At 38.1% G+C, this 72089-nt stretch overlaps 5 protein-coding genes across 6 annotated transcripts; 4 read left to right on the plus strand and 1 right to left on the minus strand.

Moving 5' to 3' along the window:
• Positions 1-5733: 5733 nt before the first annotated feature.
• On the plus strand, positions 5734-21174 carry LOC145775580 (rab5 GDP/GTP exchange factor-like). The gene is made up of 10 exons (XM_082586887.1): positions 5734-5879; positions 9404-9648; positions 10065-10210; positions 10799-10968; positions 11216-11431; positions 14729-14831; positions 15056-15153; positions 16716-16880; positions 17265-17467; positions 18054-21174. The coding sequence occupies exons 1-10, from the start codon at positions 5763-5765 to the stop codon at positions 18379-18381; spliced, it is 1791 nt and encodes a 596-aa protein (XP_082443013.1). The 5' UTR covers positions 5734-5762; the 3' UTR covers positions 18382-21174.
• An 8969-nt stretch (positions 21175-30143) lies between these two features.
• On the plus strand, positions 30144-45561 carry LOC145775235 (zinc finger HIT domain-containing protein 1-like). The gene is made up of 4 exons (XM_082586487.1): positions 30144-30336; positions 31329-31427; positions 43259-43404; positions 45426-45561. The coding sequence occupies exons 1-4, from the start codon at positions 30190-30192 to the stop codon at positions 45559-45561; spliced, it is 528 nt and encodes a 175-aa protein (XP_082442613.1). The 5' UTR covers positions 30144-30189.
• Positions 45562-45599: 38 nt separating this feature from the next.
• On the plus strand, positions 45600-47497 carry LOC145775234 (uncharacterized). Its single transcript, XM_082586486.1, has one exon. The coding sequence runs from the start codon at positions 45600-45602 to the stop codon at positions 46980-46982; it is 1383 nt and encodes a 460-aa protein (XP_082442612.1). The 3' UTR covers positions 46983-47497.
• A 137-nt stretch (positions 47498-47634) lies between these two features.
• LOC145776077 (gamma-tubulin complex component 5-like) lies at positions 47635-52132 on the minus strand. The gene has a single exon (XM_082587481.1). It carries the CDS (start codon positions 52130-52132, stop codon positions 49280-49282), a length of 2853 nt encoding a protein of 950 aa, XP_082443607.1. The 3' UTR covers positions 47635-49279.
• Positions 52133-63935: 11803 nt separating this feature from the next.
• LOC145775855 (uncharacterized) lies at positions 63936-68207 on the plus strand. 2 transcript variants are annotated; one of them, XM_082587237.1, is made up of 2 exons: positions 63936-63975; positions 67071-68207. In XM_082587237.1, the coding sequence occupies exons 1-2, from the start codon at positions 63961-63963 to the stop codon at positions 67365-67367; spliced, it is 312 nt and encodes a 103-aa protein (XP_082443363.1). In that variant the 5' UTR covers positions 63936-63960; the 3' UTR covers positions 67368-68207. The 2 variants fall into 2 exon arrangements, with proteins under 2 accessions (XP_082443363.1, XP_082443362.1); XM_082587236.1 differs by lacking the exon at positions 63936-63975 and adding an exon at positions 65039-65287.
• The last annotated feature ends 3882 nt before the right edge of the window (positions 68208-72089 follow it).

A 72089-nucleotide genomic window follows, 5' to 3' on the forward strand; every position in this document is an offset into this window, starting at 1 on the left:
GCATTGGAAAAAAGCTTTGTCGAGCGGTTACGTTTGAACAACGATTGCTCGTTTTGTTGATTAGATATAAATGTGAAAGTTAACATATGAATAAACCAAGACATACTCTTTTAATTTGTGTTGGTTTGATATTTTTATTGTAAAAGTTGAATTGCTGAGAATTGGTACAAAATAGTAACGTTTAAGTTAGCGCTAGATCAATATAAGGCATACTTTAAACTTGCAATTAATTAAATCGGATAGATGCAGTATCGTGCTTTCCAACGATGGTAAAATTTCTCAAATCCACGCAGAAATGAGAAAGCTACAACACATTTGGTGGAGGCAGTATTCATCGATCACTGCAAACTGTGGGCGGCTTATGCTGAACCACGATCGAATCGCCTTGAAAAATGCATTGGAACAAAGCTTCGTCGAGCGGTTACGTTTGAACAACAATTGCTCGTTTTGTGGATTAGATATAAATGTGAAAGTTAACATATGAATAAAGCAAGACATACTCTTTTAATTTGTGTTGGTTTAGTATTTTTATTGTAAAAAATGAATTTCTGAAAATTAATACAAGATAGTAAAGTTTAAGCTTCGTCGAGCGGTTATGTTTGAACAACAATTGCTCGTTTTGTGGATTAGATATAAATGTGAAAGTTAACATATGAATAAACCAAGACATAGTCTTTTAATTTGTGTTGGTTTGGTAATTTTATTGTAAAAAATGAATTTCTGAGAATTGGTACAAAATAGTAAAGTTTAAGTTATCGCTACATAAATATAATGCCTACTTTAGATTGGCAATTAATGCATTCGAGTAGATGAAGCATAATGCCATCCAACAATAGAAAAATTGTTAAAATCCGAGCAGAAATGAGAAAGCTACAGCATATTTGGTGGAGGCAGTATTCATCGATCACAGCAAACTGTGGGCGGCTAATAGCCTACTGAACCACGATCGAATCGCCTTGGAAAAAAGCTTCGTCAAGCGGTTACGTTTGAACAACGATGTCTCGTTGTGTAGATAACATATAAACGTGAAAGTTGGTAGGTTAATAAGGCAAGACATACTCTTTTAATTTGTGTTGGTTTGGTATTTTTATTGTAAAAATTGAATTGCTGAGAATTGGTACAAAATAGTAAAGTTTAAGTTAGCGCTATATAAATATAATGCCTACTTTAGATTGGCAATTAATCCATTCGAGTAGATGAAGCATAATGCCATCCAACGATAGTAAAATTGTTAGAATCCGAGCAGAAATGAGATAGCTACAGCATATTTGGTGGAGGCAGTATTCATCGATCACTGCAAACTGTGGGCGGCTAACACTGAACCACGATCGAATCGCCTTGGAAAAAAGCTTCGAGTGGTTACGTTTGAACAACGATTGCTCGTTTTGTAGATAACATATAAACGTGAAAGTTGGTAGGTTAATAAACCAAGACATACTCTTTTAATTTGTGTTGGTTTGGTATTTTTATTGTAAAAATTGAATTGCTGAGAATTGGTACAAAATAGTAAAGTTTAAGTTAGCTCAACATAAATATAATGCCTACTTTAGATTGGCAATTAATCCATTCGAGTAGATGAAGCATAATGCAATCCAACAATAGAAAAATTGTTAGAATCCGAGCAGAAATGAGAAAGCTAGAGCATATTTGGTGGAGGCAGTATTCATCGATCACAGCAAACTGTGGGCGGCTAATACTGAACCACGATCGAATCGCTCTGGAAAAAAGCTTGTTTTGTAGAAACGTGAAAGTTGGTAAGTTAATAAAGCAAGAATTGGTACAAAATAGTACAGTTTAAGTTTAAAATCAATAGGCATTCCGCTTTTACTTCTCTTCCGCGTTTTTGCACCCTTCTTAAAAGTAGTTGCGTTTTTTTGCTTGACGTCACACTTTTCGTGACGTCATTGACCAAGGCGGCCGATCCTTAACCAGCACCAAATTTTGGTATTGTTTTTGTGTGTCTTTTACCTTATATAGCTGTTTACTTTTGCGTGTGTATCACTGTTAATACCTCTGTTAATCTTAATATTGTTATTATCCTTATTAGTTGTTTACTGTACGTGATTGAAAAATGAATAAGCACTCTGCTTTACAACATTTCATATATTATTATTATTATTATAAACCCATATTGGCATTTGTTTATTTCTGGGTGTAATTTGTTTCGAACTCTGTTCATGATGACTCTCAGCAGTAATTTTATAATATGGGACATCAGACTAATTGTGCGATGTTCTTCGCATTCTTTTGTGCCTAGTTTCTTCGGGATTGTAATGAAAATAGATTTTGTCATATCAGTTGGAATTTCACCGGTGTCATATATTTTGTTGAAGAGTGCGTGGAGTACGTCAATGCCAATGTCATCTAGTACTTTTATCATTTTGATGCTTATTTCATCTGGGCCTAATGCTTTGTTTTACTTAAAGCAAATGTTATTTCACTTTTTAAGATGATTGGTCCTGAAAGTGGCTAAGAGAATTTAAACGGTTTTGTTGTTCTTTCTGGGTCTCCATATAACTCTTCAACGTATTCTTTCCATCTGTTAAGGATCTTGTCTTCTTCCAAAAGTATTTCACCTGATTTAGACTTTAAAGACCCAGATTTGTGTACTGATTGGAATTTTCTTGTTATTGCTTTAATACTTTGGTGTACTTCACTTCCTTAACTTTTCCATGGCCAGATCGATATGAACCCGATATGCCAAAAGGCGATCTTAAAATTGCGCAATCTTAAAATTTCCCCAACTACATAACTTACTATCTCCATCTAGCGGTTGCTTTTTTGAACTTTTATTTGTCACATGGTGCTAGAGTATTACTTCTCGGTTCCATTGATGTTTCACTGGTCATTCTAGGATCACCATAAGAAAATTTACAGCAATGTTAGTGTGCAGACGGTCAGAAAGTTTTCAATTTTATTTGGGAAAGGTTTTTGGGCCTAGGTCAAACATTTGTTGATTGCTGCAATCTGAAAAGCGGTTTTGGTCTAATTTTTAGAGCAGAAATAGGGATAGCAATCCAGGCCTTGAATTATCCGGCGGTCATGGCGGACATGACCTCCGGAATGACCTCGAATGTCTGTCGAAGCCAACTTATTGGTCGGTCATAAATGACTGCCGCAAAATTCTTGACAAAAATAGAGCTAATGCAGCAAAAATATATTTAAAATTTGAATTGTTACAATTGTTTGATTAACGCAAACAAATACGGAGCTGAAACAATAATAGTACAGGCAATTGCTTTAAAGATCACATTAGAGTGGCATGGTTAACGAGCTGATGGCAAAAGCAGCCATTTTTACATCATTTCAACGCCTTGCAATGTTGTCTGAACTTTTCGGCAGGTATGTATTCTAATTTTAACAATGAGGATTATTGCGTTACATTGATCGTTTGTTAAAAAGAAACGTCACAGAGAAGCAAGTCTGATAGAATTTCTGCACAGAAGGGAGGGTGTTAGACACATTTGTCTGATTTTTAGACACATTTGTCTCGCACCATTAGGTCCCGGTCCTGAGTTGGAGAAGGATTTACAATCCTGCGCCGACAGTAATTGCTTGGCACAACGATTGTATAACGCGAATAAGTGATTGTAGTTGCTTTTGTAATAAGGAAATTTGGATTGTTGTTTTCAATTGCGTTTATTGCATCATTACATGACTGTCATTAACGCACTGATTTATTTGCAAGCAATCTGCTCCAGTATACTTTAGGGTCGGTTAATTAGGGAATGGCCCGTTTCGGTGAGTCCAATTCGGTGAGTCCGATCCCTTAACGGGGGATTTTTTCAATTTTTTTTTTGAACTATTGGGTACCGCAGCCTAATTATCATTGCCGTTTTAGGGTTAGAGGGTTGGGGTTAGGGTTAGAGGTTAGGAACTCACTGAATCAGACTCACCGAATCGGACTCACCGAATAGTAGCAGACCCGTTAATTAAGCCATCAACCATTGCAGAGTTATTCTGTTGTAGAAAATCTTCTTCTACAAACACAACTACACAATACTGTAGTGTAATTTTGTGCAAAATCTACATGCAAAAAATTTGTTCGGTTGAGATATTAAATGTCCGCTGAAACGGAATGGCCCGTTTCGGCTAGTCCAATTCGGCGAGTTCCCTATTCGGCGATTTTTTGAATTTTTTTTTAAAATAATCGGGTACCGTAGCCTAATTATCATTGCCGCTTTAAGGGTTGGGTTAGAGGTTAGGAGTAAGGGGTTGGGGTTAGAGGTTGAGGTCTTATTTCAACTTTTAGCGACGTTAAAACGATGTAAAAGCGGCAATGATAATTAGGCTGTGATGGTACCCGATAATTTGTAAAAATAATTCAAAAAATCGCTGAATAGGAAACTCGCCGAACAGGGCTCTCGTCGAATAGGGTACTCGCCGAATCGGACTAGCCAAATTGGACTCGCCGCATACAGTAGTAGCAGACCCCCGCTGAAAGGGCCAGTCCGGTAGGACATGCTTGACTGTCGAAAAAAAGTACAAATTTTGAGGCCTGGTAATTTTCTTACCTGTGCCATTTCAGTATTTGAGTTTAAACAAACATTAGCCAGTTTATTTTGAAATTCGTGTTTCGGGTTATTTCACTAAATATTTGTGGTTAGGGAAATCACTATATACCTTGGCCCCGAGCCAACGTATCTTGGGGTGACACTAGACAGATCGCTCACATACCGCCAGTCCGCCACCATTTGGTGTCACTGCGCAAGAAACTGACATCCCGCGCTGCACCACTGAAGCGCCTGGCAGGCTCTAGCTGGGGGGCGAGGGCTGACACTTTGCGAATAGCAGCCTTAGCCCTTGTCTACTTTTGTACAGAGTACTGTGCACCTGTCTGGTGCCGCAGTGCTCACTGCCACAACATCAACATTGCCATAAACAGCGCCCTGCGCACAGTAACCGGATGAATGCGTCCCACACCATTGGACAATCTCCCCATTCTTGCTGGCATCCAACCTGCTGAGCTTCGTCGCGAAGAAGCCACTCTGTCCCTCGGTCGACGGGCACTGGAGCCTAACCATCTTCTCCACCACAAGATCTCTGCCTTCCCAAACGGGCACCCCCGCCGACTGAAATCAAGACACCCATTCGTGCCAGCCGCTCAGCTTCTGATCAACGAAGCTGATGAACAAGACATCTCTGCGGCTGCTTGGGCGGACCATAAATGGAATTCTGAATGGAGGTCAAGCACCACCAGACTCCATTCATTCATCCCCGACGCCAACACACGCCCCATCGGCCTGACACTACAGAGACAGGCATGGGTGCGCCTCAACCGTCTTCATACGGGCGTCGGCCTTTTCCGCTCAACCATGCACCAATGGGGAATGGCTTCTTCCTCCTCCTGTGAATGTGGTGCCGAGGAACAGACCGCAGACCACATCATCAATGACTGTACCATCTTCAAGCCACCTAACGGAGTGGAAGGTCTGCGCGTCATGGATGATGAAACTAAAGACTGGCTGCTCTCTAGCAGCCTTCCAGTGTAGTCCGGGAACATCGTGAATCTGGGGTGGTAAAAGGATAGACCCTCGGCCCCAGAAGCTCAGACGACGACTATATACTCTTTATAACCTTTGTTATTGTTTGTGCAAACCGCCAAAGATTGTGATCTCTGGTTCAGAAAGCCATGGTAAAATCTATATCAATTATTCTGGCAACAGGTAATAAGTTATTGACGTAAATCCTTTCAAATTGTATATATATTATGTGTGCAGAAAATAAATTATAAGTAGGATAACTTACACAAATCTCTGAATATGTCATTCATAAAATCAAATCCCCAAGCTGTCAATCAGAGACGTGGGATACACGTGAATGCATCAGATTTACTGTGTAAATCTGGTTGTGAGTTTTATGGAAATCCTGAATGGCAAGTGAGTATTTTTATATGTTCTACTATTTTATAACAGATCATTATATATTTTACTGTACCAAACTACAAGTAACATTTTTTTTTAATAAGCAAATACAATAATAACACTTTAAATTGTAGCATTGTTTAAACTCTACATAGATTATTTTGTGCTTCAAAAATCTGGTAGCAACACATCATAACTTGGGAAATTTGACACTTTGTTTGACAATTTTTATGTTTCAAATGAAAAAAACAAATGAATAAAATACTTTTTGAATTCACACAACAAAAAAGTGGAATGCTAGAATAAATTTTTATTAGGGATGGTGTAAAACTACAAATCATCATCTCCCCATCACATGACTGTCATGAGTTTTGCTATCTAGCACCACCACATGAGGGCTAGTAGACTGTATTGCAGATAGTAATCACAAGTTTTGTTAAAAATTATAAATGCCCTACCTAATCTTATTGATGACAGTATTTTGGGACTTGCTGTCAGTCACTAGAGAAAACTTACAGAGGAAAAACTGCTGTACTGTTTTTGAAAAAGAAGCTAAAGGATGCAGTCAGACAAAAGTAAACTGTTAAGAAAAACCGGAATGGCCCGTTTCGGTGAGTCCGATTCGGTGAGTCCGATCCCTTAACGGGGGATTTTTTCAATTTTTTTTTTAAATTATTGGGTACCGTAGCCTAATTATCATTGCCGTTTTAGGGTTAGGGGTTAGGAGTTATGGTTAGGGGTTAGAAGTTAGGAACTCACCGAATCAGACTCACCGAATCGCACTCACCGAATAGTAGCAGACCCAAGAAAAACCTTAGTGTAAAGTTTCAAAAATGATTGAAAAAAGAAAACAATAAAAAGCTTATGACCACTTTGCAGCAAATCAGCTGTAACATCATTTACTTTTTTAATTACATTTGACAATATACTTACAAACTGCTTGCAACATTGGATTTCTGGGTTGATTATTTTAAAATGACGTTTTTTTTCCACTGAAAGTATTAAAATTTTCAGAAAAGTTGTGTTTCAGTCTTGATGTATACCAGATTTTAAAATTATATCTTTTATAATTTTTGAAAAATTAAACTGTATATATCATTTTACCCCACTTGATGAACTTGTCAAAATGATCACATTGACCAAGAATGGTAAAATTTGATCACAATTATACCAAAGCTTTTGATAATCTGTTATGGTGCTTTAAACTTGTTTAAAAAACTTGCTGTTTTCTTCTGCTTATCAATATGGAATAATTTTGTTGTAAGAACAATTACCGTAGCCCTGGGTTTTTTTTTCGGTCATTTATCGGTCATTGACCGATTTTTTAGCAAAATGTCCGAAAAAAATATAGTCAATTCGGTCAAAATGTCCGAAAAAATATATAGTCACATCGGTCAAAATGGCAGAAAAAATATGTACCCACGCACATCGATTTCAGTGACTGCAAAGAAGCTTCTTGCGCCACTCTACGATTTTTTGTCAATCGGAAATACAAGGCGTAGACTTAGCGTTTGAACGTTGATCCAATGTCTTATTGTATGTGATAACGTAAATACAGAAGTAACATTTCCCAAACGTAACTGACGTGGTGCCTTCAAGTGTGACGCAATGTTGCGTTGCCTTGGAAAGGTCAAACCGCTTGGTAGAGATTGATCGGTCTGTTCTGTCAATCGGGACATTTTCTCAGCATGTTGCATATATTATCAATTTTTGAGGTGGTGGTCAACCCTTTCGAAATGTTATTGACCAGACCTCGATAAACAACGAAGTATACCTTTGTACGTTGATCCAATGTCTCATTGCTTGTGATAAACGCAAACATGAAAATAACACACTCAAAGACTTCAACTTTCTAGAAATGCCACTGTGTTTTCAAATCTTTTCTTCGAGTCGTGGAAAAAATTGACCGTCAGTCGGGAAATTATCGCAGCATATTGCATAATGTTGTTAACTTTGGAGCTGGTGATAACCTCTGTGAAATGTTTGACTCCACATCGATAGATAGTGATTTTGTGTGATGGTTTTTGCAACGTCGTACTCCATTGAGTAGACGCAGAAAGCCCTACAAAATTATAACTGTTTATAACTTTTTAATGAGCAGGTGGGAAATCATTTCAATTTAACTGGAATTTTTTCGTTTTTGGTAAGTATTGAATAGCTTCAGGCGCGTATCCTCAATGGAAGCAAGGGAAGCCTCAAACCCTGTCAAAATTGAAAAAAGAGAAGATGATCTTTTTCAGTAAAACGATTTCGTAATTTCTTAACCTGAATACGAATTAAAACAGCTTCCAACTCAGGCCTCGACACTGAAGCCGGCCATCGCGAACATGGCCGCGATTAACCTACAAAAACCGACATTTGTCCGCTAGGTCTCGCACTTCCGTCGGCCGCATTTGTCCGCCATGAAGTTCCGAGAAAATTTTACGCAAGCGGTTTTGTGAATAAAATACTTTGCCACTTATAATCACAAAGGATTAGAAAGCAGTCAAAGCACCTTATAAATCACAATACACACTGTCTAGTGTCTATGCTTGAATTGTTAACATTATTGATTGCGAACCAGGTGACAATTGGCGGAAAGTTTTAACAATAGCTACGAAGCGTGGCATAGATTGGCCAAGTTTGGCAGCTATTGCTAATGCTTTGCTGACTTTTAATGCAGAGAACGCAACCGTACAACGTGGATTCAGTTTGCTTTCTCGGTTGCGAACTCCAACAAGAAATCGCTTGCGTTGTTCAACTGCAGATACCAGTAAACTTATGTGTTTGAGGTTAAATGCTGCATCATACAAAACATTCAATTATGACGTGGCATACGCGCACTGGCACAGTAACGCGAAGCCAGTACGCTACAACGTGAGCGGTGAAATTGTTGAGGAGTTAATTCACTTTGTAATTGCGAGCCATTAGAGCGTAACGTGTTTTTATTTGGTCATTCTTACTTGTTTTTATTCCTTTCCGTTGTACTGTATTTTTGTTTTGCGTTATTTTGAACGTGTGTTAGTGTGCAATAAAAGATGTCTGCGGCCGGGTGTTGCAAGGTTGAGTTTTGCTGATGAACATTGAAGAAACGTTTGTCTGTTCTAACTTTTCTCAGATAAAACACGACAACGTTTCTCAGCGAAACTTAATGTTGTTGCTAGTCAGGAAGTGCAATTTTTTTTTGTATCAGTTACTTGAAAGGAAGTATATTCATCAGAAAAAATGACCGAAATAAATAAAAAATGACCGAATTTTTTCAAGTCATTTCGGACAAATGACCGAAAAGTCTCAGCGAAAAAAAAACCCAGCCGTAGCTTACAGTAAACAGTTTTTTTCAAAATGTTAAGTGAAACAAAATGATTTGTACCAAACATAAGTTATATATATATAAGTTGATCAGGTGTTATGAGAAGTGCAAAGTAGTGTGTGACGAATTTTGATAGATTGATAGAAATAATTTTTTCACAAACAAACAAATTATTCTTTTTCAACATATAGACTGCTTTGCAAAGTTTTTAATGATTAGATGTTATTTTCAACATGTCATTTACTTCCAGGGCTATTGTTCTAAATGTTGGAGAGATGTATATCAACAAAAAGCCCAGCAAAACCAAATCAAACGTGACCTAGAATTTGCAAAAAAATTACAAGAAGAAGAAAATCAAGCAAGCGCTTTGTACGCTAAACATTCCACTCCGCCATCTACAAATTCCACTGCGCCATCTACAAATTCCACTGCTGTGTCACAACATACACCTGAAAAATTATCTTCTGATGATACAATAACGCCAGTGTTGGACAGGTATTTAGTAGAAACATACTTTCATATAAATTGAATTAAACTAAGTCTGATCTGTGTTTTATAAATTAAGTATTTGTAAAATTGTATGACTCAGTAGTCAGTATACCTCTGTACTGTAGATATGCTATATGTTGTTTCCATGTATTTTTTTGTATGTAAGAACTGGAGTATATACTATAGTACAATTAGCATTAGCAACAAAGGTGGTCGTTTGGAAAGGCTTAATGTCTTTTTCCAGATATATACAATAATACAATTCACGTAACATTTTCCTTGAAATAAAACAGCTGGAGTTTGACATTGGTTTACCAGTGAACTTTTACATCATGGTGAAATAAAGTTTGTTCAAGCAGCTCTATTGTACTTAAATTTGTTTTATTCTTATTGTTTCATGTGCATCAATTTGTTTGTGCCAGATCTTTTACAAAGTTTGAAGAAAAAAAAGTGCAGTCTAAAGTTTTTAGAGGCAGGGCTTTTAAAAACTTCTTTTCTGCTGTCTCTGAATCAAATGCATCTCACTCCACGAAGTCACCATCTTTGAAGAACTCACCTTCACATATTAGTATGTACCGTATCAATATTATCTGACTTGGGTTTGCATGGTGCATATTCTATACATCAAAACCCATATAAAATATGTGCATTCCGTCGTGTGGTAAAATGCGGAGTTTAATGAATTTTTTGTTTTATTAACATTTAGCATTCAGTTAAACTTGTAGCAACAACCCAAAAAAGATCTATTTATTTCAAATTTATTATAACTATCTATTATAATGTAATTTTCATGTGAATGCTAGACCTGCAGAAGTGGCTGTTAAAAAGTCTTCATATTACATGTGACTTTGAACATCCTTGTCAAAACATTGTGACAATATTCTAGAATTGTTCAAAGTGCTTTTAGAAATCGATCACGGGATTCAATATTCGTGATGTTGTATTATTATTATGAGTTGGTCGCCTTTTAAGCTAACAATGGTCACCCGATAGCCTTCCAATTGTGAAACGTTGAATCCAACACGGCCCCAATGATTCAGTTGGCTAATTAGTCAAAAAAAATTCCACGTGGTTCTTGTGTGGCACAACATTTTCATAACTTCAACTTCTTCCCTGCAATTGACTTTTTGCAAGAATCTTTTTCCGTTTGCTTCAGAACACAGTTTTCGGCATCCTGATTGGCCAGAGAACTTCCGGCAGCAAAGTTACGAAAGCAAGAAGGCTTCAGAGGATTTCATGGATTTTATCAAAGCGTTTCAAGAACCAGCTGCGAAAGATGTTTGGAAACAATGCAGAGATTTTGTGGACAACCTTACCGCGAGTTCTGTGAGTGTTAAAAATTTTAACACGCTTTATTGTCTGTTAAAGATCGCATCTACATAGACTACATGGTCAAAAGGGGCCATAACAAATAGCTAATAATAGTGATTTTAATTTCCACTGAAGATATGCAAAACCTAATGTTTTCTCCCAGATTTAAAATCATTGCAACGTGATGTCTTGTGTTGTTCTTTAATCCTTGCTATCTGCCGTCCAACATGGCCGTTTCTCAAACCAGCTCTGCACTTTTTAGAGGGAACCGATTGAGAAGCAATCTGAAAGAGTGCAAAAGTTTTACCAAACGATGAGCGACCGTATGATGCACCATGCTGCGTTTAAATCCGTCGATACTGATGAAGAACACGAGAGAATAATGAACAACATTGAAAAGTTTGTTATGACCCGCCTTTACCGAAGCGTGTTTTGTAACGACCACACTGACGATGAAGTCCAAGACCTCAAGGTTCAGGTAAGTCTACTATTCCGTTGCATCGCTGAACACTTGTTGAACGGAGGCGGTGTAAGTTTGCTACCTCTTCTTTTTTTAACAATAAATCAATCAATTATGACTTTGATTCATTGCCTGCAGACGTTAAACCAATGCAAAAAAAAGGCTGGTGTGCTCTCTGGGTTGACACATGGAGGCTAGCAAATCAGTCATTATATTTACATAATTTCAACGTTTGCAAGCATTGAATCAGTTTTAAAAGAGACTGTTTGTTTCTTTGGGTTATTGGTTGTTGCGTTATTACAATCAATGTTTTCTGCATGTGTTGCGATCGTGGTCGATCAAGCTGTTGTCAACATGAAATATCAGTTGCCGATGTCGTAATAAATTTAATAAATGTGTTCCCTTTTAAAAAAAAGTAGAGACGCAAGCTGCGAATGTTAATTGCGGATGACGCAGGGACCACTTTGCTGTAAGGAAATGTATTGTGTGCATAGGTGTACGAGCCGGGGGTGCAGGAGGTGCAATCGCACCCCCAACCTGTCGAGAATTTGGGAAAGATTTCATATTTGGGCAAGATTTTATACCTAATTCTACACCGTGGAAAAGGATTTCCTGAAACTGGAATATTAACTTTTTTACCAACTCACTCGCAACAGCAAAATTAAAACTACGGTATTGTACAATGTGCAAAATTCTTAATTTTAAATTCATTAGATAAAACTATATGTCCCACTTTGCAAAAGCTGCAAAAATTCTAGCAACAGTTCCTGCAACTTCATGTTCAGCTGAGAGGTCTTTTTTCCGGATTACGGCGACTGAAGAGTGAAGACATATCTGAGATCAACAATGGGCCAAACACGACTGTCAAACTTAGCTTTGTTGCACTTGGAAAGACCAACAACAAATAAAGTGAATGTCAATCGCATTGTAGATATATTTGGACAACGAAGCGGGCGAAACAAATACTTCTTTTAAATTTGTGTAAGCTATACCGCCAGTCTACCACTGTATTTAATCTATTATAATCAATCCTGGGCATGACGTTAAAACTGCAACCGGTGGGAAAGGCTCCAGTGGGCAAACTCTGGAGTTATGGGAAATATGGAGTTAACCCTTAGTTTTCCATTACTCCCAGGTCTGCTCTGGCCCGTAGCAGTAGTACCTATCAGGGCCCCAGCTATGGGTCAAATAACACCACTCCGGCTTGTCACCTTATTCAAACCTGGATGTGTGGCAGACTGTGCGGAAGAAGCCCATCACTGGATATAGCTCAACGGACAGAAAGGCACCATCCAGTATCACAGTTGCAGGACGTGCCCAAGAACATGACGTGACACGAAGACGTTATGGTTATCCTGCTGCATCTCATGCTTCACCCAATCGCCTCGACCAAGTCTTGCCATTGGACCCTGAAACCTGAGACGAAGGAGTGAGGTTGGAGTCCTGCGCAGCCCTCCCCCACTTAAAACAAAATCATGCGCAAATCATGTTTGGCCATCTTCGGAAACGAAGGGCGAACATTACGAATCGATACTTTTTAATTTAGTTTTGCAGTTTTAGAGCCATGTACAACTGCATTCTATTGGTTCGTTAGTGTAGTATCAATTACTCCCTTCAATCGTCTTTTGATAAATTTGTTATTTTGCAAATACCAGTGGCTTTGTGGAAGTCGTGTCAGTTGATGCCTTATGCTGTTTTTTTTTGTTTTTTTTCTTGAAGGCTATATTATTGCTTTTTCTTACATGTGTACAGTACTTTTGTTTAGGCACAGTTGATTATATTTGGATATTTGGGCAAGAATTCTTTCGCACCCCCAAAAAACATGCTTCCCGTACACCTATGATTGTGTGATAAAGAAATGTATGTTTGCGTCGCTTTTGAAACCTTGAGGTATTCTACCAACTGTATTTTTTCAAATTTGTATTGATCAGGTTTATTATGTGGGAATATTGTTACCATACATACAAATCTTTCATGATTGGCGCTATAGAGAAAGATTCAGTGCCATTTTTGAAGTTTTTAAGATTATGCCCAGTTGTCCACTCCTGGAATCAAACTAAGGCTTGTCGGAAATAAACCCTAAAAAATTTGAATAAAGTCTTTGCTTCAACTATTCAGTCCGCCACTGAGCTGGAAACCAAACAAAAGCGGTTTTGCATGAAGCTGAATTGCGAAACTGTCTCTGTATGCGACACTGTTTCAAATAAAGGAAATGAGCCAATAGCTACACAGCACCTAGCCGTGTACACAAAGACAAGCTGTTTGATGAGCCACATCACGTGCTCATGTATTGCAGACTATTATTGCCACGGTTCAATTAGCCCGAAGTAGTTTTGTCAGCTAATTGGCGATTCATTGTGCAACATTTTTACGAGATGTTTTGCTTTGTCTTTAGCATCGACTTTACAGCTAGTAAAATAGTAATACCCTTTTCCATCGTTAGACATTGAAATGACGTAAAAAAGAGCAACTGTTGCTTGTTGGTTCCCTCTAGTACACAATGCATTAGGTATTTGCAAAATTCCATTGACATAATTTAAAACCATTGAGCCTTGCAACTTTGCATGGCATTTCTGTGTTTGTGCTATTTGTGTAGACACATTTCCTGGTATTAAAACAATCAAACAGTTTCCCCTAAACTTACACAAATTAACGTTGTTTGGACGTACGGAAAGAATCTTGACTCGCATTCTCCAACTGGTTTGAGTTCCAGCTGACAATACACATTTCTTTTCCTTCAAATCCATGCAAACACGATGAAATTGGTAGTTAGTTGAACTCTAGAAATTGGCCAATCACTTTCGGTTTTGTGTTCAACCACGGCAAATATTTTACAGTTCAGTGTGCGAAGCAATACATTTTAATCTCCCGCTTGCAGTTTTGCATTGCTGGAACGCATAGCTACATTGCAGTGATGCAATTTAGCTGAGTTTGCAACACTCTCGATTCATAAAGACTGTTTTACTTCCATTGACAGGACACTCCGTGATGAGCTTGTTCTATAGGTAAATTTGGTCATTTTTGCATTGAATCGACGTCTGCGGGTGTAGAATCAATAAAAATGCCCGAGTTTGCTCACTGGGATATAATTTTTATTTATTGCAACTGTACTGATAGCGCCAGGAACATATTTACTTTTTTCATGGTAACGTCAAAGTGCGGTGAACCATTTTCAACCATTTCAACGCTTTGCTCGCTAAGTCTTGTGATAGGCGGGTCAGCGTTTGCTTTGCAAGCACATTCCACGCAAGAATAACTTTGCGAGTCACCTGATCAGTGTATAATTATAACCATTTACCATTGTAAACTATTCAGACAAGAATACGGAACTTCCACTGGATAACAGCAACCATGCTGGATGCTAACATAGACCAGTCAAAACCTTTTGTCACAGAAAACACTGATAAAGCAATAACAGGTTTGCACATTTATATATTTGTTTAACTGCATTTTTTTTAGTGCACACCGTTTCGACCTTCTTGTTTATAATTATGTAATGTATCAATAGTTTTGTGGCATTGCTGATTAATAAGATGCATTTATTCCTTAAATTTTTTTCTGGTTTTTTTTTTGCACTGTTGCAACTTCTGCTTGTTTTCTGCGAACAAAAACTTTAAAACAAAATCTATCTCATTTTTTCAGCAATTATTGAAATGGATTCAAAACGAGCCCCACAAGACAAGCTATCGTGTATCACTCGATGCAGCAAAAGTATATTCGAAGCCATAAGACATTCAAAGGTATGACGTTTCTCTTCTTTCTTGGCTGACTTAGTGAGTGGTTCTACATGATACACAACATTAGTTAGAAAAGTATCCACAATTTTTATAACGTACTTAGTAATGTCAGCGAAACGTTGCTCAACATAGCAGTTCCGAAGGTTTTCAGCGAAACTTAGTCTTGCAAATTTTGGAAATGAAACCCCGAATTTGGTCTACTTTAGAATGCTTTTAACATTGCATGTCATGTAGGAGCAAAGCAAAGGCTTTGGCTTTTGCAAAGGAATGTGTAGTCTATAAGCACTTTTTACATCAATTTAATTATTTAGTTCTGCATGTCGTATGGACCAGTATAGACCAGGGCTGCTTAAACTATGGCTCCCGACCCCAAACAGGGTCTCAAATCGTAATTTTAAGGCATAACTAAATAAATTAAAATCGGTATACAATTGGTAGTTCACACTATAAACTACCCATCAAGGGTTTGTTTAAAAAATTATTTTCTGAAATAGAGTCGCACAATAAAAAAGTTTGAAAACCCCTGGTATAGAGTAGACTACCAGCTACAGTTGTGTACCCAATGCGCACATTATTTTGGAACAATACTATAATAAGCTTTGCATCTGAACATTCCATAGACATGCTTGGTGACTTTATTCTAGTGCGTAAAACTGCTTCCCGGTATGACGAGCTGGAGCTACTGGACAAGAATTTCTCATGACTGGATTTTCATGTGCCAAACAGCTAGCTAGCAACATTCATTGTATGTCTTGTGACAGAAATACCACAATGTGGATGTTTTCGGAAACCAAACTATATTCCTTTGTATTCGTGCTCACACTTAATTCAAATACAAATTTAAAATCGCATAACGTGACCAGGCGGCTGCTTGAAACCGATTGTCATGGTAAACCGAACAGCATGTCGCACTGTGTGTGTTTTGCTGCAAAATTTTGTTATTTGTGATGACTCTATTGGACTGAGTCTGAGTGTAGTGTTGATGCAGACTTATTGACACCCGAAACTCATTGACCAAGCAAGGACCTGCGTTTCCGGCTGGGTTTTTTTTTTCGGTCATTTATCAGTCATTGACCGATTTTTTTTAGCAAAATGTCCGAAAAAAAACAACGTTTCTTAGCGAAACTTAATGTTGTAGCTAGTCAGGAAGTGCAAATTTTGGTTTGTATTAGCTACTTGAAAGGAAATATTTTCATCAGAAAAAATGACCGAATTTTTTCAAGTCATTTCGGACAAATGACCGAAAAGTCTCAGCTAAAAAAAAAGCAGGTTTCCGGATTGATCATCTATGCATTCATTTGCTCTTGTTAAGTAGGTCCAGTCTTGTAAATCAACTGTAGTTGGACCTTGTAATACTGAGGTTTTATCCGTTGTAGCGATCGACGATTCAAAATTTTCGCAGCACAAAACTTGGTCGGTTTCTGCGTGTATACTTTATATTTTATAACATCACTCGGGCAAAACAACACGTGCGCTATGCTACGTTTTAAACTACTCTTCTCATACTGTGTGTTTCTTTCTTTGGCTACATTACCAAATCTTAAAATTTGCTGCGGTATTGTCAGGACGATGGATCTCCAGCCAGTGCCGATGACTATCTCCCCGCCCTCATATACATCGTACTACAAGCAAACCCACCCTTGCTTAAATCGAATCAAAGATACATCACCAGGTTCTCGAACCCGTCCAGGATCATGTCCGGCGAAGATGCCTACCACTTCACCAACCTGGTAAGCCCCTGAGCTCAGGCAAGGTTTACAGAACCTTTGTTTCGCCCAGCATGTACTCAGCCAACAAATCAGTCTTTATAACATCAGCAGAAGTTGATTCAATGTAAAAATTTACTGATTTGTTCGATGGGAATCTATTACTAAAGGCTTTTGTGGGGAATGTGTAACGTGCTTTGCCCATTTGCCAATTCGAGGTGTTGATCCGATGCAAGTAAACGTTCAAATACGTGAAATAGATTTCAAAGACTTTCTTCCAAGACCACGATAGGTAAATGGACGGTCTTGAAAAGGTGGCCTGTTTTTTGTGTGATAACTTCAAAACAAATAATATTTTCATTTATGATAAAAAAAGTTTTTGAGTGAATTTTCCCTTTATCTTTTCAGTGCTGCGCTATCTCGTTTATTGAGAACGAAACGAATGGCTTGAATGCGTCGAGTTTGTCAATTACACAAGAGGAGTTCGATGCCTACATAAGAGGAGAAATGCCTGTTTCCACCAAGCAACCAGAACCTGATGAAAACAGAATGTGCCCTGGCTTAAAGTTAATGTATAAGAACCTAAACGACTTGGCCTCGCTTCACGCCAGGTATGCAACTTCCTATCTTGAACTAACCCCACAAGTGATCATGTAGTCAGCTCAGTGTTTTAATTGTCATATCCAGGCTTAAGCGAAATGGTTAGTCGTTAAGTGTCTTGCCAAAGACACAGCCACATGCTCTTGAGCGGTGTCGAACTGGTACCTTTTTCAGTGTTGCACCAAGGCTATCGCCGACATGGCGGAGTGGTGAGAACGTTTATCTAAGAATTACAGTACGATGCTTTCTCAAAGCACATAGTTGTGTCTTGGTGAGGTACTTGACAGGCTTGATCGTGACTCGAAGATTGATTTTTTTCTTTCCTCTCTACTTCAATCGAAATCTGGATGCAAAAAAGCTAACTTAAATGTTTTGTGGTCGTCGTTTTGTGAGCACAATATTGTACCCTGAATTTTATGCATGTGTTTTCTTGCATGAGGCCTTCTGGTTGAAAATGTGTATCTTACTTACACAAATAACAGTGTGTACGTGTCTTAGCATTAAAAAGTCTTACAACTTTCCCATTTATTGATATAAAATGACATTCAAATGAAGATAAATTATAAAATTAGTAAAACCTTCCCTTTTTTTTGTCAGAACTGATAAGCTTTTACAAGAGGCCATCGACATGAGGCAAGGAATTGAAGATCATTCGAAGCGTTTTAAAGCAGAAGTAGAGAAACATTCGTCCCGGAACAACGTAGACTACGCACTTGGCAGCGATGGCTTCCTCACTGGCGATTCTTCTACGTCATCATCTCCCAGCCGGGACTTTTACGGAACAGAAGATTTACCCGCCGATGTCCCTGAAGCGGCCAGGCCTACCGTACACAGAAGGCGAAGTCCATCAGCCTTAGATATGGATATCAACGACAGAGACCAACTGCCACCACCTTTGTTACCTACAGTTATGCCACCGCATTAATTCTGAATTTAAAACTTTTGTTTCTTGCGTTGGTTTACTGTTGCTAGACTATGGTGTTTTGGTTGTTTACCCCTTTTCGAGATCAGAATTGTTTCTACAGTTATTAATATCTTCAAATTGATTTTTTTGCGCGGGAAAATAAATGCTTTATCGTGCTATTTCTTTAGATATTATTTATCCATTAACTTAAGTCATCATTGTTTATATCTACTTAGCATCCGATTCGACTAATACTTATTGTTGGATAGCGATGTATTCACGCTGAAGCATTGGTCTAAGCGTTCCTAATGCCTTCTAACTCTTTTCTTACCTATTTCGAACATGTTCTGTTTTTTGTTGTCATGAATCAAAGAAACTAAAGGATATTGACACGGTGTATGTATGTGGTAACTATAACTCTAGCTTTTTCAGCTGATGTTCACACATTTTGATGCTTTATCACACACGTTCACACATGTCATCGTAGTTTAAATTGCTGAAACTATTTAAAACCCTCGAGTCCCAGAGAAAAAACGGGTCCTTCTTTACGTTGCTTCAACGTGTAGGCTACTGTGTAAACTTAGAATCAATGTAAACAGCTCCCATTTCTAGCCGGGGTAGCTCAACTGGAAACCTTAATGCAATCACATTGGCGCTCATCTATTCAGCAAGTGACCTTCTTTTTCACATTACTTCAACTTCGCCATCGTTTGAAATGATGAAGAAAGACATGCTCTGACAATGCTAGGTGTAAAACGGTAACGTTTGTTGCTGGCTTACAAAGATTGAAATGTTTAGTTGATCTTACTAAAAACTCGGTTGAAGATAAGATGCAAACTATATTTGAACTGCATATCACTTGTTTTAATATCTTACAAACTAGCTTGTTTAAATGTGACTCAAAATACCAATGTTTCCTCGCTTGCATTTTGATACATTTTCTCTAATTGGTGTCGCTTCGGAACGTTTCTAATTGCAGCGTAATGTTCAGTCTCAAAACCTCACGAAATTCATATGGTTGTTCTTGCACACTTAACCTTGAATACAAGGTTAACCTTATTTCCTGCGGTCGCAAGCTCCTTCTACTGATCATGACAAGTTTCTGGTACAACTTAATAGGAATCCCATGTTAATAGATTTGATTAAGTTTTACTAGTCTTTCAAGCTTCGGTAAAACTGCACTTTAATTCTCATAACATTTTTTCGTGCTATTTTAGATGACTATATATTATATTGCAAGAATTATTGGTTAAAAAAAGAAGTGCTCTTTTTTTATCAAAACGACACCTTTCCATAGCAGAAAATTTGTCGAAACATTTTTACAAAAAAAAATTCAAACACTGCCTTTGTTAAACATGAAGCCTATGATTGTGTTTGCCAAACATACAATTTTTAAAAAATCTTTTTCTGAATAGAAACTTCACCTCCATACGATTTTGACATAGAAAACTCTGTTCCAACGGCGGTGGGATGGCGCAGCGGACGAGGCTTGGCTTTCCAATGCTGTGAACCTGGTTCGATACATAGGTGAAGCTGGTTGTTAAAAAACACTGCTCACCTCTACCCAGGATGTAATAAATTGGATTGGTGTAATTGCTGAAAGAAACTGGTCAGTGGTCATCCTACTCTCGTTAGTGCCGAAGGCTTAGTAGCTTACAATTAGAACCTTATCTTCTTCACCAAGGCTCGGTAACTGAGCATGGGATCCACCTACCTCCTCCCCAAATCGCTGATCGTCTCACGTTTTTTTCTAAAAAGGGGGTGTATTAAGTTTTATCATTGTTTTGACGTAGCCCACTCTTACAAGAGCCTCATATGATTAAACAGTCTTTAGCTGTAGACTACCACAACGTGTTAAATATTACCAGGCTCTTAAAGAAATCTCTTTCATAAAGCTAGTTGTTCTGTTTACATTTTGTGGTAGTTACCAGTACATGGATAAATGACATTTTTATATTGCTATTTTCTTGTGGTAACTTCGATATTTCCGTTTTGGTGTAAAAATTGCGTAGTAGGCTACGCTGGTTCGTTTCCATGTTATTTGTTTTGATGTTGACGTCAAACAAATAATACATGCAGCAGCATATCGCCACACACTAAAGTAGCCTACTTCAACAAGTCATAATTTGCTACCCGTGCTTGATGTTTCTCAGACTTTGCTGATAAAAAAGTTACTTACCGTAGCCTACTGTCTGTCATCTTACTTGAAAAAATTTTTGACGAAGTTAGGTTGCTAGTTTAGGCTTTGAAGCAGTCGCAAATGATTAGGCTACGATAGCCAAGGTTTCCTGACCTTGGTTTGTTCGTCGGCTACTTCTTCATTTTTTTTTGTCCTGTGGAAATTGAGCCTTGTGTGACCTTCTCTTACTTACTGTACTGTCTCGTAAATATTAATTAAACACCACCAAAATAATGTTATAATAACCCATTGTTTACTTTGCAAAAACCCAGACAGTAAATCAGTACTTTTTTACATTTATTTAACGTCTGTAGATTTACTACCAAACTAAAGATTGCTGAAAAAAACGACTTATTTGCTGTTTGGGGAGCTACCTTTAAATCAGATGTCTGTGTTAGACGGCTTGAAGGTTAATTAATTGGCCACATAAGTGTAAGTGAGCAATCTCAATTAAAAATTTAATCTGTTAAAAATTTGTGCGCACAGTTTCAGTATGCTTAGCATTTTTTAGTCCGTAGGCTTTTTTGATTGTGCATTTTTACTGTCAAAAATCATAAAAAATGCAGAGTGAGATTGGACTAATTGGTTTTGTTATTTTAAAAATTGCCAATGAGTTAGTTTAAAATAAAAAGTTATTTAAAAATTGCCAGTGTGGGCGGAAGGCTGAGGTGAAAGAGCAGTTTAGCGTGACTTCAGACGACCCAAGCGTAGCCTATTTTTAATCTGCAGATCGCTGCAGCAGATGGGACATTTTAACCGCTAGACACCGAAACAATGGTGTTCAAAAATGACCCTCATACGCAGAAATAAAGGTTCCATCATCAGAGTCTCTTCTCCCTGGAGCAAACTCCCGCCAGGCAAAGTGGAAAACTTTGAATCAACTCTAAACCGGTGTTGGCGTACTAAATCTGCAATGGTAAGATGGGACTACAACACGTAGTTGTTGGATTTATCTGTGGCACCAAGCCTCAAACAACGGACCATCTTTTAGTGTGCAGAGTATGTGTCGATCTGTAGTGTAGGCCAGTGGTAGCCGACGCGTGCTGGTACGCAAGCACTTGACTGGCAGAACGCGATTACTTCAAAAATATTTAATCGAGTTTTGTTTTAATGATGTGTTTCACCATGCCGAATGTGTTTCACCATGCGCAGGTAGTTTTTCTTGGCATAATTTCTTAAGCTGTTCGTCGTCGTCGTTCGTATGAAGCAGAAAGTTTGTGGTCAGCCGAATGGAAGGACTTGGAGCCAACTTTTCGTCAAGTCATCTAGTGTACGGAGGCCTGTTATTCCATTGGGAGGGGAATAGATGGGACACCCAAAGATGATGCGGTTAGCTGTTTGCTCCGTCGCACCGCACTGACAAGCAGCAGAGTCCCTTATGCCCCAGCGTGTCAAGCAAGCATTGAAGCGGCCAACTCCCGTTCTTATTCGGTTCAGTGTCACCCACTCCCTTCTCTGAAGCTCTCAGAACCAAGTGGGAGTGAAGAGGCAGGAGAGACATCGAATAGAACGAGGCGAGACTTTATTTTTGGCACAGTGCTCAATTCCTCGGACCAGGCATCTGACGTGCTGAAATCAGCGAGCTGGAGTTTTGCAGCATGCCTTACAAAAGGGCGCCGTGATGGTAGGCGTTGTATGATTGGGACATTGAGAGTGGATACGCAATCGTGTAGTATGTGGTTCGGATCAGCACAGGCTTTATTTACCAACGAAGACACCATCGCTTCTCTGCGTACATTAGCGGGTAGGATACCTGACAGCACTGGAAGGTATTGCTGTGGTGTTGGTTTTAAGCATCCAGTAATAATGCGCATTGTCTCGTTCAGGCAGGCGTCTAATTTTTTGGTGTGCTTGCTGCAACACCATGCCGGAGCTGCGTATTCCGAGGCACTGTAGGCAAGCGCCAGGCCACCTATGCGGAGGGTAGATGGTTTTGCCCCCCATGTTGTGCCGGCCAAGCACCTCAAAAACAGCAGTCGGTACAAGTCCATTGCGTGCAGTTACTTTTGCACGCAGGCCTTGGATGTGCTGCTTGTACGTCAGTTGCCTATCCAGTTTCACCCCGAGATAAGTTGGTTGACTCTTGAACGGTAACTGACAACCATTGACTTCGACCTTCAATTTCCTGTCGACTTGGTGATTATTGAGATGAAAAGTACTGACGGTAGTCTTTGTAGCACTGAGTTGCAGTCTCCACGTATTCAAGTATTCCGAAATTATTTTCATATCTGACTCCAATGAGTGCTCTACATTGGACCAGATTCTATTAGTGGTTAGTAGGGCTAAATCGTCGGCATAACCATATTGCTTTGACTTGGTGCAGGGGAGGTCGCTGATGTAAATATTGAATAGCAGTGGTGCCAAGGTTGATCCTTGAGGCACGCCGTTTTTCAAAGAGCGAGGTCGACTTCTCTGTCCATCACTGGTGTGAACTGTGAAGCGTCTATTAGAGATCATCTCCAGAATGAACCGAACTGTGTGGCGGCTAGGGATAAAACGAAGAAGCTTGAGAGTCAGTCCACGATGCCATACTGTATCATAGGCCGCAGTTAGGTCAACCAGTACCAGGCCAGCTTTCTCTCGATGTTCGAATGCATCTTCAATGTCGTCAGTGAGTTTCACAACTTGATCAACTGTAGATCGTCCATGACGGAAACCAGCTTGTTCCTTCGGTAGTTGAGGTTCAATGATAGGTTCAAGACGTAAAAGAAGCAGTCGTTCTAGGAGTTTAAATGGGACACAAAGGAGAGATATTGGTCTATAGCTCTTGGTGTCATCGGCAGGCTTTTTTGGTTTGAGAATAGCCATCACTGAAGCTAAATGCTGTTATGCTGTTATGTTATGCTGTTATACTAAATGCTGTTACTAAATGCTGTTATGCTGTTTATGCTGTTAAAGCGATATGGCCGAAAACAGTAGGGTGGGTCACGAATTAATCAATGAGACAATGACCCACTATAGTTTTTTGTAAAATTGATACGATAGTTTTACAAAACATTTGGAATAAGGCCCACCATATTTTCATCCAGTAGTCTGCAGAATTGGTAGGCTATAGCTCCCGCCTATGGCAGTCCGACACAACAAAGGTCTTCAGTGGTGCATTGTTATGGCAAACAACCAGGTGCGTAGGCTATAACGTAATGAAGTTTTGGGGTTCTTGATCGTTAGTAAGCTACATCATTTTGCAGTAACTGTAAGGGGAAACGCAGTAACCTAGAATCCTCTTTTGCATGAACACCCGTGAAAAGCAGACACCACAAAACCAAGCAAAAATCTCCTTTTAGGCTACAGACGATACGTTCTGACGGCGCAGTCTATCACGAGTTTTACAAGAAAAAGCAAAGGTAAAACTACTCCCACACTTCGATCGGCTCTACCCACAATAAGTAGGCTACCGGTAGCCAGTGATGTACGCGCATACAAAAAATATTGACGCCGTCAGCGCAAACGCAAACGTTCGAAAAACTATACGCCGCATGCGTCAACGCAACTTGTAAAAAAAGTTGGCGGCGTCAGCGTTAGCGCATACTCTAGCGCATACTCATTTTGTTTGCTAGGTGCCAAACATTCACACGGTATAAACCACTCGAAACAACACACTTTTCAAGCCACTTCGCGATTTCTCGTTACAAGAAATTATCTTTTTGGCCGGAAGGCACATCTGGCATTGAAAATATAAGTTTTTGCCTTTCGAAGAAGAGCTTAAAATACTTTTCCATGTAGGGCCATGGATTTGTATTATCATGCTCCATTTCACTTGGAGATTAATATTACCGTAAGTTATTCCCTGAATACAATAGTGTAGTGTAAGAAACTGTAGCATATGCCCATCAAGAAAATTCTAGTATTATACTAACTGTCGCTCCTAGTAATATACTAACTGTCGCTCCCTAAAAATCCATTATAAAAAACACTCTTTTTAAAATAATTCCGTTTGAATAAGACTAATATTGCTTTTAATGCCATAATTCTCTCAGTAAGCTGTATGCTTTTTTCTGATAAGATTTTTAAAAGGTGGGTTAATGGAAGACAAAACTGCCAGACACAAGCAAGTTTAGATTCTGAACTGCACAACTCTTTGTTATTAGCATTCAGAGATAGTTAGCATTACTAGTATTATTAGCAGTAGGCTACTCAAAAGCCTCTCACAATTGGCCCCTGGATGCATGTTTTGCTAAACTGCTCATCAAGTTACAAAACATATATAATTACATACTTACGCAACAGAATGTATAAATTGTCAAGTAAAAATTACCTTAGCTTGATAGCCTACTGTATGTAGGCCTACACATTACTACGCAGTCTACGCTACATAGCCTAGCCTACAACAAGAATAATCGGCAAAGTAATGTACTACATATAACATACAGAGTACAACATCATGCAAGCAATCACGGTCGGAGACCAAATATTTGAGTTTGTTTAGATACATAGGCTGCACTGCTCATTGCCTGAGAAGTTTCTGATTTGCCCCAAAATGCAAGACTTAACTAATATAAATTAAAGTGCTCACAATTGCTTACAAACGCCTTCAACACTGCTTGCCTAAAAAAACTTCACACTACGAAGCCAAGTCATTGTTTACATTTTACATGGAGCGGCATTACCAACCTACCTACTTGCTTGCTTACATTACATTCCTGTTTTGACCCGTAATTTCTCAGTAGGCCTAAGTTGTTTTAACTAATTCTTTCTTTTTTTCTGCAAGACTTCAGTCTCCACGTGGGACTTTAGCGTCAAAGGCAGTAGTGCGATATACAAACAAACTCCAGCTGACTGAACAATAGATGACACTGTGACACAACACTAGAACAATGGGCAATTGCAAGACGTTAACATTTTGCAGTTTGACAAAAAAAAATTGCAAACAACAACTAAGACATTAAAAAGTATGCGTTGACGCTATGCGCTAAAAAACCGCGAAAACTTTACGGCGCATCCTCAAGCGCAAACTATCCAAAAAAATGTGGCCGCAAGCGTTAGCGCAAACAAAAAGTCTACGCCGCATGTATGCGGCGTAGAATTTGCGGCGCATACGTACATCTCTGCCGGTAGCCTACCAAGAAGAAAATATTCTTAAATATAATAATTTGTGCCTTGAGTAACTATAGCCTATATCTGTCGCAGAGGCGGTTTTCTCCGCACTTTTAACCTACAACGCACATCGGGACAGCCGTGTAGGCTACGTTAGCTACGCTAAGTCCATTCTTTTACTAACTTCCGAGCAAGAATAAGATTAGGCTAATTGCCACTTAATCTGTAGGCCTACCGGTAGCCTATATTTTTCCAACCTTTTTGAAACATCTAGCCCATTCATGCAGCCATAGTTAATAATTTATTAACTAGGTCTATGATGCAGCACGCTATGAAAATATCAGAATTCTTTCGACTTTTACAGCCATCTATGCATGATCATTGAAACTAGAGGTGGGCAGTAGCCAGTAGACTACAACTTTTGTGGTAGCGGCACTACTTTTTCCAATGTAGCGGAAAGCTGCTACATTTCTTACAGTTGCATTTCTGCTACTCGTAGTGCTAGACCAACGGTGGGCAAACTGCGGCTCTTCAACATAAATTTTGTGGCTTTTGTATTGAATTGTAATATTACAAAAAAATTAAGATTATAATTTATAAATGTATCTCGGACCGTCAATCAAACAGTGGCGTACCTAGGATATAACAGGTATGGCTCGAGCCATGGGCGCCACATTGATAGGGGCGCAGAAATCGGTTGGTAGCCTATAAATTAAAATTTGGTTGGTATAAATTAAAATTTGAGCCTACATTGTCTTCAAAATCTAATTTGCGGCCAATACAACACAAAGATCAAACAAGAGTCTCTCTTTTACTGTAGCCATTGTTAAACATTACAATGGAATTGTGACTTTGCAAAAGCAACATTGTGCTTCTCCTGGCTCATTTTGCGTTCAGTCAGCAACAATTGGAAGTTTAGTAAAGTCGCTATAAGCAGCGATTAGTTGAAGCTTAGAAGTAGTACCAGAACTTACTTATTCATTTTTACAAGAATTTATAACTTTGTAAAATAAAAACATCGTGCACCCTTGACAAATAGAAGAATTAATTCGCACAGCATTAACAACTTATCGTCCAAATTTTCAGAGATTAGTGAGTCAAGTACATAACTCATATGGATAAACAATCATTGTGTTTTTATTGCTGTTATGTTATGTCAACTGATTTTGCGGCTCGCTGGTGTTTATGGTTTATCCGCGAGCGGCTCTTTCTTTGAACAAGTTTGCCCACCCCTGTGCTAGACTATAGGCTAACATCCCCGTTACTTCCAGTGTTAGAGTAGGAAGACTTTTTTCGGCTGGAAAAGACGTGCTGAACTCTGAAGCCAAACCGGGCAGGAGTCAGACTGTGGCATTGTGAAAAGCTTGTGTTAAAGATACATGATAGCCTACATTTCACCGAGAACGTGTTTTTATTTAGATGTTGAAATGAATGTGTGAACTAATGATAGCTATTATTCGTTTTCAAGTCATTTTGACTTCACAAAGGTAGTTAAATAGTGCTTCCCATTGTCGGTTTAAAACAAAGTAGCGGTAGCGCGCGGAACTTTTGGTCCGAGTAGTGGTAGGGCCCTATACTTTCATGGACGGGAAGCGGTAGGACGCTACTTTTGGTCCGAATATAGCAGTAACGCGGTGCTTTCAAAGTAGCATATGCCCACCTCAGGGTTTCATTCAAATGTTTTGGAGAGATTTTTTCGAGCTGTGAACTTCAAGTTTGAAAAGAATAGGCTACAACTCTGTCTTCAGTTTTTCAAAATTTTCAGTTTTTCTTGTAACTTTTGGTGAGCGTTGCATGTCTAAAAGATGATTTTGACCATTTATTATTGAAGTAAGGTGAATACTGAATACGTAGTTGCGAGGGGAAGAGCTACGATGTTTTGAAGTTTACAAACATTGACTGGAAACCGGTTAGTTTCGTACGCTTGGACGATTTCTAAAATTTAATCATGTAACTCTGAATAATAAACTAAAACAGAAATGCGATTCGAATCAAACATTTCTAAATCTAACTCCATTACTCCAACCTTTTTTAACCAATGGTCGAGCAAGAGTTGGTACTTTTTTAGTGAGTGAAATTTGAGGAGACATGCATTTATAAACATGCTTACTTTATTTTTTCGTGTGTAATAAATTATGTACCATATGTTTTTGTACATTTTTTTTGGTATTTTAAATGACAAAATCATCATTACTGCAGGGTGGCAATTGACTGTATGGTTGTCTCCTTATCAGTACGAGAACTTTGTACAACTTTTACAGTGTATGTACTGTATAATGTGTATTACTTCACAATGTAGATTGTAACGGTCTGTTTTAGCCTGATGCTGTCAGTTCGCTGTGTTAGCGAATTGCACTTATCGGTAGCTTTCGGAACATAGTTCCCTGGTCATGTGCTATGACGAATGGTATTGAAGTCAGTGAGTGGTTCTTTAATGTGGTTCTTTTACCTGGCTTGAGGCTGCTGAGTTTTCTGTGTTAGATGTTATTGCTGTGACGTTTTGTTGAATCAACTCAACAGCCAACAAGCGAAGCTCTTGGGTTCAAGACTTTAAATCACCATTATTGAGGTCGTACGATTAGTTGCATAAACCATTTAATTTCTTTTTAGGTGATACCAGCACTTCTTGAGACTGATTTGTGTTCACACCTTTTCAAATGCTCACAAATTAACTATGGTTTCACAATCAAGGAGACACTTGCGCTAGCCTATGGATTTGCAATCTCAAACAACTTAAAAGTAGTTCCGAGTTGGAAACAGAAACGGAGTGCTGGCAAGGATTGGCTACAAAAGTTTTTGAAGCAAACTGATTAATTATCAATCAGGAAGCTACTAGTCTGGCCAAATGCACAAGTTTCAATAGCCTCAGCAAACCTGGAATGAATTTTTCACAAACATAGAAACCCTGATGGCTGAATACATTTTCCCCCTCATCGTATATTTAACATGGATGAGACGGCTCTGACAATGGTTCATGTTCCACTTAAGGTCCTAGTAGGAAAAAATCAACAAGCAAGTAGGGCAAATTACATCAGCAGAGAGAGGAACATTGGTAACAGCAGCTGCCTATGTCAATGCAAGTGGCACTGGTATACCTTCGGTAAACCGTATACCTCCGGTATACCGTCTGTTTTCATTTGGCCCAGAAAAACAACACACAAGCTTGACCATTATATGAAAGATACCCCGTCAGGATCCCTCTGCTTAATTAGTGAGACAGGCTGGACCAACGCTGAGAATTTTGAAAAGTGGATGGTTTGTCTTATTTCTTATACTAAACCATCAACTGATGATCCGTTGCTACTGATACCGGTACTTGACAATCACGTAAGTCATCTGTCACCTCAAGTTATTCAACTGGCTAAAGATAATCATGTGCTAATGACCACTTTTCTTCCTCATACCACAAACAAATTGCAGCCACTTGATGTTTATTGTTTCAGTCTATGGGCTGCTGAAAACCCATTATAATGCTGCTTGCAATGGGTGGCTATTGTCTAACCCTGGGAAGACAATAACTCTCTATGATGTTGGGGAGTTAGATGGAAGAGCGATCACAAGAGCAGTGACACCCCAAAATGTAATCTGGATTTAGAGCTACAGGAATTTGTCCACTGAATAGGTCTTTGATGATGCAGCATTTTTCCCATTACAGGTCCCTGATCTTGCAAACCCTGAACAAAATGCATCTGATGATCAGATTGGGGAACGTTCAAATATTACGTAACGCCTTCGAGGGGGAGGGGGGGGTTTATGCAAAGCGTTACGTTAGCGTCACATCGGGGGGGAGGGGGTTCAAGCAAAACGTTACGTAACGCTTTCGAGTACGGAATGGTAGTTTTTTGTGCTGAATTTGTAGTGAAAAAGCGTTACATGGGGGAGGGGGGGATTGAAAAAAGCGTTACGTTGGCGTTACATGGGGGAGGAAGGGTCAAAAATTCGGAAAAAAAGCGTTACGTAATATTTGAACGTTCCCTTGCCGTACAACAACCAGACAAGCCAACCACAGGAGGCAGTAGACCTGGAGAGCAGCATACTACCCTATCATCAATCATAGGATGCACTTGCACACAGCCATCAACATCTAATGGTGTATCTAGCTCACATTTCAGACAAACCTCCACGTCTATGACGTTCAAACAAATATGACCATTCCCAACAGCACCACCACGCAAAGCAAGCACTAACAGGAAAAGCACTGACTCTTACTGACACACCTATCATATTATTGCACCTAATTTTTGGCACTGTTTGTTTAGATGTTTGGGTGGCAGCTGACTTTGGTGGCACAATTGCTAAGGTGTAAATAAGTTTTGCAACAAATTAAAATTTGTTCAAACAAGTTTTTGCCACACTTCAGTCATCTAAAAATTATTGAATTTTAATGATTGTAATAAAAGGTCACACTTTGAAATTATTGTGCTTTCTGACATTCTTATACATTTTAACTTAGACCTGAAATAACTGCAAACAAGGTAACTTGTGTAATGATATGGCCTGCTCATATAGACCAGTTTGGGCTGATATCAGTTTAGTCCAATTTAACAAGTTTTGTTGCATTTATAGAGTTTTATTTGTGATATGTGTTATTATGGGTTAAATGTGTTAAAGAATAAATGGCTCCAGGCTTTGAATCAAATACAGCCGGTCGAAGAGAATCATCTCGTCTTCAAGAAGCAAATTCAAGACGCGTTCTAGATTTTGCAACACGTCGCAGAAGACTCAATAAGCAGTTGGAAGCCTTGGAAAAAGATAACTTTCAGGTGTTTAACTATGTCTGGTACTGTAGAATATTAGCAATGTTTTAACCAAGATTTAAAATTCCAATTTATTTCTGACCATCACAGCGAAAACAATACTTGTCAACATAGCAAAGGTCTGGAAAAGGGTAAAAATGACTACGCACTATAGCCTACGCTTAGTATGTTATGTTATACATGCTTTTTCAGTAAAGTTTTGATAAATTTTTAATGCGTTTTTTACAAATTTCTCCTACCTTATCTAACTTCTAAGCACATCTTGTATTCACTTGCAAGCTTTCAAACATTGAACTGCCTTATCATCTTGATTTTGAACTACAAAGTGAATAAGTTAAATTGCGGAAAACTTGTTTGGAAACTGTAAAGCTCCTGATTATTGAGACCTTGTGAAAAAGGTGTAAACACCTAGGAAAATTTAGGGTGCGGTAGACCTATGTGTGTAAGTGCAGTATGTTGCACATATTCTTTACATTAACTATTTTCCTAAAATGTGAATTGAGTGAACAGCAAAAAAGGTTTTCCTTTAAGACAAGATGGTAGAGAAAAGATATTGTTGGAATAACGAAATGGCAAACTATTGTTGGTGCTTGACAAGAGAGATGGTTGGTAGTACAGTACCGTAGGTATTCTTACTTGTTATGTTCATGATCTGATCACAAGAAGTCACAGATGCTTAAGTGACATATTAGCAATCTTATGAAAGTTTGAACTGTGCAGCCCTATTGCATAATTATAAAATACTATACACGTAAAAATATAGACCACATCGAAAAACTTGCTTACCATTTTTAAAATCACCCCAAAGCACTTTTAAACCTCAATCCGCATGAAGTTCAGCTGTGGAGGAAATCTTTCAAAATTCCTGCATAAAGCTTTGGAAAAACAAATGAAGTTTTTGTGCTTATGTTACAAAATCGCTCTCTGATAACTTGCTACCGGTACTTAAAAATATTATCACCTGCATTCCTGCAATGACCTGCATTATTTGAATACAGGACGACCCTATATCAACTTTACAAGACACTCCTAAAAAGAAAAGACCTAAATTTGGAATACCTTCCGATCAAGAGGAAATTGAAAGTGAAACTCCTCAAGTTTGTAAATTTTGTATTTATATTTTATTGCTGACTGCTGTATTATGATTAGAAGGTTTTATTTGTTACAGGAGTGTTGGTGTGATGGTTGGCTACAATTTTGTCATATCTAAAGTATATTGCAAATCGTTACAAGTTATATAGGCATACGCGCCGACTTCCGGGGGGCGGTGCCCCCCGTACATTTATGATTGAGGGGCAACAAAAAATAGCTATTACAAGTGGTGTTTCAAAGATAAAATATTTTGCTAAATAGATTTAGATCATTTAAACGGCCACCCCCATTAAACGGCCAATCGGCCACCCCCACTAGTGGGGAACAAACCGACGATGGATTATGATGATGAAACGGACTAAAGGAATGCCGAAAACGAAAAACAGCCTACGTTGTTCTTGTCCACTGATCGCACGGCTTTCTCTGGGAAGGTGAATTGCACGCTCACAGTCACACACTGCTTTTCTTACCGCGCGTGAGGCGCAACTTCAAAGTCAAAACGCGTGGTAGCTAAAAAGCGAATGCGATGTTGAACGTTTATTCTCATTTTACAAGTTATCCAAATGTCCGTTAGATTTTCTGTGACTTCAAACATGAAATCGATTTTAGCAAACTTTATCGAATTAAAACTTTGACACAACGAACAGTTACGTGAATATAGCTTAAAGAAAAAATGCATTTTTCAAAACTATCATCTGTGTTTAGCTTCAATAACCACTGTAGTAATGTGTATGATGATTATGTGCCTGATCTGATACAGACGTTGGCGATCATGGTCTTCCAAATTTCTCTGTCATTTGCCATTCGTATTAAATCCTTTGTTTTGACTGTTGTGTTTGTGGTCCATTGATTCAAGCTATTTAAATAAGTTAATCTCTGTCGACCTCTGCTTCTTTTTCCCTGTATCATCCCCAATAGTGCTTGCTCTTGCCAATTTCATAACTTTGTCATTACTCTTCTTTTCAGTCCAAGATATGTGTGTATACATGTGTATATGTTCACATTTTCACCACTTCCAGAAAAAAAAGGGCCATTGTTAACGTTTTAAATACTGTAATTAGCAAAAGAAGCGAAACAAAGATAGTAAAACTGATCTCGATTTCCACTCTGCTTGAGATCATGTTTTTTTGCGTTTTGTTTCGATAACTTCACTGTCTTGATCGTTGTTATTCACTCGCATAAAAAGGAAATAAATAGGCTTGTTTTCCAGCTGTTTCAATTATGAGCTAACAATACCAAAATTTTTACGACTAGGCGTACTGCATGCGTAAAACTAATCGTTTCAAGCAGCGGTTCTAATAAATTCGGTTTGCGACCTAGGTGTCAATATAAACAAGACAGTAAGCTTAACCAAAGACTATTTTAATTAAGTATAACAGCGTTATGGTTACGACGTCATCACCTTTCTCGCCCCCCAAGGTTTTTTGAAAAGTCGGCGCCTATGTATATAGGTACCGGTTTTGTTTATTATAAATATAGCCGTACTGGCATGAATGATCACTTGAGAATAGAGATGTACCGATACCAATATTTTGGCCGATATCACTTTTTTAAGCCGATACCGATATTTTGGCTGATACTTTAGTGTTACAAAAAGAAGCAATTTTGGTATTTGCAAGTAATTATATCAAATGCTAAGTTTTACCTTATTTGCATAAAACTATTAAAAAAGCTTTGAATTGGCATATTATGCCAATTCAAAGCTTTTTTAATAGTTTTATGCAAATAAGGTAAAACTTAAAGCACAAGATCAAAAGTAAAACCACAAGATCTTGTGCTAAAACACAAGCCGTGGCACCACCGCGACTGACACAGTGACAAATTAGTTTAAAACCAAAAAATCCCCTAAATTCAAAATTAGTTGTATTCAAGTTTGGCGCTTACAATAAATAAATTCCAAAATACGCCACAAAACCAACCAAATTTGGAAATTTATAGAGCAGCAAGGGAAACTTCAAATGGGCAACATTAGGTGCCAAAGGGGACATTGTTACGTCATTATGAGTGACAATGCACGGATTTGGAAGTCCTTGGCACTTGAAGATTCAAGAATCCAATTCCAACTCAATGTTGTGTCATAATAGTAGGTTTTAGTAATGAAAGGCCACCGTGATTGAGAACTGGGGTATAAGGGAAGAAACATTACATCATAATTGGGGTTTCTGAAAAATTAATAAAGGGTATGCGCAAACTCTCCAAATAAGCAATCATAATTGATAATAAGATGTAAAATGTAAACCAAGTCATTTGTGTAGTCGTACAAAAACTATTCGACAAGTAATGTGCAACCTAAGGGCGGTAGGCACTTTAACATACTGATATCCCATTGAACCACGAGCCATCAACCAATCAGAAGCTTCGCTGTTCATGACGTCATCAAGGTTGCGTTTCTCGGAACAAAGGAAATATGCAACTTCCCACCACTGCTTTGCTCTTGTTTGTTGTGTAATTACCAAAAAAAGTTTAAAGTAATAATGAACTCTCTGGCTGAATGCTGAAATGGCCACAATTGGACGGACAACCTAACATCTGATGGTTCGGGTTCGTTCAATTGGATATCAGTATGTCAAAGGTCCTACCTCTAAGGGCGCTTGTCGTTTGGTTGAGAAGCTTTTGCCAGGCCAAGATTACCAAGGTAGCAAAAATGTATAATTTTGCATCGTTTTTACGTTGCTAAACGTTTAAAAAAACCATGTAACTTGGTTGTTTTTAGTAAGTTGATTCTATCAGTTTGTGATTTAATTTCCACCTTTCGTTGTAATAAACTCATCAAGCTTAAACAATGTCATATAGACCGAGAGCCTACGACAGAAGATTTCACCCCATAAGGTACAAAAGGTTTGACCCCTTGAAGTTACTGGGGTCAACCATGTCACTCACAAAAAGTATGGAAGATTGACCGCACCGGGTGGATCTGGACCCTAGAGCCCCCTAAAAAGCCCAAAAAGGGGGTTAATTTCACCCCATAAGGTACATGGACCAAACTTGGTGAATACGAAGTTTTATGTCAGGACATCACAAAAATATCAAATCTAACAATATTTTCGAGTGGAAAGGTGATGTAAGATCCCCCCGAAAGTGACCCCCCGGGGGGTTAATTTCACCCCATAAGGTACATGGACCAAAGTTGGTCAAAACGAAGTCTTATGTCGGGACATCACAAAAATATCAAATCTAACAATATTTTCGGGTGGAAAGGTGATGTAAGATGCCTTCAAAGTGACTTCCCATAATGTGACCCCCTCGGAAGGTTTATTTCACCTCATAAAGTACATGGACCAAACTTGGTCAAAATGAAGTCTTATGTCTGGACATCACAAAAATATCAAATCTAACAATATTTTCGGGTGGAAAGGTGATGTAAGATGACTTCAAAGTGACTTCCCATAATGTGACCCCCTCGGAAGGTTTATTTCACCTCATAAAGTACATGGACCAAACTTGGTCAAAATGAAGTCTTATGTCTGGACATCACAAAAATATCAAATCTAACAATATTTTCGGGTGGAAAGGTGATGTAAGATGACTTCAAAGTGACTTCCCATAATGTGACCCCCTCGGAAGGTGTATTTCACCCCATAAAGTACATGGACCAAACTTGGTCAAAACGAAGTCTTATGTCAGGACATCACAAAACTATCAAATCTAACAATAGTTTTGGGAAGAAAGATGATGTAAGACTCCCCCAAAGTGACCCCCCAGGGGATTAATTGCACCCCATAAGGTAGGCTACATGGACTAAAGTAGGTTAAATCGAAGTCAGATTTCACAGCATAACAAAAATATCAAATCTAACAATATTTTCGGGTGGAAAGGTGATGTAAGATGTCATCAAAGTAACCCCCAGAGGGTTTATTTTATCATAGAGTACATGGACCAAACGTGGTCAAAACGAAGTCCTATAGGTCCTAGGACACCACAAAATATCAAATCTAACAATACTCTCAGTTGGGAAGATGATGAAAGACCTACCCAAAAGTGAATCTCCTCCTGTAATTTAATTTACTTCATTCCTTACTCGAACCAACCTTGGTGTAACGGAAGTGCTATGCCAGGACAGTACCAATGGATTAAATCTAAAAATATATTTATATAGGTTTTGGTGAAATACATTCACAAGCTGTCCCATGATGCATGAAATGGAACTATAGCCTACTTTACAAAAAGTTTTTGTATAAATCATATTCAGTCAATCGAAAAAAGGCAACAGGACATGACAATACATGGCTTTGTAACACCAAAAACAGAAAGTACTTAAGAAGCACATAGGCTACAGTCATGGGCGCCGATCGCTCTCTAAGATTGGTGGGGACATTTACTAGGAAAGAAAGGGCAGACGAGCGAAGCGAGCTGAAAGATTGGGGTCTGTTCAACGAACAAACAAATAGGCCTACAGTAGATAGGCTACAAGTCTAATGTGATGTATTTTAATTGTCAGTGTCAGCATTGGACAGCAGAAGTCCAAACACTGCAACTCGGCAACGAGTCTCCGGCGAATTAAAAACGAAGTCCTTGGTTGATCCTTGGCTTGTAATGAAGGTTGATCGAATTCAAAACTTTATTGTGCACATAGCAGACCATTGCATGATTTGGCCGTTTCTGTGTCATGGTAGATCGTAACAAAGTTTTGATACGTCGCAAAGTTGATAATGAGCGTTCAGCTGAACACGAGCGGGCTGGTGATATGAGCAAAAGTTCCACTTGGGGAAACATTTGCCGAACAGCGGATGGTATCTTCTTGAATATCATTCGAAAATCTTGTGCAAGGGACTCTGTGTCAAAGAACTGAAGATAATCGTCTACCAAATGTGATTGTAGCTTTCCACTGAAGAGTGATTCTTGTAGAATTTTGTAGTACTCAAGATCGGTCGACTTGAAATAGTCAGTAAGATTTTGCTGCGAGCTGTCAATGACTGCAAAATACTCTGACCGATCGATCTTGAAGTTTAGGAGGTTGACCATGGCCATGTCCATACTGAAGACGATTTGAAACGTGACAAGTCTTTTAAAAATTGGGTAGGGTAAGAGTTTTTTCAATTGAAAAAAAGCTGCCTGCCAGCCTTCCAACTGCTGATTTTCCTATATACAATTTTATGCCAAACCGGTAAAGACATTTCAGCAGCTCTTCAATGTAACCTCAATGTAATAATAACTGAAAAAATAGCTTTTTTCTTATACAAAAGTAACACAAGCTACATTTACTGCACTACATGCTTGTACGACTCTTTCAAAGTAATTCTAAAACTCTGCACTGTGTGGCCCTGGCGTAACCAAATTAAATACAATTTGCGAGTTACACCAGGGTTTCTCTGCCTAATAAAACATTTCTACTACGGTTGGAGCTTCCTCGCATAAAACAAAAATGTTGTCCCCTCCTTTCAATATATTTTAAACGTTTGACTGGTAAAATTGTGACATTCGGGTAATATTTTCCCTTTTACGTTACAAAAATAATGTAAAAAGATGATGGGGACATGTAAAAAGATGGTGGGGACATGTAAAAAGATGGTGGGGACATGTCCCCACTGTCCTATAGGGATCGGCGCCCGTGGCTACAGTAGCCAGAAAATTGATCCAAGATCTTGATACGACTACTAAATGTTGACTTAATTGAACAACTGACTATCCAAATAAGACGAAGAATAAGACGAAGAAAGTGAAAGCGACAGCAGTGACAATGAAGAATAAAGAAACGACCGTTTACATTTACACAAACAATCTCTGTTTATGAATGAACAGTTACAATAACTGATTGGAGACATGAAGCAAATGGCATTAAACAAAAATTTACTACATTGGGTTTATTGGGTTATTTATTGTAGCAGCTGGAAAATGTTTATTACTGCCTGAATTAACGTTCCAAATGATTCATTTCGAAACGTTTTGATTTGGATAGTCAGTTGTTCGATTAAGTCAACATTTAGTGGTCGTATCAAGATCTTGGATCAATTTTCTGGCTACTGTAGCCTATATGCTTCTCATGTACTTTCTGTTTTTGGTGTTACAAAGCCATGTATTGTCATGTCCTGTTGCCTTTTTTCGATTGACTGAACATGATTTATACAAAAACTTTTTGTAAAGTAGGCTATAGTTCCATTTCATGCATCATGGGACAGCTTGTGTACGTATGTATTTCACCAAAACCTAAATAAAAATATTTTTAGATTTAATCCATTGGTACTGTCCTGGCATAGCACTTCCGTTACACTAAGGTTGGTTCGAGTAAGGGATGAAGTAAATTAAATTACAGGAGGAGATTCACTTTTGGGTAGGTCTTTCATCATCTTCCCAACTGAGAGTATTGTTAGATTTGATATTTTGTGGTGTCCTATAAGAATTCGTTTTGACCACGTTTGGTCCATGTACTCTATGGTGAAATAAACCCTCTTAGGGTTACTTTGATGACATCTTACATCACCTTTTCACCCGAAAATATTGTTAGATTTGATATTTTTGTTATGCTGTGAAATAAGACTTCGATTTAACCTACTTTAGTCCATGTAGCCTACCTTATGGGGTGCAATTAATCCCCTGGGGGGTCACTTTGGGGGAGTCTTACATCATTTTTCCTCCCAAAACTATTGTTAGATTTGATATTTTTGTGATGTCCTGACATAAGACTTCGTTTTGACCAAGTTTGGTCCATGTACTTTATGGGGTGAAATACACCTTCCGAGGGGGTCACATTATGGGAAGTCACTTTGAAGTCATCTTACATCACCTTTCCACCCGAAAATATTGTAAGATTTGATATTTTTGTGATGTCCAGACATAAGATTTCATTTTGACCAAGTTTGGTCCATGTACTTTATGGGGTGAAATAAACCTTCCGAGGGGGTCACATTAAGGGAAATCACTTTGAAGGCATCTTACATCACCTTTCCACCCAAAAATATTGTTAGATTTGATATTTTTGTGATGTCCTGACATAAGACTTCGTTTTGACCAACTTTGGTCCATGTACCTTATGGGGTGAAATTAACCCCCCGGGGGGTCACTTTCGGGGGGGTCTTACATCACCTTTCCACTCGAAAATATTGTTAGATTTGATATTTTTGTGATGTCCTGACATAGAACTTCGTTTTCACCAAGTTTGGTCCATGTACCTTATGGGGTGAAATTAACCCCCTTTTTTGGGCTTTTTAGGGGGCTCTAGGGACCAGATCCACCCGGTGCGGTCAATCTTCCATACTTTTTGTGAGTGACATGGTTGACCCAGGTAACTTCAAGGGGTCAAACCTTTTGTACCTTATGGGGTGAAATCTTCTGTCGTAGGCTCCCAGACTAATAGTAAGTAGGCTGCGCAACAAACTCCCACAGCCACAGTTATCACCGCTTGCTGCTGACAAGTCAAAGAACATCTATGTCTTTTGATGTTGCCTATTTTCGTTGCATTTTTGTGTTTTTTTTTATAGTGATACTTGCTCTTCGCTATTTCTGTTACGTTTAGATGATGTCACGTTATTATGCCGATTTGAGATATAATAATTTAATTCATGACGTTGTCATCATCATCATAATCCATCGTCGGTTTGTTCCCCACTAGTGGGGGTGGCCGATGGATGAAAAACTTTTACAAGTTTTATACTCTGCTGAGAGTAAAAAAGAAACACAAATGATAAATATTAAAAAAATTGAGTCTCCTTACACAACTTAAGAATCGAACAACGCAAAACTGCTGAAACAAAATGTTTTGTTTAAGTGAAAGAATCACTCTAAGCAATAAGGCGATGTGAAAATCAAAAAATTTCAAAAAATCAAAAATCGAATTATCACACAGGGTGACTATTGCTATGTAGAGTATTTCTGTAAAATTTCACGCAAAAATATTCAGTAACCTTAAACATGTAGTCGATTTTGTCCTTGGCATTTCTTGCCAGCACAGAGTTGCCAGGTACAAATTTTTTGAAGAAAAAACTTTGTTTATCTTTTTTAAATTGTAAAAATTTCCAACTTTAACAACCACAACAACAGTTACATATGACGCGACTGCTAGTTGCCCTTTTAGGTAAAGGCTGGCGGTGTACGGTAAGATATTAAACAATCACCTGGCAACCCTATTTTTGCTTGGTCAACAAAAACTGATGATATTAAAGCCTTTTTCACTTCTATCGCAAGAGTACGAATGCACTGTGCATAAGATGACACTTTGGTTTTGTTGTAGTAATATGTATTACATAATCACACAACGCACTGCATTAATATTCGATTGTTTTCGCCGAATTACATTTGTTTTTTGACAGATATAGTAACTGCAACTCTCCAATGGTAGCTTACACATTAACCAACCAACTTTATATGTGCTTGTAAAACGTGCACCAACGAATGAAGAATAAAGACAATGAACAAGAAACAGTGGTGAATATCAAAACATTATACTGCAGCCAATGAAAGAAAGTCAGATTTCGTGTCTGCTTTCGGCAAGACCCTACGCGAAGCAATTCTCGCCCGAATGAAACCATCCCGTCGTTGATGGCCAGCAACACTTCCACAGCCGTTAGTGACTTCCCAAATGAGACGCTGCACAGCCTGAGTATGGGCAGGAAAATGAGGGCATTCAAACTTTGTGTTTATCAAACCCTTTAGTTCATCTATGGTCAAGTGTGAAGTAAGGATAGAGTCAGTAAGCGTGGCATGGTCCCAATCAAAGAGCACAGTGAGTTGGCATCCAAATTTAATTTTGGTTGGGTAAAAGTGCGGACATAAACATCACAAGAGTTACTGCCTTTGCGAATATTTTCTAACATGTTCACAGAAAAAGATCGCAGAGCAGGATCATCACTGGATACCGGGGCATTGTCACATTCAGATGTACCAGGTGCAGCTGGTTCGAAAGGAGAGTCAATTTTTTCATCAATTGCTACAGAAAACTGCTGTTTTTTTCAGTTCTCTTCCTCTATCACTTGTGACTTCTTTGCTGCAGCGAAATCATCTCCTCGCTGTTGTTTGAGGCCCTTGAAAAACAAGTGTTTTGTGTGAATGATAAATGTAAAGAACACAAAATAATCCATGTAAATCAGTTCAGTTTGTTTTTATTTCTGACTGTCACAACGAAAAACAATATATGCCAAACATAACAAATAATACTCTTTCGGACAAATGGCAGTAAAAATCAGTGATAGTCAAGAAAAATCTTCTCGCCATAGCACGACTAGCTTTAGTGAAAGCACAAGCCTGCCTTTACAGACATAGAAATCAGAACATCTGAATCACTTTCCCACGAGGAAATGCTTTAGGAAAACGAAAAATCCTTAAACCACCTACTATCTAGAGTTGGTTGCACTACATCTGCAATGGTGAAGTGGGGTTGTAGAATTGGCAGTAACCTATTCTCCTTCTTATATGGCTCCATTCAACAAATGTTGTTAGAAGAACCATGCCAATGACAACAACTGACCAACCCCAGTAGGCTACACAACATGGGACATGTCTATGCATGACCCTGTTATCAAAGAATATACTTATAAAAGCCTTACATTTCATAGAAAATTACTAGACAAAAAAGTTTGAACAGATACCGTATCTAAGAACCTACCTTTTTGTTAACTCTCTTTTGAAGCGTTTTCGTTGTCCTTTTGTCAAGAGGCCCAATTTGGTATTACGGTGCTTCTACTCCATGATAACGTTGGGAGAGGAGAAACCTCAATTGTTTTAGGAATGCGATCTTCATTTGAAAAGAGAATAGTTAGCTTTTTTTCCAGCTTCCTGAAAAATTAATTCCTTATGAGTGCTCTGTCTCTGTAAACGTGCAATTAATTATTTCAACACATTAAGGTTTTGAAAAGTGTCTGCTAGTTGGTTATTGTAGCCTACGTGTACTGTTCATTCATGCAAGCTATATGTTAGTATTTTAAACAACTACCCTTCATCCATACGAAGATATACGAGTTGGTCTATGTTTTATGTCACTACCAAGTTTAATTAAAACCAGTCAGAGAAAAAGTTGCAGTAATAAAGTACTTGAGAATCACCTTTAACAAAGTACAGAATGCAAGAACATTATCGTAGTGTTGGTAAATCAGCAGTGAGAAGCTCCTTGGAGGGTCCAATGACAGAACAGCTTTCCATGCTTCTTACTCTCTTTGTAGAACTTTTAGGCATGATTTAACAGTTAGCAATGCTACCCACAACAAGGTCAGCTTTATGAACTAAAGATAATATGTGAAGAGATTACAGTATTTTTTGAAAAAAAAACATAGCCCACTTACAGTACACAGAACTAAGAATTTAAGTGCTGAAAACTTAGTTGTCTGAGCCTTCCGTAATACTATGAACTTTATTAGTGTCATTCTCGAAGCGATATATAAAAAATGAAGAACCACAAACAGCAACTTCACCTGAATAAGCAGTTCTTATTCTAGAAGACCTGATAATTACAGATACTGCCTCTTAGGCCTACAGTACTTTACACAATTTGGAAAACCTAGCCTAAACTAATTTTGAACCGAAGCCTGAATGATTATTTAACAACCAAGCATAAAATCATAGCAAACATTTCGGCTGAACACAACTTCTTATCTGAATTTTGCAGCCTTATCTTCAATAATCAGCAATTCAGCATCTCAAGCTATAAATCTCTCAGCAGCAGACAGCAATCGCTCGCGCGCGCGTGTGTGCGGCACACAACGCGTTTTCCTTAACTAGCCATTCAGAGCGCGCTATCTGGATCACGTGGATTGATGCGTTGTGATAGTATTTTTTGTGGAATCATCTTGCAAGAATTAGAAAATACTAACCTTAACACGCTTACATGTTTACGGATACTGGATTTTATTGCATAAAACTTCACAAATATACTCTACACAACAGTAGTCACCCTGTGTGATAATTCGATTTTGTCCATTCAAATTTCACATCGCCTTACTAAGCAACCAATGTTAAAACGTGCGCGCAAGAAGTCATGGGTGTGTGACGTATCAAAAATTTGAACAGGTTGTTATTTTTCTACATCAATGTAACGTTAGTCACTACTTTAAAAAAATTATATCTTTGCTTCTGTAGAAAATCCCCAGCAAACGCCTTTTTTTACGTGTTTAGTATCGGCCAAATTTTACCGATACCGATACTCAAAAAATGGCCGATATCACCGATACCGATATATCGGTACATCTCTACTTGAGAATATTCTTACCAGTGATAATAGTATTCTTACCAATCCCAAGATAGTCTCTATGTTTTGTTATGTGACAAGCAAGGTAAGGTATTCTTTTTGTCGGTATGCAATTTTCACTTTGCTTATAATTAACTTGTTGAAGCTAATTCGTAGAATACAGGATTACAGGTAGTAATTAGACTACAACTACATCAGTGCTTCCTAAACCTTTCGGCTCGGGGGCTGCTCCACTGACTGGTAACAGCCCACGGTGACATAGTCCATGCTTTTGGGGGGTCCACTAGAAGACATTGTGTCAATATTGCAAATACAAGTCAGCGATTACAAGTGTGTCAATACATGCAGTTACTGTTAATCGGAAAACTTGACTTTGTTTATTTTATATCGGATTAACTCGAGGCCTGATGAGCAATACATCTTCACTTGATACATATAGTATAGTATTCAGACTATCAATTTTACGACTGAGTCAAGACTTCTGTTTTGTTCTGATTGAAATGTATTTTTAAAGTTTTACTCAATGCAATCTAAAGTGGCTTCGTTTAACGGGAATTGAGTTGAACAAAGAAAAAATATAGAAGTTGAAGCAATTTGCGACCCATGGTTGGGAAGCACTGGTTTATAAATCTGTGTAGAAAAAAATGCATTACTTTTTTGGACAAAGAGCTTGAAATTTTGCGCCATGAGTAATTTGACCTTTACAATAAGTGGTTGTGACAACAGGCGTCAAAAAAGAAAAAACGAACAAGAGGAGATCACTTCAAGCAGCGATTTCGTAAAACATTTGGGGCCGTTGTAGAAGAGGAAAAACAAGCACTAGGAGACAGTGAAGCTCCAAGTTATTTCACTGTGTTAGTCCCAGAAAGCAGGTCAGCTTTGTGAAGAAAATGAATTTGTCTTTAGGCTACTGTTTGATTTGGGAATCTTCATTCTCGGACTGAGAGCAGTAACTACAAGACCAACGCTGTACAACACTAAAGGGAAAAATAACATTGTATTGGCAAAATTTGGTATGAAATATTTGCCGAGCTGTGTAGGCTACTAAGCATTCGAATTAACAAATAACGACATCCACGTTGTATAGACCAGGGGTCACCAAATGGCGGGCAGCATGCGGCCCGCGGAAGGTATCAGCGTACAAGTATAACCAAAAATACTTTTCTTGAGGAGTTAATGAGCATGAAGATAAAAAATACTTTCCGGGAAGCATATTTTCGCTTTGCATACGATTCCACCGACCGACCAATCAGATTGTAGTTCTAGGTGGGGGTCGCCTAAAGTTATTTCAATGCGATGTCCAGCCACACTGTCTCAGTGGTTGATTGAAACGTCTGTTTTCGAATTTCGAAATTGTCTGTGAGCATAGGGTTGCTTATTTTAAGTTTGTAACTGTCATGTAAACACTAGTGTGCGTTTCGCCGTTATTGTGTTTCACGAGCAGTGTTTCTTTATGCAAGTTTTTGTTGGCAAAATAGGTCGGTGTGCCAACTCAATTTATAATAAATTAGCAAAATATTATAAATAAATTTAAAGACTTTTTCTGGTTGTTTCAAGAAAATGAAATATCTTCAGACAGGTGTTGGTTGTATTTTCATAAGACAACTTCTTGTTGTATTATGAAAACATTTAGTTTGGTACTGCAAAATGTTGTTAATCAACAATTCTTGCCATGCTGATAAGCACCGCAAGTGACAGTTGTCTAATAATTATCAAACAAAGATGGTTTTATAGACTCTCACAAAAAGGATGAAAAACCCACTCATTGCTTTTTTAGAAGGAACACTGTTCATGAGTTACGATAGAAACGTTTTTTTTTTTCGGTGATTTCTACAGCGTTTGTTGCATGGTGCCTAGTTTTTTTCTCCCTGTTATTGGAGCCTATTTTTCGCTGATATGTTAGCAGGTCACTGTTGTTGCCTGTATTGCGATGTGTCAAACATTTCTTTGGTTACTGAAACTGTTAATTGCAAGATATCTTTTGTGAAGCGAAGTGACAACATCACTCTTGCTTGGCGATGAATATTCGGATGAAACCGCTCGCCTCGCTATAAGTGCGCAAAACAAGTGGCCTCGTTTATTAAGAAGTCAAAAATGTTGTTGAAAAAACTTGGCCTGGCAGTAGCGTTGTTCGACTAATTTTGTTGCTGCGGTATTCTAAGATAAATATTAACAACATGTAACGCTGGATACTGGGTACGAAATGCGTTCTTTTCTAGCATAAGAGTCAACCTACCTAACATTTTATTAGTGCGGCCCGGCACAGCTCTCCTTAGTGCTAAAGTGGCCCGCATGAAAAAAAGGTTGGTGACCCCTGTAGTAGACCATGAAACAAACAGTTATCTCAAGAGCATTCCTACTTTCTTTTAATTGTAAACTTAATATAATCCAGGTTAAATATGTTTTTTGTCGTATCCAGGCTTGCACCCGGTGGTTGAAGATTTTAGATTAAGTGGACGGGAAGGCAAGGAAGCCAATCTTCGTGTCCACCTTCAGGCATGCCTTTAAGTGTCCTGCCACAGACACAGCCACATGCTCTTGAGCGGTGTCGAACCGGCGCCCTTTCGATTGCCGTTCCAGTGTTCTCACCACTCGGCTATGCAGCAGACGTTAAATATGTTGTAAAGGTCTTTTTGTCAACTAAATAATTCAAGTTCGCCTACCGACAAACATTGGTGAAATGGGGACCTTTGCCTTACCGTATGTTTCAGTTTTTATATAGGTTTTTATCCTGAACATAATTGGAACGTTACCTCAATAAATAAAAATCGGCAATAGTTGTCTGTCTGTGTCTCCCAGTGTCCATCAGTCAGCGGTCTCAGGCCCCCAGTACCGAAAACATAGATTTTCTCACCAGGACTTCATATTAAAACGGGTTTTTGTGTGTTTACAGGTTTCCTCCACGCAAATTCTGCTCGGTGTGTGGTTTTCTATCAAACTACACCTGTGTGTCCTGTGGTGCTCGCTACTGCTGTGTCAAGTGTCTCGGCACTCATCAGGACACACGCTGTTTAAAGTGGACTGTGTAGAAGCGTTTCGAGATCAATCGTATTGACTCCCTCGTTAAATGAATATGTCTGCCTTGAGCACAGACAATGAATTAGCCAAAGTCAAAGAAGAATTGAAAGCAATGCAAGAGATGTTTCGCCAATTAACGGAAGAAGAAAAATCGGAAACTTACGATGTTCGGCGAACTTACATGCTGAAAGCTCAAATTGTGCAGCTTGAAAGACAATGTATGCTCTTTTCAGACGCTCTTTCTTCGAGAGCATCCGTCATGACGGAAGTAGAAAATGAATTAATCGCACTGACAGAGCAATTCCAGGCACTTCTGGCTCAAGACATACGCGGACCAACTGTACCAATATCAAAAAAGCAATTGATATCGCACATACACGCTTTGCAGAAGTTAAAAGGTTCAATGCACAAGCAATGTGTTCTTTCCTCTGCTGAAAATTTTCACATTCCACAAATATCGGGTGTCAAGTTTTGCAAGTCGAACGATATCACATGTTTCGATGTTTGCAGTGGAAAAATCGATCACCTGAACCTTCAGCATGTTGCACGGCTGGAATCAAAACTCGCTAAACTGTTTGCAGAGCTCACATCGCTGCAGACGCTCCTGCAAAGCTACGCTCCGCACGGTTGCCTGACGGCAAGTAAAACAGAAGACATGTGTCAACCTGAGAAGTACCTCTTCAGTCCAATGTTCGAAAAAGTGCAAAAGAATACGAATGTTTGCATTCAGCAACTGGAGGGTTGTTGCCAAGACTTAATGTGTCTATCATTATTGCATCCATCTGCTCCTTGGCCAGTTGTTTCGAAATCCAACAAGTTCGGCGCGTTTGATTCAAGTGCCATTATCAGTAGTTTACCTTCTAACATTCGCCAAAGGAAAGAAGTCAAGACCGCCATTAATTCTTTGTGCAAAGCCCACAGTTACTTGATGCATGTGAACAGCATTCAGCTTCAAGCTATGCGAAAAGAAATTTATTTTTGTAACCAAATTTGCCTTACCTATGGACATTATGTGAACAGTCTGATACAAGGAGTGACAGCAGCATACGACGAGTGTGAAACCAGTTTGACTCACATGATTAAAGATACCATAGACGTGATTGTGAAGTCATGGCTTGCGTTAAAAGAAGACCAATCCGAAGACGCCCTGAAAAAATTCATGAGCTCCTTTAAATTAAAAGAACATGCACTTCAAAGACTGCTTGACAGAGTTTCAACAAACGAGGATGTTAAGTCTTCGGATCAAGGGCTACTAGCTCTGAAAGAATTCGGCTCCCATCTAAAAGAGAGGATCGCGTGTTTGCAACAGCAATGTGCGACAGAGGCAAAGAAGTTGAGCTCTGAAGTTGACGACTACACTTTGCGGTACGAAAACGTACTTCTTGAAAAACTTCGAAAACTGCTGGTTACTCGTGCTGATGGAGATTATTAGTGATAATGAAATGTGGAATTTGAACATTAAACTGATACACTTTGCCAGCTTTCCTCTTTGGCATATAAATGTTTACGTCACATGCTGAATGCTGCTTGTCGTCAAAAAGAATATTTGTGAATGTTCGAGTTTCTTACCGTCATAAATGAAATGTTTTCCTGTGCGCATACCATAATGAACAACTCTCTTAAATTGTCAAAACATATAGCAAATTGGGCAATATGCACTAATGTAAGTTTGTTTCATTGTGTCGTGAATGAAACGAATTCATGAATAATGACATATTTTTGGGTTTATTTAATATTATTTTTGGAGAAAAGATTACCACGTGTTTCGTGCCAGACTGATGCAGTTGTTATGATTGACCGAATCCAAACGACCGTTTGATGAGCACTCGCCCCTGAAATCGAATGAAAGGCAAGGTAAAGCGACGATAGATAAACTCATGGTGTGTGCACTGTAGAACCAGACCTTCATTCTGCGTCTCCAGCGAAAGTGACAACACTGTCAGCCTCAATGACCACTAACCAAGCCGACGGTAGTAGTTTCCAGCATTAGGCTAAAGATTGCGCAACGTTGTCTGCAGATAAACCCACGGTTGTAGACATTGCATCAAACAATCCGATCTGCAGAACATGTTAATCAATACCAATGCTCGCATTAAAAGGCATAACTGATTGAATGTGCTAAGCCTGTTCTCTGGCTGCGTAAAAAATAGAACAGCACTCAAAAAAAGTACATATATACGAGTTTTAAAAAATAAAATAAGCCATACTGAAAACTCGAGTAAGAACAGCGCACACATAAAAAGCAAGAAAACTGTCATCACACTCAAGTAACTGTCACAAGAGAAGGCGAACTACTTCCCAAGCAAAATGCTAAAACTACCCATTATTTTACCAAACGTACGGCATTTGGATCAAACCGTAGCTTATTCGGCGATGTTGGAAATCGCCATAAAAATATATATAAAATCAACACAGTGTTTGACATGGAAAATTTGGATTAGAACTACCATATGTTACTTGTTCAAGAAATGGCCTCTCATTCGAAATTTGTTTGATAAATACAGCATTTGTCGCTTACAATCAAAACATGTATTTTGTGCGTTTCATCAAACTGTATTCAAGAAATGTACTCTAATGAGAAAATACCATAGGCATTACACCAAAGATTGATACTGAAATTTCCGCAATTACGATGATAACTTGGTTGTTATTGGTATTTATCATAATTTACAAATAGCTCTCTCCAGGGACGTGCAGTCAGGGGAGGCATACTTTGCACCTGCCAACATCTGGCAAAGCAAAAGTTACATTAAAGAAATGGTTATCACAGAATAAACATTATTTGTTAAAAAGTAGTAAATATTGCACGTTTTTAGGTGCTTTAATTTGTGTGAATTGCTTTAGTCGTGCTCCCTTTCCCGCAAATTTTACGTTTCTACACCCAAACTGTGCTTTAATTTTTTCTGTTTTTGTAGCGATATTCATATCGAGCGTTCACGTGGTCAAAATCGTTGAAATACGCGAGGAGAGGCAAAGCCAAGCTGTGCCTCACTTCAGATCACAAAACTTCCATCCATTATGCGTGCCTTTTTCTTTCGCAAAGTCGCCCAGAAATCATCATGAACGATTTAGCAACGATTTGAGGCGTGCCTCAAATGTGACGTCACAGCTATGAAACCTTTTTCGTTAAGCTGGAATGCCCGCATAGCCTATGTGACTTCTTGCAGTGTAACTGTAAAGGATAGTTTCATACAAAATTAGACTAAAATGGAGGAGGACTTAGTATCTAAGCTGAGAGATTTTTCAAAACTAAACTTCCAATCTAAAGTTGAAGTCATAAATAAAGGTCTTTCAATTTCATCATGTCTTTCATCACTAGCAATAATTGCAATTGAGATGAAGAGGCTTCAGAAATTGCGGCAAAATAAAGAGGATTTCTACAACAAAGTCACAGATGTTTTTGTCCAAAAGGATAGGCGCATGGATTTTATTTTTAAATAAATGTGAAACTATGCTGCTAATTATTATTTTTTTGATTAGTATGATATCGTTTTTGTTGTTGTCAAGAAAAAACTATTGTAAATGTGACTTGAAAAAATTAGTGCCTCACCATCTAAGAACCTCATCGCACGTCACTGGCTCTCTCAGATTTTACAGCGCAAAACTACTAGAAAATTATATAAAACAGTATCAGTTTTCAAAAGCTCTCCAACAAGTTATATACCCAATTCAGCACAATTAAAGCTCAGTCTTCAAACGTTGAAGCTGAAAAACACTGCATTTATTTTACTACAGTAAAATAGCATAAGCCAATGAATCCAGTATTGGCACAGCACCTCTGTTGGCAATTGTATGCAAAATTCGCCCCAAAAACTCACTGTATTCATGAAAGTCTGCCTCTTGTTTCAAAATACTTCTTTGCGTTATGTGCTCGATGCCATGATTCCACAACATATTAAAACTGATAGCCAAAGTCATAATTTTTTTCAGTGTTCCTTGAATTAACTTGCAAGACTGTTTTTTACCATCCAATAGACACAAAGAGCAGATGCGCTCCAAAAATAAATCATGTGCAATTAAGATATCATCCAGAGTAGTGGCTTCAGCAATCCTCATAGTGAAAACGTGTTTCTCAGCCTGAATGACACTAGTCATTACAAAGCCATGCCAATGCTGAAGTAAATGGAGAAGCCGTGCTCGCAGCATTGACATACGATGACATTTCTCAAAGGATGACATCGTTTCTCTCCTCGTGTGAGAAGTTGAACTGCTTTTATTTTCTGGGTTGAAGTTCTTATATTTTGACTTATAGATGGTTGAAAATTTCAATGATTCCAGGCAAAACACAGCTCGTTTTATCTGCAGCAAATATGAAAAAACTTGATTGTAGATGGCGATGCACTTCTCCGAAAGTACAAGATTAACTGGCCATTCAACATTGCATTGCAACTCGAAGCAATTAGTTGCAGATATATTGAGATACCTTCCAATTTTTATGTCACTTGCACTCTGTTGTTCCAGAAGCAATCCCCCGTCTTTTTTCTGTGTAGTTGAAGTGTCCTTCAGAGCAACAAACACCCTTGCTAGTTCCAACTTTTGACCGGATAAAGCTTCTTGCATGAGATTATTTATTCCCACAAGGTCACTGGTCAGTGAATCAGTATTTTGCAAGTCTTCAAAAATTCTCCTTGAAAAATGATGCATAACATCTCCTAACCCCATCAAATGAAAATCATGAAACACATTAAGCATTTCAGTAAGACCAAATCTTTCTTTTAATACATCCAGGAGATGCTTGTTAGCATGATGACACTTCAGTTCTATTATAGGCTTCAGGCATTTTATGACTGAAATTGGAAAAGGCTCCTCATTTTTCAGTTGCTTATTCATGAGTAACTCCGTTGCTGAAACATTGGGTTGAACAGATAATCTGTGAAAATTTTCTTTAATCAGAGCATCTGTTTTGTTCAAAAAATTGCTTGGGAATGATTTTGATTCCACAGTGGCTTGTGATGCAGGCTTTGCTTTTGATGAAGCAATTGTACTTAAAAAGTATTGATAGACTGATTGCTTTAGTTCTTTGTTGTGATGAGGTAGAAGATTTAGTTGTTCCTCTCTATTGCTTCTGCACAAAGCACTTAGAGTTTGAAGTATTTCCATTGATTTTCCACCAGTTACCATAGTGTTAAACACTGCAGACAACCATGGGCAGACCTTATCAATATTGTCAATAGCTGGTAAGATAGCATCATTCCAAAAATTAGATTTTTTACAATCTGTAAACTTTTGTATGCGTTGCAATACAAATTCGTTTTTACAATCATCCAAAATCCCAAAAGTAATCCACCTGTCAATAATATCAATGTATGGTCGAATGCTATCAATCCATAAATTAAAAATTATATCTCCATTTGTCAATGCATCAGATTCACCACAAGATATCATGTTATTTTGGTCTAACACAGCTTCATATAAAACACATAATAAACGAGAAGTTTTTAGAGCATTTTTTTCATTTGATTTGTCAATGTCAATAGAACAAGCAAAAATGCTTTCAATGACAAATAAAATTTGAATATGGTGGGAAAGCGTTTCTGTCAAATCTGTCAACAGGATGGTCTCTTCTTGAGCTGTTAACTGTTTTTCAATGGATAAAATATCCTTCTTCATGCGATTGAAAAATGTTAGCAACGAGGCAGCAAAAGCTTCATATGTCAAGAAGTAATGCGACTCCGTGCTAAAGATAAAGGACTGCAACCTGCTTACAATGTTACCACATGTTGCAAACACATTCAAGCTTTGTTGCAAACTGTCACTGGTGGCATGCGAGAGATAAATATTTTCAGCAACTATATGCTTTCCACCATATTCAGGAAATACAAATAAATTTTTGTGGCCACAAAGAAGCCACAACACTTCCCTCATCACATTTATCTCTTGTAACAGCACTTTGGAACTGTTCACAATAATAGGTGTGCTTAAAGTGCAAACTTTAGTAAAATTTGGTGGTAATGGTTTCTTTTTCCAGTAACTATGCACAACGTTGACTGAGCACAGAGATTTAAAATCACTTTGCAACTTAATATCTAGAGAATCTTCTTCTGATGTCTCTGTTAGATGGTCTGGTTGCTGTAAGTTCTTTGTGTTTTCCTCATCATCTGATCCAATAGGACTTTCATCCCAAGGAAAATAAGAAGGTATATCTTCACCATCTAATAGATAAGTAGTCCAATCAAAATCATCTTTTACTGGAGCAGCACGAGATAGAAATGTTTCAGAATAACTTGTATTTAATGAGTTTTCAGAAAGGTTGAGCAAAATAGCGACCAAGCTATAATGTACAGCACTATTGGCAAAGATTTTTTCAGTCAAATCTTTTGATAAAAATGTCTTAAACAGCCTGTTTAGTGCCTCACTTTTAACAGGCTGTGAATGAATGAGAAACTTTTCACTCAAGCCTTCAATTTTTTCCTGTATCTTGTGGCTATCAGGTGCAAGATAACGATGATAAAAAAAATTTGACAAGGAAAACTCTGTGCAAGAGTTATGATTTTCACTATCTTCGGTGAAGTCGGTCAAAGTGCATACAAGTTTGGAGGTAAGTTTTTTTGCTTTCCGATTGAAGTTTTCATTCAAAGACATTTGTCTAATTAATCAACTAAAGGAAATAGAAAACCGTCTGTGATAAGAGGTCACAACATTATTACAGCAAAGTCAATCCTGCAATTATGCAAATAGTGAAATGGAATCTTACATGCAGCAAAATAAAAAGATCTTAACTGCAGACTTTTTAATGCAAAAAATATATGGCAGTCGCTATTTCTATTTTGCAATTCACAACACACGTTCTAAAAATAATCTATGGAACTAGTTTATTGAAACAGATATAATATCTATGCAGTATAGTTGGATCAATTACAATGGAAGGTAATTAATTACACATTTTTATACAATTGTAATATAATAATAATTGTAATTTAGACTTTTTGTTGTGTAATTGTATATAATTGCAAAAAAATGGTACAAATTACTTTTACAATTACATTTAGGTCCAACTGCAACATCAGCCCTAGCAAAAAAACATTTTTCAAATAGCTGGTAACTTTTATAGGCCTACTCCAAAAAGGAACTCACAGGAACAAACAATTTTTGTTCCTCATCTTTATCAAATGCAATTCTACTACTGTCTTTGATATTACAAAAACTATAAAAATCAGCGATAAACATAAATATTGAAACATCTAATTTTGGGTTAATTAAAATGCATAATTAATTACATTTGGAAGTGATTGTTATTTGAAACTTTCAGAACAATGTAATTAAAAATTTTGATAGTGCTATTGCAATGTAACCAATCCTGTAGCTATATAATTGATCCAACTCTGTCATGCAGCCACATGTCAGAACGCTGTGGCTTTATAACGTCCGCAATACACTTCAATAGCATTCCAAAATGGTAGCAGTTGGCTTGATGATGCTGATTACAAAGTAAGATAGCTCGGTTGGTTAGCGCATGACTTCATCAACGAAGAAGGTTTAAGATCAAGCGTCGCTGGTTCGACTTTCGGGGTGTGAGTTTGAGCAATGCGGTTTAGGACTGCTCTCTATTCAGCGGCACCTAATAAATGGAATCATTCCCCAGCAACGAAACTTCAACAATCGGAAACTTCACTCTGTCAATCTCAGCAATCGACCCTGCGTCACAAGTCTCCAACAGTATGCAAAACTGCCAGGAGTGACCTATCAAGACTTCGTCAGTCGGCAATCAAGTGTAGCAAAACTTGAAGGCATGTATTGCCAATGACACTGGGCTTATGAGTATCACACCACTAATTCATGTCACAGAGTTCTCGATCGCTGCTACACCATTTATGATCTAAGTCTTGCAAGCCTTTAAGCAGCCGGCGGCCATGGCCGCTAAGTAGTGCTTAAATGGCGGCCGGTGCTACCTCCTCTGTCGGCCAATTTGGCCGCCGATTTCTTCTAGCTAATTACTTAACTTTGCAATAGAATAATCGTGGATTAACCGTCAAAAATATTTAGTATCAAAGAGTGACGCAGAATTAGGTCAGCGCGTCATAATCACCACTGCTGTATTGTGCGGAAACATTTGCTATTGTATGGAAAGTATCCAGCTGCGATCACCAGCTATAAGTCTTGTTTGGAATTACCGACGTTTATTTAAACAAAGTGTTAATCTAAAGTGCTAATTTACATCAGCTGGAAATATTGTCGTTTTTATGTAGATTCAATGTTGTCGGACATTGAATCGTTGTTAAAAAGGAGAACTACCCAGACAACAAAATTCGTCATTTTTACCCTGATTTAACGACTGCAAACATTGAATCAATCTAAAAATGATGGATTTTGTTGTCTGGGTAGGTTAGTTGACATCCGAGGGGAAAACACGTGTCTTCGGAGTTGAGAAATGTTTCCGCTGTGTGTTAGAGACTTCACACCCTAAATGGTGACATCATAACGGTATAAATGCCATGGTCAGGTTTTATGAAAGGCGGTGTGCAGTTGAAACAATTTAGTGTCGTCCGATGGTCACCGCAATACTGGATTACAATCCCGATAAAGCAGTTATTGCGTGGTACAACGATTCTATTGCAGGACGTCGCTCAGACTTCAACAACACTTTGAAGTGATGATTTTGGCCTTGTTGCAAGTTTAATTCTATTTACTTGTGATATTGTTATTTGTATTTTGGCCTCCAAGCACGCAGATTTGGCCGCCGAGAAGGAGCTCTCGGTAGGCCATGATGGCAGCCGGAAAAAAACACGAGTTTTAAGGCCTGTCTTGTATGCGAAAAACAGTCTACCACTGTCAATTCTTGCTAAACTCGACTGTCGACATCGATTTGTCATAGAAGTATAAAAAACGGCTCAACTGGTAGGCTATTAGTCCTCGACTTAGATGTTACAATTATTTTGGCAAGCCATTCAGTATCTTCTGGGTAATTACACAGCTGCTTGCTCTGAAGTGGGGTCGAAACAATGTATTTTTAAGCGTCAAGAGACGTTCTCACTGTTCGGCCAAGCAGTGAACAACAATGTATATCATGCACAAAAAAGAACTATACTGCATGCTTGGTAGTTTAAAAAACTTCAGCATATTCACCTGAGCTTTTACTATAGTATGGCAATTATTCAAGATCGGTTGCTTTGTGTTAATTGATCTACAGCTACCGGTACCGCAAAATGACTTCGGACCTTTTTTGAGTAATGCAAATTTTACTGTAGGTTTTTAGCTGTGTGTTTTGCACTAGATCATATGACTAACAATAGGCATTATGACTAACAATATGAAGATTATAGTCAATTACCAAAGCTGTAAAAAGCTTGTTTCAGTTTTTCTTTTCAGTCAAAAGTCTTCAAATCTGCTGGAAACCATGACGATCCAAACAAGATCCGAACAATCCAGCACCGCATCCATAAGGACTTGGCATTGCCATGCCGCAAAGCTGCCAAGAAACTTCTCATCACTAAGCGAATGAAGCAGAAACGTCTTGCGTTTGCAAAGAAGTATGCCCACTGGACCACTGTGCAGTGGAGGAGTGTAATGTTTTCAGATGGGCTCCACCATAGTGAGGCACCCTAGATCATCTAATCGCTTTGATTCTTGCGATACCATTCCAACTGTCAAACATCTGGACTCGGTCGTGGTGTGGGGAAGTTCTTTTGATGATGGAGGAAGGGCAGACCAGCATTTCTTGCTGAAGAACAAAAAAAACAAATGCTGATGTTTACCAGCTGAAGTGTTGGAGGAGCACATGCTGAACTTCTTCCACATTCATGGCTGCAAGGTCTTTATGTATGGTGGTGCACCATGCCATAAAGAATAAGAAGTTCCTTGAACAACATTGTATTGATGTGCTTCAATTGGCCTGGTAACAGTCCAGATTAGATTCCAATCGAAAATTGCTGGCAAAAAATGAAAACAAAATGGCATAAAAGAAGACACCAAATCTGGACACACTCAAGATGGAGCTCAAAAAAGTTTGGTACCAGGACTAGGAGATGGCCCAAGAATATTTTAGAAGTTTAAGTGATTCCATGCCAAATCGCCTGCAATTGGTCATTAAAAACAAGGGCAATATTACAAAATATTAAGAAAAGGCGATGTTTTAAAATACATTGTTGTACAGAAAATATTTGTTTTTCTTGAAAATTTAAAAAGGTCTGAAGTGATTTTGCGGTAGCTGTACCGGTACAGTAACATATTGAACAAAATTTTTTAAACTTTTTGCTGGTATAAACAAACATTTATTATGTCCGTTACAGTCAGTTCCAACACCAGTTTAGAAACAAAATCAGCCAGGCAATCAGCAAAGAGCAAATGGTGGTGTGTGAAAAAAATCAGCTTAAAATGTACCGTACCGTAGGGGATTTGAGAAGATTGCCATTTTAAACTTGACTTTTGATAAATACTGCAAATACATAAAACATTATATTTTTAAAGTTCTATTTTATCGTTAAAAAAATCTCCAAAATAATGCCAACATGCTAAACTAAAAACTGCCAGTCAGCTGAATTAAAAAAAAGTGTCAAATTACTCATATTTGGCATTAAAAACACGAATACGGCAACTCTGAGTACAAACTGTCAATGACATTCTATTTCTTTCACCATGGATCTAGTCTATGCTTTATTGCTTTTATTTCATCTATGAAATGAATAAAAGCATGTGTTAAATTGCACAGAATTATACATACAGTCTATAATATATCATAAAGCAAAAACACTGCGATGCGAGAGCACGTATGATGCACTGAATTCATCATTTCCAGCAGTTTAGCAAAACTCTTATTCAATTTGGCGTTACAGCTGAGCTGATGATTAGCCTATTGTAAAAATAGCAACAAACAGTTTATTACACCAAACCTAAGCGAATGATACGCTATATTATAGCGGCTATAACATAGGCCTATAGCTCAACAAAATCAAAACAAATTAAATATTCACCAATACTGATGTGATGTCGAAAGGAAGTGGTTTATTGGTGTTTCAAAAGTATTGTTTTGTTACGCGTTTTACAAACCAATTTACCTTGTATTTGCTTGCAGGTTTCCTTACCAATGTGGTAAAACCTAATTTTTAAATAACATTTGGACACAGTTTTGACTAGCGTAAAAATGTGATTATCGGTAACGGTGCATTCAAACACATGATCCGTGAGATTAGTAAATATCTTGGAATGATTTATATTTCCAAGCACAGCTACCGCAATAGCTTCCACAATGCCTGGACGAAGAGGCAATTTCTCAGCTGCGGTAGTTAGTAACCGTTTAATGCATTATTCAGTTTCCTCACAAATATATACAACACTGAAAAAAGGTTTAAAAAGTCCACTTCTATCTTTAAACGATAAGAAGCTGGGTTGAACAGGTAAAGTGTGTGAACTCAGTTCAAAGCGGCACTTTGCACATAACGTTATCTTTGCGCACATTTTGGCAGCATAACCAGCAATGTACGAAATTGCAGCTTTTTTGTAAACTGACAAAACGGAAATGTTTGGAATGTCAGCATAATGCAACGTTTTGCTACAACGGAGAAAATTGAAAGCAATCAATCTCTATTGAACAGAATCCTGGTAAAAGCTGCGGTTGTGTTGTTGCATAGAAAACTATTTGTTTTGTCAATTATTTGTTCACAACAACTGAGTTTTTTAAGAAACGCAAATATTATGGGAGAATTGCATTTTGTAAAAAGTTAAGTTGTGTTCAGTCGTGTTCTCATTGCTTTAAGAATTGGCGCTCCAGTTGTTTCAGGAACGAGGAGGCGACTGATTCTTAACTAATTCATCTAGGTACTTGTTTTAAAATTTAAAGTATCAGGTTTGGTGGCCGTGCTTAACTACTGTATATTTATCGATTCATATACCCAGTGGCGTAGCCAGGGGGGGGTTTTGGGGGTTACAACCCCCCCTTTGGCACGCGTGTGACGTCACGATATTGAGAATGATGCTTTCACTCTAAAAAAAAATTACCTAATTTTAAACAAAATTATATTGCATTAAAAGAGCGAGTTTTGCCAATACCAAACATTCAAACATCTCAGCCAGGAATTAGCAACAAGAAAACACAGAGACTTAGCTTTTTTTTCCGAAAAATGCCGAAGAAAACATGATCTTATCCTTTTGCTATGCTACCGGACAGCACCATTTTACAGGAATATTCGTACCCACATTTTTGTTGAAAATGCTCTCAGAATGTACCAAATTCAAAGTAATTTTTCAAAATTTTCTGGGGGAGGCCCCCCAGACCCCCCGCCGTTGGGTGGTCAAAACCCCCCCCTTTCAAAATTCCTGGCTACGCTACTGCATATACCGCAATATTAGATCCTTTCATGCACGTCTTAAACCATTATGGTTTTGCCACCTTTTCCTTTTGTTGGTTTTGTTCCTGTATTTCTTTTTTACAATATCATTTCTTTTACATTCTGACAAGGAAAAATAAATTGAATTGAATTAAAAACAATGAAAATTCATTACAGGTCCCTAGAAAAGCATTGACAAACGCGCGGAATAGGTAGGCTACACTAAGTCACTAACAATGGCTGACATTTGAACGTGCTTTCCCCAAAAATCGTAAACGAGAGAAGTGACGATGCGCGGTCTAGTTATGTTTCATTCGTCCTATTCTAAACAAAGTTGCCAGATTGCAATTACAGTTGCCAATTCTCCATTCAGCGGCACCTAGTGAATGGAATAATTTCTCGGCAACAAGACTTCAACAATCGGAAAACTTCACTCTGCCAATCTCGGTAACCGGCCCTGCGTCAAGTGCTTCTACAAGTATGCGAACAAGTACCAGGAATCACCTATCAAGGCTTTGTCAGTCCGAGGATAAAGATTCAAAACCAAACCAAACCAAACTGCTTTTAGTGTAAGTTTAAGTATGGCTTCTTGCATTACTTCTGGCTTCCATCTTGTACGCTGCTACTTTATGAACAACACGGGGAAAATAGCTGCATTTTTGTTACAAGTTAAAACATTAATTCAGCCCTGAGAAATGCCAATGTGATTGAACAAAACAATGAATTACGCCGGCAGAAAATATGTGCCAGAAAGTTTTGGAATATAATATTTCAGTCATTAATATGCAATTTATTTTTCTTTGTCAGAATGTAGAAGAAATGTTTAGTAGCGTCAGTGAGGGTTGGAGTGTTTTTGTATCGCTAATGAGAGGTGGAGACTCTTTAGTAGTGCTAATGAAGGATGTAGTGTCTGAGTTGTTTCAAGCATCTGTGTTATAGTGTATTAGGCCTACATGAGTACATTTCTCTGTTGCCAAATAGGTTCTATATTGCGAATTAGAATTTGTATGGTTCGTTTCAGAAAGGAAAATTTAGATAAAAAAATTATTTTCCTAGACCTCACGAATATTTTTTCACGGTTGAATGGGTTTCTACTGTTGAACCGTGAAGACAAGATTTTGAAATCGAGTTTTAACCACTTCCCATCGGTATTAGCGCGCCGCGATCGTGACGCGGTAACGGCATTTTTTTCTTTTTTTTTTCTCGCGTTTCTGCATTTTGTACTGTCTTGTATAAAAGCAAACATTGCCATTGATTGACATTTAATTTTACATCGAAATAAAAGAAAACTTGGTAAAATGAAAGCAGCAGTGGTGTCTTATATGAAAGCAAATATTGTCAGTGATTGACATTTGATTTTACATCGAAATAAAAGAACACTTTGAAAAATGAAAACAGCATTGGTGTCTTGTATAAAAGCAAATATTGTCAGTGATTGACATTTGATTTTACATCGAAATAAAAGAACACTTTGAAAAGTAAAAGTAGCAGTGGTGTCTTGTATAAAAGCAGACATTGGCATTCAATTTTACATCGAAATAAAAGAACAGTTTGAGAAAATAAAGAAAACTTCGAAAACGAAATCAATAATTGATTTTGGTGTGGTAGTTTTTGAAGCATGGTACAGGGCAAAGCGGTACATCGCACTTGTCACATCGAAACCTCACTTCTCTTCTCTGACCATTTTTTGCGCATACAATACACCGTTTATAATTTTTATTAGACTGTGTAGGCGGGTTGAACTCCAAAAAATGTCCATCTTTAGCTCTGAGACGGTCAGGGGTGGGAAAAGATCGTTTTCGGCCAGCTCTTGGATACTCTGCAATTTCTGCTGATTCCAGCATCTCACGAGCTAGCATGACTTTGAAGTTAGGCAAAGTCAATCGTTGGTGCTCTTGATGGAGCTTTTTGAATAGCAGAAATGAATTCACCAATGCTATGTCCACCATGTAAAAAAACAACTTCTTGTACCACTTTGTGTGCTTTCTTACAGAGCGGCAGGTTGCTGAAAGCTGATCTGAACGATCAACTCCCCCCATCCATTGATTGTAAGAAATCACACAAGTGGGTTTTATGATGGGATCTCCATTGATGCTGGTTTTACCTGTTGGACATAGCTCTGATGAATGCCATGTAGAGAGCATTTTGACGTCCTTTTTGTCCTTCCACACCATTGCCATCACACCATTTGCCGTCTTGAACACGTGCTCCCCTCTTTTTAATTTTTTTCCCGGAAGATTGGTTGGCATGTGCTTCCGGTTCAGCCGAACTGTACCAACTGTGTGGGTTTTGTTTTGCAGCAATGTGCAAAATAACTGTGGACTGCTGTACCAGTTGTCGATATAAAGGTAATAACCTTTTCCAAGTAAATCATGGCATAAATCCATGACCACTTTTGTACTTGCTGGTACAGCACTGTCTCGATCCTGGCCACTGTATAATTTGAAGTTCCAGGTGTATCCACACATACCCCCACTTGATTCACACAGTCGGTACAGTTTTAGTCCAAACCGTGCCCTCTTTGAAGGATTGTATTGCTTGAACTTTAGCCTTCCATGAAACTTCAGCATAGATTCATCCACAGAGATGTGCTTCTGTGGACAATAAACTTCCTGAAAGTTGTGGAGAAATTCATCCAGCAGAGGTCTTATTTTGAAGAGACGATCGGTTCCAGCATCAAGATCATTGTTGTGGAAATGGAGGTTTCGCATGATCTTGATGAACCTATCCCTCGGCATGGTTTTCTTGAATAATGGCACATCGAGCATGCCATTCGTGCTCCAGTACATCTGCATTTCTGGCAGACTCACCACTCCCATCATGATTGAAGTAGCTAAAAAAACTTTCAGCTCTTCTGCTGTGGTGGCGTAGAAAGGCGTGTCATGTCGTCGTGAACTGGTGGCTTCAGGATGCTGTGTGGCATACAAATTCGTCTCTCTTTCAATGTTTCCAAGCGTTTCGGAAGTCACAAAACGTTGAAAAATGTCCAGGGGCGAGGTTGTTTCATCTAGGTCCACTAGAATGCCACTAGTGCCCACAAAAGGAAAACTTTGGGGATCAAGCTCATTTTGGGTCCAATTCCAAGTCAAATTTTGTGCCACACTCTGACTTGGTGACCTGGAAGGAGTTTGATCTTCATCAGTTTGATCCTCATCACTTTCGCTGTCGCTTGAGTTCAGGGAGAATGTGTCGATTAAATCTTCCAATTCAGCAACATCTCCATCTTCGGAACCGGACTCACCAGACGATGCAGAGCCAAGAATTTGTTGAAGACCAACTTCAGCATCAACCGTAGACAATCTTCTCGCAGCCATTTTTCAAATCAATAACGTATTATGTAAAGCTTATATATATCACTGAAAGACAAGAAACAAAAACACATAAAATACAAAGCTTGTCATCTGAAATGTTCTTTGAATGTCTGTACCGGTACTAAAACTGCAAATATCTGCCTGAAAAATCGCAAGCATTACGAAAAGATCAGTGGAAAAATACTTCCGTTTTACAACAAAAGAAAATTCGCGTTGCCACCTCTTACAGCTAAAGCAACCACTGGAATACCTTCAATTCGCTCATGCTGAAACAGAAAAACAAACCGAACTGAACTGGAATGAACAGTAGCTCAGAAAGCTTGCGTCATAGGCAACTTTCTGACAAACAAAATTCCGCTATAGCATTGATTTATTACAGCTGAAACCATTGCCTGAAGATAATAGAACCAATAGGTGATTCCCCTTTCAGCTGCTAGCAATGAGCTAGCAATGAGCGTCGATAAGCGCTATCCGATGTCAAACCACGAAAAATTTGCGTCATTTGACGTTCCCCGTAAGATTGGCACGGAAAAATCACGCGTCATTTGACGCTATCCGCATGGAAGTGGTTAAAAACCAAAACAAAATTTCGGATTTTCGGTCATGTCTGTCTGCAATCGGTGTTTGCTGCTGCTCTCAAGTGTCATTTTTTATTTCGATATATCCTCCTGGTCATTGAAAGAACTAAGATGAATTGAGCTCTGGACCAGCTCAGTGGTCGAGTAGTTTTGCCTTCGGCTCTGGTAGATCTCATCTGAGATCAATTCCAGGTCTGGTTAAACCGAAGACTTTAAAAGTAGTACCGATTGTGTTCTTGCATAACGTAGTGAGGGTGAAATCGTAAATCTGATATCAAATCAAAATGAGCCCTGTTGCTAAAAGACCTTAGCTTTATTAGGTAGAATGACAATAAATAAAACCATAACATTATTATGAATTGAGCTCAGCCTCAATAGCCAAGTGGTTATCGACTTTGATGCTGGATTGCTGGTAGATCTGAGATCGAGTGAGGTTTTCCTGGTTGGGTCAAACTAAGGACTTCAAAAACGGTACCGATTGTATTCTTGCCTAACATACTGAGGATAAGACATTGTAAACCTGATATAATTATAAAATTAAAATGAGCCCTTTTGCTAAAAGACCTTAGCAGTTCTTGTAGTGCACCTATTAATAAAATCATAGCATTATTATGAACAATGTAAAATCAGCTCAGATTTTAAATCTTACTGATTGTGATCTTTCTTGCAATGCATAGCGCAGTGGTTCCCAACTCGTTTTTAAGGCGACCCATTTTTAAAAAGAATTCAGTTTAGTAAAAACTTTTTCCAAAAATAATATATATGTTATCTAATATCAAATCACTAATGTGATATCTGTGCTGGCTTGATGTCAGTGAGTTTTTGAAATCGAGGCGTTATTTTGCTTAGGTATAGCCGCATGTCGGTTTTAACTTCCAGCCGGTTTCGCTCTTTAGTTTTCAATACACACATATGGCGCTAAATCCAGTCTCACGAAGCCAAGTTGTTATAGAATCTGTTTTTGAATCACTAAATTTGAAACTGTGAGATACACTTTGCACATGGAAGCCCAAAAGTGGATGTTTGCAGAATCTTTGGGGTATTTGACTTTGAAGGACGCAAAAGAAATACGATTTGCTGCTTCTGTCGTTATGTCCATAAACTGTTAGAACTGCAACATGGATGGGAAGTTGAGGCAGATCTTTTCCAACAAACGGATCAATTATCCAATCATTTTGGCTATAAAGTGTTAGAGATTCTCCATAGTAGTGCACAAACGTTTTGGCGAGCTGTTCTAGGTGTCCAATTATGGTTTGCTTAACATCAACTTCCTTACCACAAATATATTGCTTTAGCTGAAGAAATATATCGTACTCGTCTCTGGTGACATAACTTTTCTAGAATATGAGTTTTTTGTAGCAAGCAGAAACTTTTGCGGCGTGATGCCGTGATCAATCACCGTAAAACCGTTGCCTTGCATAGGTAAATTTTGAAAATTCACAGAGTCAAATATATCGGCAAGGTAAGCAACTTTTGCGTTGAAATTTTCTTGCAAAAACTTCTCGGCTAATCTCACAAGTTCTGTTGCCTCAGGAAGATAGCAATCTCCTCCCGCAAATTACAAACTTGCTTCAGGACACGACCTCGTGACAACCATCGCACTTCTGTATACAACAGCAATGCTTGATAATAATCAGAATCCATGTCAGTGCACAAAGACGATAACAAACGCCGATTTAGTGGACTTGCTTTGATGAAGTTTACACACTTCACAACATCATTCAACACTTCTTGCCGCTCTTGAGACAGCTTTTTTGCAGCAAAGGCCTCTCTGTGGAGAAAGCAATGAGTTCATACAGCACTTGGGGCTTTGTCTTTGATGCATTTTACCACATCAGACTATGTGTGGTCCAACGTGTGGAAAAATTTGTCATGGTTTGTCCTACGTAGTGTTCGTGACATATAGTGCACGTTACAATGTATATCCCGTAACTTTGTCAAGTTAATTTATGTTTGAGACTGAAATTTTTGTTGGGCTTACATTTAATAATAATATTGACAATAATAAAAACGAAAACTGTTAAAACTTCTTGCACTACGATCATGCTACAAAGCTTTCCGATGTCTCGACATGAAACGCTTCATGACTTGTGTTTATATTTTCCAGTTTTGTGATCGATCTCTTCACGTTTTAAAATTTTTTTATTGTTATTTTTTCGCCCAAGATACAAAATGCCTGAAAAACAAGCAACCCAAAAAAATAATCAGGCGACCCAACTTTGGGTCGCAATCCATGTGTTGGGAACCACTGGCATAGCGCAATGAGGACAAGTCAGGTAATAATATGACAACATGCTAAATATGAAACAAAAGTTCAAAATCAGCCATGTTGCTAAAAGACCTTTGCTGTTGTAGAGTCTTCTTCTTTTATTGTCGCACTTACTTCCAAACATTGACTGCCTCTTGCATGAAAAGTTTCCGAGATTCTCTGTTGTTTGCTTTGTGTATTAGGTGTATTTTGATTGTTGATGTTAGTTTTGTCGGTTTGTTGGTTTAAGTAGATTATCATAATCTTTGTCTGCCTTGGGCACGCTTCCCTTCAATTTTGCCTGTGAGAGAGAGATGTTCTAACTTTCCTTTTTGCAGCATGTGAAGTTGATTTTCTTTGATATTTTTTTAGTACGGTAGATTGTTTGTTTGTTGGACTTAATTTAAAACAGTTTGGTTGCTTTTTCTGTCAGTCCAGGAAATACTCTGCATTTTTCGGAATGCCAACATTTTAAACCCATTTATTCTTTTATTGATTGATTTGAAAATTGTCCAGGTTTCTGAATTATATTTAACAATAGGATAAATGTAACACTTCAATACTCTGAATCTGTTTGTGAAAGATATGATATGTATGCACACGTATACTTGTTGCATAATATTGATTTCGTTTGCTGGAAAGAGGTTGTAGAGTAGAGCTGGGTTTTTTTTTTTGCTGAGACTTTTCGGTCATTTGTCCGAAATAACTTCAAAAAATTCGGTCATTTTTTATTTATTTTGGTCATTTTTAGTCATTTTTGATCATATATAGTCAATTGACTATACATTTTTTCGGACATTTTGACCGAATTGACTATATTTTTTTCGGACATTTTGCTAAAAAATCGGTCAATGACCGAAAAATGACCCAAAAAAAAAACCCAGGAGTAGAGCAACAATAAATAAACCTTAACATTATTACTGTATTATGGTCAATTTAACTATATATATCATATATATTTGTACTGTTGCTTTATGTTATAGGTGATTTTTGTTGTCTACACAGTAGCCTATTTGTTGTCCTTTTCATTTTTCACTCCAATTCAGAAAAAAATTGTGAGGAATATGAAAACTAGTTTCTTTTTCAGACAGACTGTCGTATCTAGTAGGCTATGTAGATTGTAGAGTCTTTGCATATATATATATATTGCAGTATTACTGAAGAAATGTTGGTTGAATTCTGTTGAAATGCCAAGAAAATTAACTAATCACAAACCCCCACTTACTCTCTTAGAAAGCCCACTGCATCGGGTAGCTCATTCTTACAAAAATCATGCTGTGAAAAGTATGGATCCTTGCACCGTTAAGCCTGTCCAGTGTGTCAGAGAAAATGCAAAATGGGTAAAGTTTAACAATATTGTCAAGGGATTTCAATAACTTCAGAACAAGACTTTGTAGTGCTGACCCTAATTATGCATAACAATTAACAAGAGTTTCAATCTAAAAGATCCCGCATTCCCAAATTAATGGATGTACCAATAAGGCGGTTCATTGTTGAATATTTTTGTGTCACAATCCAATTTTGTTGCAAAAAGATGATTAAATTAGATAAATAACATGACGTTAGTTGTAAGCATCAACCTTGTCAGGAACTTTTGTTTGAAATAACCTGAGGATTTTTATCTTACTGATTCTCATCTCTACTTGCATTAATTAAGAAAGCGTACTCTTTACAACAGTAGTTCTCAACCTTTTTCACCACAGGGGCCAAATTTAAAACCTAAATTTTGTAAAGGGCCGCAACAGAAGAAATGCAATTTAATGTGAAACTTGTTGTTGACTTTTAATAAGTTTCCCTAAACGAGGGGTAATATTGAAAGATGCAGTACGGTACTCAAAAGCTGGTTATAGTGAAAGTGATGGTTTGTCAATCGGTTGTGATATTTAAACTTAATTCCAACCATTTTGCTGAAAAGTGCTTTGCTATGTTGAACCAAATACAAAGGTATTTTTCAGTGCATTGGCTATCAAGTTAAAATACTTTTCCTCTGGGACTCGACTCCAAAAGTGAAGTATAATACAGTAGATGATCACATTTGAGTGATTAGTGTCAGCTTCACATCTGACTGCGCATTTTCCAGCTCCAGCTGAAAATCAGTGGGTGCAGTGGCTGCGTCTATTCTTGGTGTAAAGTCTAATGGTGCCACATCACAGGGAGGAGTAAGATTATTATATTTTTTACGTCATCTATTAACCAGTCCATCTTTCCTACAGTGTAAGGACACCCATCTGCTGCAACTGAACATAGCTTTGACTGAACCAAATGCGCTTCTAGAAGACTTGCACAAAATTTACAAAACACAACTAATATCTATCCCGTAAATGGAACGCAATGTGAAAATTTGTTTGCAAATGTTAAAGTCTGGCATAACTCCCCAACCCCTGATAAACGCAGCTAATTGCTCTGTACCCGTACTGTTGAGAAACGTTATTATGAGGCATTTTCTTTAATAGCATGTAAGTTACCTATGTAACAATCATGTATTCTCGCCATTTTAGACAGTTCCAGCACAAATAATATTTTTTACTGCATTGATGAGGGCCGCAGGAAGAATGGTTGTGGGCCTAGGTTGAGAATCACTGCTGTACAGTGTCAAGTTAAACATAAAAATGACTGCTGTAAAAAATATGTATATATATATATTTATAACCAGAAGGCAATAGCTTACATTTTCATGGTAGTTGAACATCAGTTTGTGCTATGACCTTAGAAATTAATAATTTCATGTTTCACCGAAATTCTTTCTCAAGAATTAGTGGTATCGGTAGTCAAATTCAATCATTTGAGATAAAGTGTGGAGATTGTTTAGAAAGTTTGGTAATCAACAGTAGTTCAGTGATGGACTCAAGTTCAATCAAACCTACTGTATTTAATTTTAGAGTTTTCTTAAAACACTTTTGGTGAAAATCATACAATTATTTATTTGTAAGGTTATAGCATACCGTAGAATACGATACTGAACTACATATTTTTATTGCCCTTTAGTCTCAGATGTTGTAAATTTTAGTCAGTCATTTTCCATTAACTACAGTAAGCTTTTTGCCTAAAAACAACCATAATGTGTAGTTGAATATGAGCTTCGTTTGTGTTTAATTAATTTAACTCTGGACTATTTCCCAACAGATATCCGTGGATGAAAGTCTACAAAGTTTCAGTGATGTGCATAAGAAAATTCAACGAAAAGTCAGAGCTGTAAAAAAGGACAAGGCATGCTCGAAGTCTACCAAAAAGAAAAGCTTTGATCAAAAATCCCCCAGAGTAACCCCCAAGCTCCGGAGGCATGCCTATGGTAAGCTTGACTTTGTCAATAGCAATGATAATAGTCATCAATGCAAAAACAATGGTAAGGAAAACGTTGAACAGTCTGCTAAAACGTCTACAAAAGAACCAGTGTTGTCAAAGAAGACTGAGATTACTTAAAGATTAAGAAAGTGGTTCCTTGAAACCGTATTGAAAAAGAGTTTTTCTTAAAAAAAGTTATGAATAACTGAATATGCACATTTTTAGTACTGTATCAGAGATAAGAATAAGGTCAATGTTGCTGTTTTGTTGTCATGAGTCAGAAACTTTTAAAATGTGCGTTGTGTGTTGCAATTGAATCGAGCTGCATATTTCTCTATATGTGCTCATAATGATGGTATATAACTGTATTATTTTTGTTTGATTGCTTGTTATTGATGTTATGGTACAAACAAACGCACCAATGAAATAATTTAATTTCTAAATTTTAAGTATTATAATCTATGCCTTGACATCTGCTTAGTTGAAGTCTTGTATTTGTTAAGTACAATATCGCAAAGAACCCTCGACGTCATGGCAATAAAAAAAAATTCTTAGTACAGTCCCGAGGGTGGGCTTATAAGCGGGGACTACTGTATATATTTGTTTTTTTCCACAATAGTTAACTTATTTTAACTCTCAAACTGCCGTTTCTACCGGATGGAATTTCTGAGTTCTAATGGGCCCTTTGGCCAATTTTTTGTAATATTTGCATTCTTTAGGATCAATGCAGTCTACACCTAAAAGAGCTATTTAGCATTTATGCTCAAGCAAAGTTCTTCCAATGTACGTATTATGCTTGATTGTTTTGTTGGTATCACTTTTTCGTGCGAGTTGTTCACAGCTATGCTCTGTCTGTTCGCAAACCACTGTAAGCCTACATTCAATTGTTTAGTGCACCGTATGAAAAATTGATGTGAATTTCATGTGCCAATTGACTTGATAAATTGAAAAGTGTTGATATGATAAGGAGTTTTTCAATTTATTGATTGATTTGATCTTTATCCTCGGACTCACTGGGAAAGCTTCTTTGAGAGCTTGATCCTGGCAGTTTCGCGTAGGCTACTTGTATAGGCTATTAGGCTTTGAACCACTGACGCAGGCCCCGTTATCGCGGATTGACAGTGGAGTTTCCGATTGTGTTGAATTGAAGTATTGTCGGGGAATTATTCCATCCATTAGGTGCCGCTGAATGGAGAGCAATCCTTGAAATGTGTTGCTTGAGCGCATACCCCAAAAGATAAACCAGCGCCATTTGATGTTAAGTCGGGCGCTTGACTGTGACGTGTACCATGTTTTTAACTAACAAATTCAAATTATTAGAACATTTAGCCGAAACCTATGAGAATTGCAATTTGCAAATGCACCTCAACTGTGCATATTCAAAACCTAAATTCTGCTCTTACAGAGTTTAGCCCACCACTACCGTATTTCTGAAACGACATGACTGTGTATCCGTTCCGCTTTCATAACTCCCACTATTTTACTGATAAGAAGGTGCTACATCGTGAAATAAGGCGGGGAATTGAAAAATATTCGTAGACTTATAAACCAAAAAAATTTCCATTTTTAAACAGACCGAACGACTTTCGAACAAGAAGGTAAAATACACGACTGGAGAATGTCGCTTTTCTGATACCCGTCGCAATATACTAAATTGGTTAGAGTTAGGTACACAGGATAAGTAGGGGAAGGTCTAGTTCAGTGGTTCTTAACCTTTTTTTCCCCAGCGCCCCTTTTCAGAGATTTCCATAGTCTGGCGCCCACCATAATATAAGGGCTGTAGCCTACTAAAGATGATGCGTGATACAGTGAAGCTATATCGGATTCTGCATTGTAGCGCTGTGCAATTAGAAAATGAAAACTTAGCTTGTGAGAATATGGTAAATTTACTTAAAGAAACACATTCACATTTATTATTACTTCAAGGAAATAGGGGCAGTATTTCACTCAGTTCTCATTTACAACATGCATGTGCCCCAAACAAAAAACTCAAAATAATAACCGTAGGCTAATAATAAGATATATATAAAAAAAATGCACTTTGAAAAAGCAGGAAAAATGTATTAAATACATTGTATTTAATGACTACCTTGGGCCTGGTGAGAATTTGCTAACTTAATTATATCAGGTTCAATATTTGATAAACAGAGCCTCAGATCACCCCTTTTACATATTTGCAGTCTATTTCTCTGCTTAGTTAAGAGTTGCAAGACTGAACTGAATCCCTTCTCTACCAGGTATGATGAAGGAAACGCTAACAGCAATAACTTGATTTTTTCCCAAAGATGAGGATATTTAACGTGTTCCTTTGGCCAGAAAGCTTCATAGCCAATCTGCTGAAACAACACTTCACTTTCAAAGTCGTTTTGCAAGTCTATAAGTTCTTCAACTAGATTTGGATCAGAATTGTTTGCATCAGCCTGAAATGGATTCACATTGGTGGTTTTAACGCCAACGCTTACTACGTAACACCTTAGGTTTTGGTAGTAATCATGCAGTTGACAAAATGCAATATTATGAAAAGCATTATCAAGAGTCGGGAAAAGTTACCTTTTCAAACATGATGTTTGTAGATAGGCTACTGCCCATTGATAAAACAGAGTTTTTTTTAACTATTTACAATGCTGAAACAATTAAAAAAAACTTTTAAAAACCGCCAATATGGCAATCCTCTTTGCCGTCCAAGATGAGGCCTAGCGTTTGGCTTCCAGTCCAGGTGCTATTATAGCGACGTCCACGCTTGTCGGATGGTGTTGTGCATTGTGCTGTATAGGTCAACATAGAATGCTCTGAGAGAGAATCACTACTTCCCTTGTTAAACACAATCTCTATACTGTATATAGCTCCTCATCCTCGGTGGATTCTCGTACCCCCAGCAGAACTACTAAAGCAAATTTGCAGTGAGGAAAATAACGTTACACCTTCTGAATGTAGCGCCCCCTATAACGCCCCCTGAATATTTCCGCCCCTCTAAAAGTTAACAGCGCCCACTAGGGGGCGGTAGCGCCCAGGTTAAGAACCACTGGTCTAGTTAGTTGAGCCAGAAATCGATTTTTCTGCAATAAAAATTTAACGACAAACTTTACCAAAAATCCGAATCCATCATGATAAATTTCAGTCTTATGCGGTTCTTGTGAACAAGTTTGTGTTTGCGACTGACCCCGATTTATATCATTTATCGGCATTTTAAAATTGAAATTTAGCCGGCTCAAATGATACCCTAAATTTCACGGTTGAGCCACCCGTTGTTCACGGTTGATCCACCATTATTTCACTTTGAAAAGATATCCCAAAACAGAGCTCAATCTGCATCAAACACAATAAACTCTTCTCTTGAACATCTTGCAAATAAACAATCAAAAAAAGTTTAAACTGTGTATTGTGTCTAGTGTCTTAAACTGAAAGAACAGTGAACACTGAACGAACAGAAATTTATATTTCTGAAAACACTGAGAATCATTGAATAGGAAACTTTGCACGAAGGTGCTTTTACCTCTTTGAAACGATTTCGCGAACTTTGTGAAGAAAACGAATATTAGCAACCAGTGGCGTTGCTATCGAGAAAAATATAAGGGGAGGAGTGCTAAAAAAATTACCCTCAAACTGGCGCTTTACAGAAAAAACTACTCTTATGGAAGTTTAAGGGGGGTAGTGGACCGCCCCCGGCTAAGACACCAGTTATACGCATCAATTACAGTACAGTACAACAAAATTAGGGCAGTACGTAAGGACCATCGGCTCATAAACTACATTCCTTATGATAAAGGCATGGCTCAACCGTGAACATTGCAAGTGGCTCAACTGTTAACATCGCCGCCATTTTCAAAATTCATGAAAAAATGCCAAGAACCAACTGGCTAATCAAGCAACGAGAACTACTAAAACAAAGAGTAAGTTACCCTCACCTATCCCAGTATTTCCATTGAGACAACGATGAAACATCGTAGGAAAAAATAACACATTTCCTATTTTTCTCAAAACTACTTTTACCTACCATTTTACATTTAACTGATTCACAATTTTTCTGCTTGTAGAAAATCCCTAAAACTACATGTGCTGATGGACTTCAAGTTTTTCCATATTTTCGTTATGAAACGGTTGACTAATCATGCACGACGTTGCGATAAAACCGGATGGATGATCCAGTGGCGTAGCCAGAAATTTTTTTTGGGGGGGGCCAAATATTTGATGAATTGAAGAGAACGACAAAATGTTTGATTTAAGACATCGCCACCTGATGTGCAGTGGCGCATCCTGGTGGGTTAAGCAAGGGAAGCAATAAAGCTGGTGGGGGTTAGAGCGTGCCGAAGGCACGCGTATTTTAGGGGGGTCCGGGGGCATGCTCCCCCGGAAAATTTTTGCAAAATTACACTTAAATAATGGATTATAACGCTTTCTGGAAACACTTTCAGGGTAATATTTGTATGAAACTTATTAGCAGATAAACAGCTATTAACTTATTAAAGGTAGCTCTTATCTACACACAAACGGGCAAAAACTGCGGCTAAAATTAGAGAACACAAAAAACTCAGCTACACAAAAACCCTACATAGTAAGCGATTCTGAAATTGCTTCCACAGATTTGCGCGATTTACGATTTGCAAAATTTATTGGTGTCTTTCTGTGTGTCTAAAACAAGTCCTGGGGGGTGTTAATAGCCAGATGTCTTGGAAAACAATATAAATTTATACAAATTATATTATATTTTCAACAAAGGGTTCAACTTCGGAATCCAAACTTTGAAAATTTGGGGGGGGCCATGGCCCCGTTCGCCCCCCCCCTGGCTACGCCTATGGATGGATCAACCGTTACCCGGCTCAACTAACCAAACCTTCCCCTAGGCTATTTTCTAATTTCACG

The sequence above is a fragment of the Aplidium turbinatum genome, chromosome 8 (genome assembly GCF_918807975.1).
Source record: "Aplidium turbinatum chromosome 8, kaAplTurb1.1, whole genome shotgun sequence".
In the NCBI taxonomy this organism is placed as follows: domain Eukaryota; kingdom Metazoa; phylum Chordata; class Ascidiacea; order Aplousobranchia; family Polyclinidae; genus Aplidium; species Aplidium turbinatum.

Bases quoted from the DNA above. Each gene is read 5' to 3' on its own strand.
- LOC145775234 (XM_082586486.1), top strand. From the start codon at position 45,600: ATGAATATGTCTGCCTTGAGCACAGACAATGAATTAGCCAAAGTCAAA.
- LOC145776077 (XM_082587481.1), bottom strand. From the start codon at position 52,132: ATGTCTTTGAATGAAAACTTCAATCGGAAAGCAAAAAAACTTACCTCC.
- LOC145775235 (XM_082586487.1), top strand. From the start codon at position 30,190: ATGGCTCCAGGCTTTGAATCAAATACAGCCGGTCGAAGAGAATCATCT. The intron at 30,337-31,328 runs GTGTTTAACTAT...ATTTGAATACAG, and splicing joins TGGAAAAAGATAACTTTCAG to GACGACCCTATATCAACTTT. The intron at 31,428-43,258 runs GTTTGTAAATTT...TTGTGACAACAG, and splicing joins TTGAAAGTGAAACTCCTCAA to GCGTCAAAAAAGAAAAAACG.
- LOC145775580 (XM_082586887.1), top strand. From the start codon at position 5,763: ATGTCATTCATAAAATCAAATCCCCAAGCTGTCAATCAGAGACGTGGG. The intron at 10,211-10,798 runs GTATGTACCGTA...CGTTTGCTTCAG, and splicing joins GAACTCACCTTCACATATTA to AACACAGTTTTCGGCATCCT. The intron at 15,154-16,715 runs GTATGACGTTTC...CGGTATTGTCAG, and splicing joins AAGCCATAAGACATTCAAAG to GACGATGGATCTCCAGCCAG.
- LOC145775855 (XM_082587236.1), top strand. From the start codon at position 65,135: ATGCCAAGAAAATTAACTAATCACAAACCCCCACTTACTCTCTTAGAA. The intron at 65,288-67,070 runs GTAAAGTTTAAC...ATTTCCCAACAG, and splicing joins TCAGAGAAAATGCAAAATGG to ATATCCGTGGATGAAAGTCT.